The sequence below is a fragment of the Sceloporus occidentalis genome, unplaced genomic scaffold (assembly GCF_023333645.1).
Source record: "Sceloporus occidentalis isolate IW3139 unplaced genomic scaffold, rSceOcc1.0.p SCAF_331, whole genome shotgun sequence".
Classification (NCBI taxonomy): Eukaryota; Metazoa; Chordata; class Lepidosauria; order Squamata; family Phrynosomatidae; genus Sceloporus; species Sceloporus occidentalis.
Genome location: NW_028317311.1, coordinates 92,514 through 147,500, shown reverse-complemented (window position 1 = coordinate 147,500; position 54,987 = coordinate 92,514). Strand labels below are relative to the sequence as shown.

The 54,987-nt window shown below is 44.7% G+C and overlaps 1 protein-coding gene across 1 annotated transcript; it reads right to left on the bottom strand.

Moving 5' to 3' along the window:
- Positions 1-21,733: 21,733 nt before the first annotated feature.
- On the bottom strand, positions 21,734-52,465 carry LOC149274419 (activating molecule in BECN1-regulated autophagy protein 1-like). The gene is made up of 19 exons (XM_089505523.1): positions 52,331-52,465; positions 51,888-51,946; positions 50,270-50,453; positions 49,991-50,163; positions 49,224-49,290; positions 47,450-48,939; positions 41,824-41,910; positions 41,102-41,281; positions 37,861-37,941; positions 37,244-37,344; positions 32,625-32,735; positions 32,296-32,484; positions 32,060-32,214; positions 27,469-27,608; positions 25,318-25,386; positions 24,582-24,795; positions 23,478-23,490; positions 22,985-23,366; positions 21,734-21,866 (listed from the first exon to the last, which is right to left on the bottom strand). Exons 1-19 carry the CDS (start codon positions 52,463-52,465, stop codon positions 21,734-21,736), a joined length of 3,963 nt encoding a protein of 1,320 aa, XP_089361649.1.
- Positions 52,466-54,987: the final 2,522 nt, after the last annotated feature.

The following is a 54,987-nucleotide window of genomic DNA, read 5'->3' as shown; positions in this document are numbered from 1 at the left end:
GAATCCGCCGGAAAGAAAAAAAACAAATAAAACCAAAAGAAACAAGCAATATAATTAACCCCCCCAGGCATTGATGGAACATTTAAATTTCCCAGTGGATTCTGTCAAGTGGGTCATCCAGCAATCCCCCGATTCATTAGGGGGTCACCTAGGAGGTGGCATCTGGGAACGGTGCCCTCCGCTCAATATGCTTCACCTGGGCTGCCAGCTGCTTTCATAAACAAAGAAAAAGCGTGTCCAGAAACGAGCCCGTCTCTGCCAGCTTCATCTTCCGCCCCGATGAACAGGAGCGCCCTTGCTGTGCCAAGTATTAAGTACCGGGAGCGGGGGGAGCCTTGGCAGTGATGGGCACACTAACAAACGTCTTACCAATTACCGAGCAGAGGGAGACCCCAGGCAGTACCAGCCATGCGGTGACAGCAAAAGGCCTTGGCGCTGCCACTCTGGGAGGAAAAACACCCGCTATAACACGCTAAGGTCTGAGCTGTGCGTCTAGAGGGGGCAATGATGCTGATAACAAGACGTTAGCCAATGGCAATAATCTGATCAAACAGGATACCCACAACCCTCAGCACACTCAGCCAGTTAGAGGTTGGCTAACAACCATTGGGGACTAGAAGTCACCAGGGGTTTGATGTCCTCAATGGGGTTCCTTCAAACCCACCACCTGGACCTTATTGATACGAACATGGAAACGGGGCAGAAATGAGCTGTTTGCAGCCAAGAATGAGGCTACGCTCTGGAAACGGAGACTTAGAAACTAAATGGTCACATGAGTACTTTATTTGTTTACAGAAGGAGTTGTGGATATATGGAATGGCATTCCTGTAAGGGTTTACGTAGCAGGGGAGGCGTAACACAGTACTGGGCAGGACATTGTACCCCGAAAGGTTGTGTTTGAGATATGGAATGGGACAGGCTAGATAGGTTGACTCCCATCTGCCCCAGCCGCCCCATGATGCTCCATGGAAGCAGAGAGATCTGAAAACTAACTAAAACATTTGCTAAAAAATATGTAAAAATACGCTATTTATTACAAAAATAAAGCAATACCGTACAGAAAAAAAGTATATAAAGAAAAAATATACTCACAACAATAAACATAAATAATCATAATAATAATAATAACAATAATAATAATAATAAAGCAATACTGGTGACAAGAGAGCTGGTGGGGATCGCACAACATTTCGGAAGAATGCCTTTATCCCCTGTGATCACATTTTAAAATTATAGGGGGTCAGGTATAAGGGGTGTGGCCTCAGTGGGTGTGGCTTCATCCAGTGCATGTCAATCAAGCCCCGCTTACATACATACACAATATTAGCAACAATATACTTTTGTATGTTCTTATGTATTGGACTCGTACCTCCTCGTGTTTTATTTTGGGTTATATTATTATAAAATTGAAGGAAGGAATCCTGCATGAAACTCCCAGCCAGCTCAGCATTGTTTAAATTGAGTTAACTTGCCCTAGGAGTCCCTTGTTGAGCCACCATCTTGCTGATGTAGAGCCACCTATCATACATTCCGCCACCTTTCATTCATTCTGCCACCTTTCATTCATTCCGGCACGTGATCCAGGAACATGGTAGTCCAGGACATGGGACAGCTCCTATGACTTCTGGACTTTCATAGACAATCTGGGACACATGGTCACTCCAATTAGACCCCAGATTCTCCACCTCCAGTTAAATGTGAGAAGAGAATGGAGGATTATGGAGCGCCAATATTTTTAGGGCACGTGGCCCTTGCTGCAGTCCAATTACTTGGTTGCCCCCCCCATTAACTTATATTTTCACCTGTTTTTCCCATGTAAGGGTTACTTGCTTTCGTATCCCAATCATGTTGTATAGTCTCTGATCCCGGGGGGGGGGTTCCTTAACTCACTGCAAAGATGCTTCTGGAATGCCCCTAAGTAGCAATTATTTAAAACACCGTAAGGCTGTTCCTGATATAAACATATAAAGGGGATTACGGCTCTATACACGAGAACAGAGCAAGCCCCAGAAGGGCCGACGCGTTCACAATAAACAGCAGCTGTATTTAAATTCCCTCTCCTAAGCCTCCGACGGCTCTTCTTCCTATCGCTATCTTTATAATATAGGCAGGTAGAGGGGGAATAAACCGCTTTCTTTACGGGTTTTGTGTGCGCGCCGTGAACACAAAGCCACGTATTTTCTGTATTGTTCTCCTTGGCATTGACTGCGCTCTCAAAGTGTTCAACAGCAATTTAAATACAAATGAATGGCGAGGACGTTCTGGTCCTCTTACTCCGAACAGAGAAGCCTTGCATCTGCCTGACCTCATCTCGCAATAATAAGAAACAGAATATTCACGGGGTAATTGTATGTATTATGTATGTAGCATGTGTGCCTATAGCATGGTGTATGTAGACTCATCTCAAATGGCCAATGTGTGGATAGACGTATGGCCAGAGACAGCTCTTTAGGAGTTAATGGCAATTTCTTTGGATATTTTTTAGCTGTAGAACCCTGCGATACCCTCATACCCAGCAAGCAGAGGGACAAGGGGATTGGAGCCCTACGTAGGGACTGTCCCTTCTAAAGAGGGACACTTGGGACATTTAATCTTTAGTGTACCTGAAAATTCCATAGATCCTTCTATATCACATAACCGTCTATGCTCCGGCCCTCTAGCATTAATTGTATATGGCAGGTCTGGACTAGCCATCTGGCACACTGGCCGCTCGGGTCATCGGCATCCCATACTCATACTCACCCGATCTACCACTCCAGCTACAGACTGGGTGTGACATATAGGGCCACAGTGACCATAAAAACATAGCATGAGGCCACGTATATATATATATATATATATATATATATATATACAGCCGTCTGCCTCTCCTACGCCATCAGACGGCCACTGGACTTAGTGCTTGGGCCACCTCATGATCGCCAGTCTGGCCCCGATATATGACGCTCACTCACAGAAGAATGAGGCTTGCTCATGGATAATAGACACACTTCTTACTCTTGTTGACATGAAATAGATACATTGTTAGAAAAACCCTTTACTATTTGTGCAAACTCAACATAGCTAAGAAAACAAACATTGCCACAAAATATTAACCCTTTAAATCAGCGGCCCCCTTCCCCTAATGGCTTCCCCCCCCCCCGAGCCGCCAATTAACCATCCCTGTCGGTAACATACACATGTGTGCAGCCATAATGTATCTATGTACACATAGCTAATAGAATCTGGATGAAGATCCATTACCCTAATTCAATTCATTTAGTTTTTTTTACATAATATTACAGCTTCGAGTGCAAGCCAAGTAATCTAATAAGCGGTTTATTGTCTCTGTCTAACTATATGATGTGCTTGGCTATGTCTTTTATAGTCTGTTATCACACAGCCAGATCTGGCCCGGCTTTCACGCCGGTGATAGTCAGCCGTCCCCTGCTCCAAACCACGCACAGGATTTATTATTTATTTATTATTTATTTAACGACCGGTAAAGAAAGTTGAAAACTGACCGTGGATTTAAAAGAAAGGGGATCGCAAGTTAAAGAAGAAAACGTGTTGAGGGGCACAAGAGAAAATCCTGCATGTCCCATTCCTACACCCCAATACCTGATCAGAATCCATTGGTGGAACCATTCATACCATGGGATCTATCGAGGAACGCAACATTGATGATATTTCTTTATTTATCCCGGTTATTGTCTCATATTATCCTATTATTCAATCTGTTATATATCCCAGTATGTGCCAATATCGCCGCTGCTTTCCATGAGCCTGTGCTGACCATCGGGTGATGCCTCTTGGGTGCCTATTGCCAGAAATGCAGATGGCTGTCCTCAAAATGAGGCCCAATGTTTACATTTATACGTTAAGGATAAACCGGGACAGATTCATGCAGATATGAACAGAAAGATGGGCTGAGCTCCGTACCACTGGGCATGTATGGAAGGTGCTACCATAAACTGCCATGTATTTTAATAGGAGCACTTTCCTGTTGCTGATTGGCAGCTTCAGGCAGCCAATCAAAGGGGACAAAATGTCAGACTCCAGAAGTTTTTTTCTTTAAAAAATCTTTTCCCCATGTCCTGAATAGAATTACAAAAAGGATCAGCTTTTGGATGCAGATGCCCAATTTAATTTCATTTTGTGCACTTGTGATGCATCCTTTAGATTGTTAGCGCTATATAAATAAAAGAAAATAATAATCAATCGATTGATTGATTGATCGTGTCGAGCGCTGTCGGCGTGAAAAGAATTTCTTAGACAACAATGCTCCGGAATGGAAGAAGAATGTGGCATTTCCGCCGGAGATCGCTTGGTTTCATTTAGCATGAAAATATATGTTTAATGATTTTTCTGTAATAATTAATAGCCCTACTTAATGCCACGCTAGAAGCCACCTGCTCCGGCACCGAGCTCTACAGAAGCTGTGAGGGAATGTAACGTTGTATCAGGAGCCGGTAATAAGAGCCATTAATTGCCCAGAGCAATGCGTGCTCTCTATGCGCATTTCCAGAAACATTTCTAGTTATTATACAGAGTATTGTTAATCTGCTTTTGTTTTCGGCATCCTTCCCTATGATGTCACTGCTTAATTAGCATGCCAAGCCTGTGGCATTGTAATCTAATTAATGGTTTCTATTTCCACAAGAGTAGAATTACATTTTCTGGATTCGCTTTCACCCATTCTGTGCATTCTAGAGAAAAAAAAATATGCCAATAAGTGCTGTGGAATGATTATGGAACGCAGGGAAACAAATCTGTCTTTATTTATTTCCATCACTATCGTAATCACATCAAATCTAGATAAAAAAAATCCAGATAATAAGCCGGTATTGTTGCTCTAAGCCGCCATCTGCCACTTAATACATCGGGTGAAAGAGCCGGAGAGAGAACAGACACGGACATGAGAAATAAGCCTCGCTAAAAGTCTTCGTAATAAAGAAACGCTTATGCGCTTTTAGTATTATATGATAGTCGTCATGTTCTAATTAAGTAGGTTTTAGTCGATACTGTTGGTGGTAGTATGGAAAAGGGGTCTATGCCTTTGAGTTAGTTTTCTGCTGGTCTTTTCCACAATGAACACCGGCTTGTAAATATTGGGTCAAAAAATCGCTGATGTGAACATTAGAAGACCTCGGAGGGTACTTGCTTATTCTCCTTAATGTCTTACAGGAGGAAAGGGAACACTACTGCCTCCTTGTCACCGATCTCTCTTCTCTGATCCCTCGTGGACCATTCATGCTGTCACTCCCCACACCATGATGTGCCGTCATATTTCCATTATGGTACTGCTAGAAACCAAGGACCAAAGATCCTCCTGAAACCTCTGGATCATACATTCTGGACCAAGATACTGTTTTCATAGGGTTTGACCCTAAGGCTTAGGGTTTAGCTTCAGCTTTTATGGTCTCACGGGGAATGGACATGTTGCCAGGTCTTTCGATGATGCCCTCATATTCTGTTAATGAGATCTAAGCATCCCAGTTGATGCTTTTCTGGCTGCTAAATCACAGCTAAATTCCATACTCGAACAAGGAATTAAGTCCAGAATGAAAGTCCTCTGCCAAGAGCAGCCACCCCTTCCAAGGGATTAGATCCTCAGCTCAGGACAGTACTGGTCATAGCTTCTAAAAGCCCCAGGAACGATAAAGCATCCATGGATAGCAGATGATGGCTTGAAACAGGACCAAGGCCTGCTTAATGATGGCAGTAGAATTTCAGAATTCCGAGGCAAGCCACCGGGTCGGAATCCAGGAATCGGGACAGGCGGACGCCAGAAGCCGTGGTAAGAGCACAATTGAATTCCACAACAGTCAGACAAGGCAGGCCGGCATGTCATAATCAAGCGTGTAAAACAATTACAATAAGGAAAGGGAAAAAATTGAAGAGGAGTTGTTTTTTTTTTGTTTTTTTTTTATCAGGGTGATCTCAAATGACGTGGAACAAGTTCAAGGAGTTCTTGGTGATGATCCAGGTTGTACCATCATGACCAGGAGCCATGAGAAGAAAGTATGGGATTCCCATGCTACTCTTTACCCGTTTTGTGTCCTAGGTTGAGTTTATTTAGCTTACCAACCAGCCTCCTATGGGGCACAATATAAAATAGTTTTCAAAATCTGATCTGACAAGATCTTGAACACATGCTCGATCTAATTTCCTATAAAATTCTTCGTAAAACCTGAGAGGTTGCTCGAGATTTATGGCTCAGAAGACTCTGCGGATTGGAATTAATGTTCTTATTCTTAGGCACCAGTGGGGATAAATATCAAATGCAATAAGTCTTGTTTCCAGTACCTAAACAAATGGAGATAACACGTGTTTCCTCTGCGTAAAGACAGAATTATCTCCAAAGTTTCCGAGAGGTCCTGGTAGCTTCATGTGGTTATGCGTTCATTCTGGAGAATGAAATGTAAGGTGTATGTTTGTGGTAAAATAATAAAAAAAGCACCTTAAGATAAGCAGGTAGGACAAAACAACGTAGTATTCACAGAACAATAATGACTCTATGAACATTTAATCAGTTCCTTCAAGCATTTGGAGCGCGTTGAGTGGGGCCACAAGTTCTTGGTTGATGGACAACAGAGAACTCTCCAACTGCTTTAGGGTTCAACTTCCATGATGAGTTCTAGGTTAGCCAATCATCACTGGAGATGCAGGTCTAGAGTAAGAAACCGTTGCCTGTCGGTCCCTATTTCATTCCAAGAAATGATTATTATTTTATTATTATGTATTGTTTTATATAGCGCCATCATACTCTATAGCGGTGTACAATGGGAAGCCAGAGAAGGGAGGTGATTCAGGGTTCTGTCTATTAGATGTGATGGAACTATCACTAGCAAGGACATTTAAGGCCAAACGTCAGCCTTCTTTCATTGTGCCAAACACAGCCCATGGTTAAGGGCATTCATGGGGCATCAAACACTGGCCAGTTAGCCCGGCAGCCATATCAAGTTTAGATGTGATTGTTAAAGAATCCAGATGGATCCAGATGGAGGTACCATATCACGTAGCGACCAGTAGAAGCCTGGATATGCCGGCTAGAGATGAGGCGAGGAGCAGGTCTACAACAACCCGATATTGTATCGATCGTCTTCTTGGGCTCCCTGCCGCGATACTGTATCCATCCACTCATTCCGAGTGATTACCTAATTAGAGCCCCGCAGAGCGTGCAAAAGCTTTTGACGCGCCGTTTTACAGTTTAAGGAGAGAAACGGATTCACCATAGAACAGGAAAAATTAATAACTGTAAGCCAAGATAATTGGAATGCCAGCCAGAGGCCGGCAAAATTAATAAACTTTTGTCAAATTACCAAACTAAATCTCAAAAATAAGTTAGTTAAAGGGTGGAAACGGGATGTTGTTCATTTAAAGAACCGTCCACGCCAACCCAGCTCTAGAAATGAGCTCCCTATTATGTGGCAGAAGGGCTGACACTTCCCTTGACGTCCAAAGCCTAGGTCTAGTCGGTCTAGTCCAAAAGAGACTCAGATCTTAATCAGTTGTTGGTCTTGTCTTAGATTTTCGGGATATACCTTGGTAGCCATTGGTAGTCATTGGTAGCCATTGGTGGCCATTGGTTAGAATGCGTAGTAATATATGTTAATCTCTGGGATTATGGAAACATATACAGAGCTGTGAATTCATTTCAAAATCAATCCCAAACTACAGCTACATACACAGTATCTCCATTATTGGGATTATATTTGCCCTTCCCCCTTTCGCCCCCTTTTTATGAACTCGATGAGTTATTCAAACTAGAAATAAATTATCATGCGGAACGGGAAAAATTAACAGCTTTTGTCATAACTGTCAAAAGAACATATTGTATATTCAGAGCTGATCTAACAAAACAAGTTCAAATATTAATATTGTCTGTCACACAAAAAAACATTCAATATGGAGTTAATTTGAAAAAAAAACTAGAGTCTTATTTAAGAGCGAAGACATTAATTGGTCTTGTTTGGTATGTATGTATATATATATATATATATATATATATCCTGCGAGTAACGGTCTGTAATGTCCCATGTGGTTTGGTGGATGGAAGACTCAAGGGTTAGCCTCCTGTTTTGCATATACACCGCTTAAAAATGTATATTTCTGTTGGAAATATATTTTAAAATCTACATATTTACAAATGTGGAAAATCTCATGCTTTTGTTGATTTATTGGATGGGAGATTGGTTTTACTATTTAAGAAGATCTCATCGAGATCCTTTCTTGACCCCGGCTAGGTCCATTAGCAGTTTTAGAGCTTACAATTTATTATGAGCTTTTGGGTTCAGCAGTACCTGGTAGAAACCCAACAAAGTTCATCGTTCCTCCCAGGTTCCTATAGTCCAAGTCCATACCGAAATAACTAAAAACGTGTCTAGGTCTTGGAGTGTCTCAGCAGCAGGTGAATTACTTGAGACGTGTTGCTAGGACCCGGTTCAGCCAGTCTGGTGGAAATTTGCTGTAACGTCCAGTCCTCTGGTCTGGTAGGACGGAGCCTTGTCCAAGGATTCTAAAACCTGTCCCTATGTAGTCACAAACAGAACTCATTTGAGTGAATCCATACCCATAGTGCTTGACTTACCCATCAAGTTCAACCATTCCAAGAAACTGTTGATCAGTTGATCCAGAAGAAGGCATAAAACCCCTTATCCCAGACACCAGAGAATCGCGTTGTTCCACCAAGCTCTACCTTGACCCGAAAGTGGGACAGAGGAAGAGCCTGGTGGGAGAGGTGGCAACAGCGGGACAGTTGGGAGGGATGGCATAGAAAGGACAGGTGAGAGTGTTGGAGAAACCATGGTCTCCAGAGATGTCCCACTGCAGCTTATGGAGACAAAAAGTAACCAAAGCTCTCCCGTGTCCCCAGCGGGGACCCGGCTAATACATGAAGACACCAGGTATGTAGTCCCCCCAGTGTCCTCGCCCCAGACTCCTTCACTGACCATATCACCCCCGTAGAGCTGACGGTTCCTGATGGTTGGAGGCAGCTCCGAGAATATTTCTGCTTGTAGGTGCTTGAGATGCATATCGTGAACAGAACTTACTAAAATACTGATGGTCATGAATGATGAAGAGAATTTATTAAAGGGAATTAACATAACGCTGGCAGCAGGACTGGGTATTTTTGGGTATAGAGGAGATTTCATCAAACCGTGATATATGCGAAGGCAGCAACGTATTCCGAATCTTATTAACCCACAGTTATTATTACCACTCGGGTCTCCCACCTACAGCTTTATACATATGTAATCACGTTCGCTGTCGCTGTATACATCATTATGTCATTACATTACATTTGCTCATAGATGTCGTCATAGTTCTGCGATAGCCGCCCCATATCCCACACGGGATGATATCTGTAGACGCGTCGATACAGACAACCCATACAGAGCTTAACAGCTGGGGGGGGCGTCAAGCAAATGTGTAATTATTATGCAGCTGCGGAAATTCCTGCCTACTGCGTATGTACCAGATATATGTACCAGCGAGGAGTACAACTCTCATCACACTCAGTCATTTGCTGAACATACCGAGAATGTGCAATTTCTACAACTGGAGAGGCTTTCAGAACCAAAATAATGCACTTTATTCACAGTTTTAAACACATTTTTAGCTGTTTCTACACATTATTATTACTTTTAGGGCTGTAGAACTCTCTGATGCCCTCATACCCAGCAAACATTCTGAGCTCCTAGTAAAGAGGGGGCATCAGGGGACAAAAGAGTCGCATCAGGGGAGGAAAGAGCAACTTGGAGATACGTAGGGGCTTCCATAATAAAATATACCATCAACCCTCGCTGGGATACTGTTCCCTTGATCTACTACCTGCACAGATAGAACTGTATCCCTCAATCATAAAGACGTAACCGGTGTAACCATCAAAACTGAATTTTCATAACTGCCTTTTTCCCGACATCAGGGTTAAAGCAATTTATTGAAAAGCAGTTTATTGACCCTAAATATGGAGCGTGGAGAAAGAGATGGTCTACTCCGTGCAACCGTGTGATATGTTGGTGGAATTCTCCCCGTCTATAGGGTCTTTAATCTTCTCCTTCTTTAATGTGCAACACCACATCGCAGAGATAGATCCATATTTCTTCTCCGATACTCTCGCATTCGTGAAAGGTTCGCTTGTCTCAGCTGTTTGTTTCATGGTGTCTGGAAATGTAGAGGAAGAAAGCGTCTGTGATCGCAGGCAGAGGGAGGAAACGTTTCCTTTATTCATCCCCGAAAACTGATCTCAGGATAAGACCGACGTATAATAGAAAGGCAGAGGTGTTTCTTCTTTCTTCTTCTTTCTTCTTCTTCTTGTTCTATATAGAATATTCCCAATTTGCTTCGCTCTTTTGGAGCTTACATCCACCGTAACATTTTTCAACAAGTTCACCTGGAATCGACGCTGTGAACAAGACATGTTTTATTTTAGTTCAAGAACAGAATGGTAAAAGTATTCTAACGGAACAAAAAAACGGAGAGATATATTTAAAAGAATAAGAAATGGGAAGATATATTTAGCTACGGCACTAATCCTCTTCCCTACAGTTTTTCCTCGTCACCTTCAGTCTTTTTTTCCTCTTCTCCTTTCCTCTATATTTCCCCCCTGTTTTTCCTCCCTTTTATTACTTCTCTCCTCCAGGCTTTTTAGTTCCTCTCCTCTTTTCTTACTCTTTTTCTCTCCGCTTTTTTTCTTCCTCTCCTCAATGTTGTCCCGTCTTCCCCCATTATTCATATTCAGATCTTCTTCACAGGTATTTGTTTCCTTTTCTCTCAATCATCTTCTTCAATCTCCATTAATCTCCTTGTCCCTATAACCCCCTCCCCCGCATTAGCCCCCCAGCATGCCGTTCTTTCCCCAAAATAGTACCCATTATACTATCTTTACTGATACCTCCCAAGCATCCGACCCTTAGAGCCCTCTTTGAGCCATGCAGGAAGATTTCTCTTTTTTTACCATAAAAAAAACAATTTTATGTCAACCTTTTTTTTTTGTTTTAAAGATAAAAATAACTATTATTTGAAAAGCTCGTCCCTAAGCCCTGATGCATATAAACAGCTTGTACAAGGAGATCTGTCTTTCATTGTAATTCATATTGCGCTAGGAACATGAAGGTTCTCATTGGGTAACTTGATTAACCCCGCGTGTAACAAGACAGGTGCCGTGATGCATTTAACTCCTTTCTGGCCAAGACGTGGTTGTTATTTTTGGCAGACCTTCTCACTGACGGCTTTGCGAGATGACGGATAACAACGTCACGCGGCTACATAATTGGTATAGTTTAGAAGGTTGGAGTAAGTCGCGTTATCCATTAGATTTAACCCTTGCCGCGTCTCCTTCTTCTACAATGCTATGGATCGGCATGGGACTGGATCGACACGGGACAGGATCGCCTCCTCTGGCAACGAAAGGGTTCGTTGTAAAGATTCTTTTTTTTTTTTGGTCTGTGTGTTAAACTCCCCCCAATCCAGAGACATGTTGGGGGCTGATTCCGTCCTGTGCGTCCGTCTGTTAACAGCATCGAAGCATCTGACCAGATGTTCTTCTATCAGCATTAGCCTGGCTGTCAGATGTTTCATGACTTTCTGGAATTACCCAAACAACGCGGCTGCCTGATGTATAAGACAGGTCTGTCTCTCTGCGTTACAGGAGCAAAAAAAAAAAAAAAGAATGAAAAATAAAAAAAAGCCTTAATGATTCAAGGAAAAAAAATAGTAACGAAATGAAATAAAAGCATTCTGAGAGCGTCCCTCGGGGGCCGAGGCTGCGAGCGCAATTCTGTCTTCAATTCAGCACCATGGACAGCCAGCGAAGGTCTTTATTGACTATGCGGGAACAATTAACAAAGGAACCCAGCCACGCTTCCCCGCACACTTGTTTGTGTCTAATTTACTATGAAGTCTGTCTTATTCTAAGGCCACTGGATAGTAAATATTTGCTTTGCTGCGTTTATTGTTCAACGTTTCCATTAACAAGTAGCTAAAAAAAAAGAAAAGAAGAAGAAAAACAAAAGCGTCGGGAAAGGATTGTTCTAACGGCTCATGGATGGATGCCCGGGCTTTTCAACACGATCAAATTAGGATAGAGTTTTATCCGGATGGGGACCGGATTAACCCATTGATGCCAAAGGGTCTCATAATACAATGGGCCACACATGCCGCAGAGAGATGCCAAAGGGTTAACCGATTTAGGCAGGGTCGGAGCGGCACTTTAAAGCCGGCAGCCGCCTACTGGGATGAGTGCGGCCGGCAGCTGGATGTGACTTGCCCTGAGTTAGGTTTTTATGCACAGAGGTTTGGGGTGTTGTTGGCCAGTGGCTTGTTTTTAGGTCTAAATGACGCATCCCCAAATGAGTTAATTATTTTAGGTATATTTGATGAATAATTATTTCTCCTCGTTAGATATCTTATTATTAAGAATTCCTTTTAATCTCCGGCGGCAAAGATTGCAAAAAAAAATAAAAAATGAGGAAGACCATAGAATACCTAGAATACCGGTCCCCCTAAAGACAGTAACAATTATTATAGGGAGAGTTTAGGGCATCATTTATACTTTGGAATCACTCCCGCTTCAGTTAAACTGCACATGGAGTCGCGGGATCTTTAGAGGACTCGCTGATGGACGGGAATCCCGACGTTTCCGCTTCCTTGTCCTAATGGTAATGGATTCAAGTGTTTGGATTAAGGGGGGATCTCTTTATCTTGAAACGCCTGAGGCTTAGGAAATCCTACGTTGAAGAAATGGGTTTTTCTCCAGCAGGGATACGAATGCCTAAGACCATTAGTTTGAGATAATCGATTAGGACTCATCCGGAGGGCTTTACGTGTGGACCCTGCGTGCCAGCAGCTCGGGAGTTAAATGCCATGTTGGCGATCTATGTGACTCCACTAGCCAATGGGCCTGTTAAAAGATCCCTGATCGCCCATTCCGTGCCGTGTCTGAAAGTGGAGCGCCGGGACATGATGTCATCGTCATAAGGAAGGACAGCGGCGCAGAGGGGTTGGCACACCGGGGGTAAATAATACGCCGCTGGTTAAAGCAAGATGTCCCACTCCTTTATCTGTCTCTTTCTACCACTTTGGGGGTTTATTCACTAAAGAGAGTTCCCCCAGGAGGTTTTGCGGGAGAGATAGTGCTTTCCACCTTCGTTAGGAAGGAAGAAGACTTGTAAGTTCCTCCAGCAAGGCAGGTTCTGCAAAATGTATAATTCAATGAGCGATGGGACCTTAATGAGCTCTTACTTCTTTAACTATACATTATACAGGGTCGGCCAGGCAGAGGTTCACTGGGGCTGGGGCCCTTCAAAATATAGCACGTGTGAGATAAGTAAATTCTCTCGTGAATTCTCCCTTTAATAAGTTAACCCCTTTATTAACAAGTCCTTACGTTCCTGCCTTACGGTAAACAGCAGAATGGTTCTGAATGGAATGGACTGTATATATATATATATATATATATATATACTCTAGACAGTATATATATATATATATATTCTGTATGTATATATACAATATATATATATATAATCCTACATCATTCAAAACAGAGTTACAGACACTATAATAGAGCGAGCGATGTATCCAGGTATGTAATGGGATTGTATTAAACGAATGCAGTGTTTTAGTGACGTGTCTGTCCTCCCGTCCCCTCCGGCTCTGTCTCACCTGACGGGGGGGTCATACGGCAGAAGGCAGAGTTAGCGGGGCATATGTGAGCGGAACGCCATCTGAAATGTGTGCCCCGAGCGATGGGAAGGTTTTTTTTTCATTTATTTTTAACTAATAGGAACGGTGAAGTATCGAAGGACTCATCGGCCCCTCCGGCGTCCTAATGGGGGGGGGCACTATAGAGACTTTCCATTTAATACTAGGATTTGAGTGAAAAGCCCAAATCTGGATTTAATGCAATAGAACATATGATTCTGTCTCTGGTCTCCTTTGCTGTGTTTAAAGCTGGCCCGTTGTAGCTCATCGGGAACGGAAAAGGATTCTTTATGGGCTCCTTCTCTAGTTTTATATGATTTTAGATTAGTTTGGAGGGAGGGGGACATTTAGGGTAAATATTTTGGCATTCGGTCATCTTCAATAGGGCTCGGTGCTGCCGAAAATTATATTTCAGAACATTTAAGGCACATTATATGACTGCACTCATTGTATCTCCCTATAAACTGTATAGCAAAAATAAAAACATAATCCTGGGACACGACAAGAAGGTACGACCCGGCACGGACTGGCAAATACCCGTTGGACCGCTGGCCATCTGCTCCCCAGCTTAAACACATAAAAGTTTTTTTTATGTTTGGATCCGTCTTCCAGCAGAGGTGGGGTGGAGGAATTCGTGAATGCTTTAGTAATACAAGAAAAGAAGGATAATAATAAGTAAAATTGATGCCAAATGGACAGACTAGATGAGTTAACTGGTTCTTATACAAAACATAAAATCAGAGAGAAATCACACATGATGGAGGCAGCAGCGAAAGCAGTAATTTGCTGAGATTGGCTTTTTTTTGCCTTATATTCTCTGCTGTGAAGATTGCAGGCGTGTGTCATACATGATCATAGGCGCAGGGAAACTGCTGTACGAGTGAACACGCAGGGGGGGTTCAGAGCTCCAACCTCACGACACAACAGAAAGCACATCAAACCCACGCTAGCTATTAATCCAAGTTAACCAGGGCAGCCTCCCGGGGCCCAATCATTGCCTTCCGGAGCCCAATAATTGCCTCCCGGGGCCAAAAACTATCCCTTTCATCTGCTGTGCTCACACTAGGGTACTTTCACACCCGAGACAAGGCCATAGTGTGCCCAGGAGATCGGAGGGGTAAAAAAGAAGCAATATCAATATTGATAAAATCAATAATTGATTTCAGAAATATATAATTGCAAGCTCCTGGGGGTAGACAGCAAGAGCTATATCATATCTCATACATGTCAAGCTCCTGAGGTGGTATATGTAATCGTCACGCGGGGGGTGGTGGGATTTAGGCCTTTATACTAACTAATTGCAAGGTAAACCTGATCTTGGTCAAAAACCCAGTAAATTAAACCTTTAAAGACCATTCAGGTTTGTAGGGTGTGGGAGGGGCAGTTAGGGTAAAATTTAAATGCCAAAAAAGACTATTGGTGCCCCATTCCTCTATTTATCTGAAATTCTTTAAATATATATATATATATATATATATATATATACCTATATATATGGGAGGGGCACAGACAGGAAGTGGGAGGAGAATTGGTAAAAGATACGCAGCGAGTATGGGCGGTGCTATCATAAGCCACACCTCCCCTATAAAAGTGGTGCTCTGGATATTTTATCATAAACTCTGGCGTTCTAGTAAAGCAATGAATGAAACGTCTAGAAATCATACCGGAATGGTTTAGATAAAGCTGACACAATTATAACTCTGATTTATTTGTTTATTTATTAATAATATTAATTTATAAATATTTATAAATATTTTCATATTAATTCATAAATATTTATGAATATTTTCATAATTTATTAATTTTATCATTAGGATTTTTTTTAGATAAAAAAAAAAATAACTCATTTGCTAATGCGCTGCCATCTTGCTGCTTCATTGTGTTTTAAATTGCCTTTTCACCCTAAAATATTTGTATGATTTTTTATTATTTAATGTGGGTGGCAAATACATAAACGGACAGAAAATTAAGGTTTTATTTTCTATATTTGACATTTGCCCTTTAAGGACGGCGATGTGTGTCCAGCATGTCGACTCGATATCAGAGTAAAGGGGGTCACGCCGTTACATCTTGTTCTTTCTTGCCAACCCTTCCAGACCCCATTAGGTTTATCGAGATTCTTAACCTTCTTCTCCTGTCTCGGTATGAAGTCATTTAGCAGAATCGCAGGCAGCAGGTCTCAGCCGAGGAGGATAATAGCCCGGGATTAAATTATTGGCTTCTATTGGATGACATATTTTATAGACTGTCTGTTCGGATCAATCAGCGTTATTTTCGGACCCGGTCTGGTCTGGGGGTGATTATAGATATAATTTGAGCCGCGTTAACCGGGGGCCGCCGGATTAGTATGTGGAGCGAGTGGAGAGACAAAGAGAGAAAAAATGGAAAGAAAAAAAGGAAAAAGAGAGGTTAATGGTTGGGGGGAAAAGGATATTTTATGGAGACGGAGAAAAGACAGGTGAGGATTAAGAAGCAGAAAGTAAAAATTAGAGGTGGGGAAGCCACGTGATTAAGCCACATGAGCTGGATTTTATGGCCATATAAAGAAAGTAGGGGGGCACATGAGGACCAAAATACTTTAGGAGAGGAGTACATCAGCTCCCCCACCTATAGTTCTGTGAAGGACATCCCAAATGTCTTTAGGAGGCCGTTAGATGTCTCTAGTTTCTATGAGCTCGGAATATTTGTATGAGATTATGAGGTCACAATATTGTGTCTAGAAACAGCAAATCTGTGTATAAATTAAATTGTTTAAATCGACCCCATTATTTTTCTTCCATATGCCTTCACCACAGAAACAGCTACTAAAAGGACATTTGACGTAAGGAGCCCCTCGACACATCCCTAAAACAAAAGTATCTTTTTTTGGGGGGCCATTTGATATGTCGGGAGATGACAACGAATGAGCAAAGGTGAAAAGAGACACGAGGCAGCGAAAACCTTTACACACTGGGGACCAAGTTTGGCCGAGGCGTCCTACCGGCTGATTGGCTGAGATTGGTTCCTGCTGACGTTCTGCTGTACGAAGAAAGCACGCGGAACGCTTTACCAGAAATGTAAAATGTTGTTAATGAATACAAATCTTTGTCTGAAAAGATTGTTCTAAGTTCTTTAGGGTAGATTTTAGGCACCAAAAGTCCATTTTTAGAACCGATAGGGGCTCGCAGAGAGAGTTTGGCTGAAGGCCCTCTTTGCTGCAGAGTATCGCAAGCAGCGGGAGTACGGAGTAATAACAGCGGTGATTTAAGGAATAGATGGAGGAATCAGGAAGCACGTGGGTTAATTAAGGGCAATGGAGGGGGTAATAGGCTTATTGTCCCGGGGGCCAATCAGTAGGGAATGTCTGCAGTCAGATGTGTCAAAGGGTGTCTCGTTTTGGCAGACCTAACAGCTCTCGATAGAAGAAAGTGTGGGGGATGAAAGGAGGCAAGCAGAGAATAACAGTTCTCCTGTGACAGGCAAATGACAAAACACATCAGAGCTGTCACTTTCTCTACATCTGTGGAATGAGCTGTCACGCCATGCAGGGTGCTGTCTCCTCCGTCGCACCGAAAAGCACACAGTCTCATTTGGAAAATATTGTCAGCATTTTACAAGTTGTGTTATACACCCCCCCCCTCTCCTCGTCTTCCTACACAAATCTCCATCGCCTCCCGTCACCCCTCTCCCAAATCAAAAGACTTCAGCTCCAGAAAATCCGGGAGCACAAATGGGACCGGAAGGGAAGCAGGAGGGAGCAGAACGAGAGAGCAGACCGAGGGAGCAGACCAAGGGAGCAGACCGAGGGAGCAGACCAAGGGGCCGACGCTGCAACAACGCCGCAGGATGTGATGGGGGAGAGTAAACGGAGCGCAGGAGAAGTTAGAGAGTGCATTTTTGGGGGGATGAGTAGCGCAGGACCTGTTAATACAGTGAGTGTAAGTGGGGGGTAAGTAGTGATAATAAACTGAGTGTAAGTGGGGGGTAAGTAGTGATAATACACTGAGTGTAAGTGGGGGGTAAGTAGTGATAATACACTGAGTGTAAGTGGGGGGTAAGTAGTGATAATACACTGAGTGTAAGTGGGGGGTAAGTAGTGATAATACACCCAGCAAACATTCTGAGCGCCTAGAAATGAGGGGCATCGGGGGAGGAGAGAGGGGACGAGGGGATTCAGGTACCAAAGAGGGATCATCCCCAATAAGAAAAGTAAATCCGGGAAGTTTGCATCAGGGGGACCCAGGCGTGAGATGCAGCTAATAGAGGGAAGTAATATCATGTAGAACAATTCTTGCGTAACGTGGCAAAGCGTAGTGCAATCACCATCGCAACCAGTGGGGTATGTCTGGCAGGTTTTTTTTCACTTTTACCCCATAATTTAGTGTTGCCGCGTACAAGAGAACAGGGCACCAAATATTCATGCATTGAGCCCCATAGAGTGCCGTATTGCCCTCCCCTCTACAATATGAAACACCATATAAACAGCCCATTTGGCTCAGACAGAATAACCATTGGAGGGGCATTTGAAGGGTCTCCCTAAAATGTACCTGGCGTCCCGGCACCCTCTCTATTAACAGCTGACTTTCTCCGTGAAAGAAGTAAATTGAGTGTCGTAGAGCTGGCTTTATTGGCAGCAGAATCGCTCAGACAGGTTTAAATCCTAATTTAGTTTTTTTTCGTAAAATCTTTTTTTTCTCCCCTTCGTCGCTTTCCTTGTCACCTCTCCCCGTTCTCTGTTTGCGTTGGTAATCCTTCACATCTCTGTAACCTTTTCCCCCTATAGAAATGATTTTTCAGCCTAATGAATTGAAGCCCGGTGAGAGAGGTGCAGAGGCGCAGTGACTACGAGCGGCTGTCAGCTGTGTCTGCTCGGGAGATCTGAAGTTGCTATGAAGAGCGATCGTGTTCTTCAAAAGAAAAGGCTGCTAATGAGAACGTTTCTCGCAAGCGGCGATGGATGCCAACACATGGCCGCATTCAGTGCTGCTCCATGGGACAAAGAACAACGTTGACATGTAGAACGGAGAATACATACAAAGGGACATGGTTAGAACGGACTAATACACAACTCCAGCTGTGTAATGACTTACATTCCCATCATCCACACTGCTAACATGTTCTTTATTAAAGGTGCCTAAGGAACAGGGCGTGTATTAGCTCTCTTGGCACCTAAGACCCTACTGATGATGATGATGATGTCCATCTCTACCACCATTGCTAATTGTGGTCATTAAAACCCATTGTGTTTGGTATGAATTATATCAGTATGACCCGTGGATTTTCCCTTGCAATGACATGGGAATGAAAAGACACAACAGCAATAGTCAGACTTACAGCTTTGGTTCACGTCGCCTTGAAAGCCCTTTCATTCCACTTGAAAGGCCAGTTACCCTTTTGTTCTTCTCCCCAAATGGCAACCCTATGTTTCTAGGAACCCTTAACAGAAGAGAGATGGGACTCCATCTCCAATTCAAGATCCATGATTTGTCGTTGAGTGCACCTAAAATAACACGGACAAAATAAAGTGTGGGGGCAAATGAGAGAGCGTGGCCTACAGACCACCTAAACTATAAACTACATATCTTACCCAGAACGGGGCCACAATCGCGTTAATAGAGGATTAGAGTGAGTTGTGTATTACAGTTACAGACAGGTGAGAACATTCTGAGGAAGCCTCCCCTGTATTCTACATAACGTGGGGGCAGCTCTGTGAGGTAAACCTTTTTTTTATATAGATTGTATCAACAGAGGCAAACCGTGTGGCACCTGATGATATTAGGATTTCATGGCACATGCTTTGGGTAAAGCGGGTGTTTACAGGCTGGCATCTTGGAGAAATAATAAACTCTCTCAATCTTTGTGAAGAACAGTTTGACCCGAGACCAGGGGCACCTGCCTGAACACGCCACTTTCACACTTCTGTCAGATTGTGTGTTAATCAAACCGGTGGCACCATGCAGTCGTCCATAATGAGTGACCAAGGTAGGATTTTTTTTTTTTTTTTAATTGATTTTGTTTTAATATGAACACAGAAAAATAGCAACAGGACTGGCACTCAAAGCATCACCTGGCAACAAACGGAACCCTACGGATACTCGGGCAGAAGGGGCTTTTACAGACCGAAGCATGAAGACAGATGCGGCGTGCGCTTGGTAATGCCAGCCCAATGGGTGTCCTCAGAACCTACAAACTAGCCTATTCTTTCACGTCTTCTCCTCCCCCTCTCCTCAGGAACGCAAAGGGCCAAGGACTTCTGATAGAGTCTAAGTAGACCAAGATGGTTTCAACATTACGAGAATCAAATCTACAGGAGGGACGTTGATCGCTTATCCTTATGGAAATCAAAGGTTGGCCAAAACCCGAGAAACCCCATAGAAACATGGTCTCCAGCAGTCTATGAGGTCCCAAAACATTCTGTAGAAGACACGCTTTTTGATTTATTTTTTTATATTGCCTGCCTGTATGAATGCAACACAGAAATGATCCACTAAGCGGCATAATGAGGATAGGAGATATTTTACTGAGTGTGCGCAATGTGCTAGGCCTGGTATGGACAACATAAGCGACTCAACTGGTGTGATGCAGAGAATAATGCCAATGGCTGCTGATGTGGCAGGGGTTTGAGGTCCTCATTCTGTGTCAGATCCAAGACCTCCAGGTCATCAGTGAGGAAGGAGTAGACACGCTCTAGGGAGGGCAACTCATCTAAACCAAGCCCTAAGAAGTGGCCCTTTAGCACGTTCACTCAAGGACCCGAGTGTGCATGAACAGGATACATTACACCAGGACAGAGGAGGCCGGTTACGATAAGGGCTACAGCCGCCCGTCTACGTCGCCCTCATTCTGCCAGACCTCTCAGCTGAGACCAATTATTCAGGCGCAAGAGGCCAGAAACAAGCCAAATCTGTACGGATCTGGAACGAGCGGAACAGTTCTAGCAGAAGGTAGGAACGCAGAGCTAATTAAAATTACATAGCTGGCCCTGAACAACCAGCTGACAGCACCGGACAGCAGCTCGTGTGCAAGGAGTGAGGGCCACAGACGCGACACTTTTAACCTGTTCACCCCCCAGCATACAAAGAGCCGGTGGGGTATTTATATAAAAGCTGGGTGTTTTGTTAGGATAAACAGAGCGGAGACGAGAAATAACCCGCATTACGCCGAAACCACAATATCCATCGGAAAATACGGTATTAAAGAATAAAATCACGCTCTGCAATCTCCATTGGTGTCACAGGGTTTACTGGCGCAACGCTCTGCAGTTTAAACAATTGTTACATGGATTGAGTCATGCCCTAAAGGTCACAATGGGTTATTGGAATGATGCTCTGCATTGCACCTTTCTTTCAGAATTAAAAAAAAAAAAGTTACACAGACTGTAATAGCAAACAAAAAACCAAAACAAAAAAAAAATAAAGAAATAAGCGATACAGACTATTGGAGCAAAGCTTTGTAATTCTTATAATGTTACAGCGGGGTGCCGGGGTGATGCTCTGCAAATCTCCAAGAAGGGTATATCGGGGGAGTGAGCTGGAACGATGGTTTCTTGTCCCTAATGTCACAGAATATAGAGAAAGCAATGCTCTGCAGCCTAGGCTAATGATACAGCAGATATTTAATTGAAAAAAAGGCAATTCTCTCTGAGGTTCATTAGAAAAGCTTTGGAGCAATGCTCTGCAGGACTGTTAAAGCAGGCGTTTTGGGAAGCTTGTTCCTACATACTGTGGCAGATATTAGGGTTAACCTGCAGCAAGGGTGGATGATCCATGGTACTTGAGCTTGTAAGCACCCTTTAAATCTCTCCCGGACCACCCTACCTGCTGCTGGGTGCCTGCAAGCTGGGGGGGGGGGGGATAGAAGGGAGGCAACAAAGTACAGCAGGAGTTGTTGGTGTCGGCAGCTCAGATCTTCTTTACGGCATAAAAAAAACATTTTCACGTTAATATTTCACATGCAAGAGCTGAATGTATCCCGTCCCCCTCTGTAACATTCATCTTTAATACTGTCAACATCTATTTGCAGCCCACGAGAGACCCTCCGGGGCTCGCGGCCTCCCAGAGTACTACTAGGTGGGTATACGGGTCTCGGTGAGCGAGTGCAAGGCCCGGACGTACAAGGCAGCTGGTGGGCTAAGCGTGATGCCTCTTGCAATTAACCCAGTCATTGCCAGTTTGGTTTGCTGCAAGCTGCCAAGCGCTCTGCCAGCAAAGGGATTAACACACAAGGGTCTACTGGCCTTTGGCAAGGATAGAGGTGCACCTGGGCTCACACAACACGGGGAGATCAGTACCTATCAGAACAGGGAAGAACACTTCATTCACACAGTCAGACACACTGTAGACTCGGGGAAGGGGATTGGTTTAGACCTTGCAGGTTGTGGTCCCCCCCCCCCAAAAAAAAAGTAATAAAGTAATCCGAAAAACTGGAGGAAAAAAACAAAACAAAAAGCAGGGATAAGAGTCTAAACGCAGCATATTACTGGACCTATTTGGCAACCCCCAAAAAGAAATCAGCCTACCGAGGCGGCTGCCTATGGGTTTGTGATTAGCGGAAGAATGACCTTGCGTCCTCGTCGACGGGAAACCACTTCCATGTCTGTCAACGTTGTGATGGCCGTGCTCGGGGCAGCAGCCTTGGTTCTGAAACTTCATTCGGAACCAGAGTTACGTCGCTTCCTCTGCCTGACGTCGAGGCAACAAAACACCCCGACACGCGCATGGGGCAGAAGTGGAGGCACACATTACAGGGGCCCCCACCAAATCCACCCTTATGGTAGTGCATGCATCCCTCCAAGAGCTTCATTCAAAGCACGGAGGGCAGTAACAGTCTTATAGCAGCTCTTTGCACTTAAAAATCACACTTACCCAGGGGGCATTTAGTGCTGATTGCCCCCTCTCCTTTGGAAAATAAAACCTAGATGGGGCAGTAAAGGTAAGGGGGGGCAGGACAATTTCTGGACTTTTTTTTCCCCTCTTCTTTTTCTTCATTGCCCGCCTATAATGATATTTTCCTCAAGGATGAGATCAACACCCACCTAAGTAAAAGGGGTATATTTTCTCTGCTTTCTGGGCATTGCCAATAGGAAGGCAGAGAGTGCAAGGTAAGGGGGTAAGTGGGAGGGGCAGTGTGAGAACACCTAGCTGCTAAAACTCTGCACTCCCCCATCCCACTGACGCTGGAGGGCCAATTATCAAATTCCCTCCAAGTCTATAGCACCATTGTCCACAGCTTGAGAAAGTCCCCCCACCTTCGGCAGAAAGCGGGCAGGGGTATGTCTTTACAGCAGTACCGGGCTGGCAGTTCCACATCTCTCTACCTCTCCACACCGGGGAAGGTGCTGCTACTGGGAGGCTGCTGGCCAAGGTCTTCATCGTTGTTGTTGTTGTTGTTATTTTCCAGTGATTCTCCTTCGGGGTGCAGCGGTGGCAGACGAGTTGGGGCCGCGTTAATGTGCCGTTCGAGCTCCGCCACGCTCTCTCTGGAGGTGGAGGGCTGTGGAGAATGCTGGGCAGAGGAGCGCGTGGTGGGATCAGACGCCGTTTGAGAGCTGCGGTGGATTCGATGGCTGACAATGATGTTATTGCCAAAGCCACCCATGGACGCCATGGTGGTGCTCTGCTCTCTCTGGACCACCGCTGTCATGCCTCCTTCAGCCATGAGCCGCTGGATCCTGCTCAGAGCATCTTCCTGGCTCTCCCCTACGAGACATGGAAGAACATATCAGAAACAGAAGTATCATCATGGGAAAGCTCACTGAGAAATGGGATCAAGTCGGGATTAAAGGGGGGGGGGTTGAATCAGTGTTTCACCGAAAGTTGTCCCCTTAGTGTTAACGTGTCTCCAGCATTAACTTTTAAACACAAGTACCAGGCTACGTGGACAACATAAAACTTTGCTGCTTCTGGGATGCTCTGTAGAGCTGCACCATAAAGCAAACTCTGACATCCGACAATGCGGATCTACACTGCTTGCCTGACAAAAGAGAGGCTGAGGGTCATGGGAATTGTGCTTCTACAACTGCCTCTGTTCTATATCAAAGATTACAGCAAAGAAAGCAGATTCAACCGAAGGTATAAAATATATACATGTAATATATAAAATATATTTGGAAAGCTCTACGACCCAATCCGCCCCACCCCAACCAACAGCACCATCCCAACCTGTGGAAGGCACATCTGCCGACTCCAGGCTTCCTTCCAGTGACTCTGATGCTGTTCCTGCAGCTGCTGAACCGCTACTGGAAGCTGCAGCTTGTTCACTGCTAGAACCTACTGAAACCAAGAGAAGAGATTCTTATCTCTGACCGGTCTACCTGCACTAATCTCTTGTTTCCAGGGACTACCCCCCCCCCAAATAAAACACTCCAGCAATATTCACAGCCTCAAAGTGTCACATTAGGGTATGTAGAAGAGGCTGAGGAGGACAGATTTAAGATCAGTCTAGCCTCCAAACTTGTATTTTTAGTTTTAAATGCCTGTTGGGAGTCCATCTTGCATGCACTCCAACGCATTTTACTTGCACATGCTCAGACGCTCTCCTATTCCAAGCACTGAGCTCCCATTAAAATGAATCGGGGTAGAAGTAGCCAATTACACACATGCTATTTGTAACAGTTTTGTTCCCATGCGTGTGATTGGCTGCGGCTACGCTGGGTTCTCTGCTCTGATTGGCTTCGATGGGAGCGCTACTGAGCGTGTGCAGGAACCACGTTCCCTGCTTACGCTTCCTGGTTTCAGCAGAGGCAGCTAAATGAGACAGAAGTCTCACTTTCTAACTTCACTAACTAAAGGATACCTGCACTGAAAAACGCACCAGAGTCCATGCAAATATATATATAATATATATATATATCTGGAGTGGACCTTTAAAGAGAAAAGGGACACAGAAGGAATAAAGATGTGGTGTATAAAGGCATTTTTCTGCCCTGTCCTCTTACCGTCAGTACCGGGCAGCGTGGGGTTGGTCTCCGGGGTCTCCCTTTCAGTCTGTGTCTCTGCATTCTGTAGCTGCGGAGCGGGGGTCTGCGTGCCCTGGGATGTCACCGAGGTGGTGGGATTCCGGGGCTGGAGGCCGATGGCGTTCATCAAACCCATGTCCCGATCTGACCTCCAGGAAGCACGGCTCGTTCTAGACACGGAACGTGATTCACGGTCATTATCCAGAGATATGTCAGTAATCCTGTAAAGACGGTTCATGTGTGCTTCACCATTTTTTGGGGGACAAAGTCTTGTATTGGGTCTTAATTGCTTGCGCTGCATTATCATTACCCAACACAGATCTGATATGAACAGTAATCAGCTATTACCAGTAATAGACCAATGAAAGCATTTAGCTGGCTAAGCATACTGGGAGTTGCACTGCCGTGCCTCCTATCTCACGGCATAAATCATAATCTGCACACAAAGCTATACGCATCAGTCCTCAAAATATAACGTATTATGGGTCTGCACAAAATGAAACCGGTCTAGCTGGCCTCAAAGAGTCAACGGACATATTTATTAAGCGAAATACTGGCAAAGTGCAAATGGTCTTATCACCATAGCAACGAGTGCAAGTTTCCTGCTGACTGCACTACTTTATACGAAACTCCCACTGTCTATGTTGGCCTCGGCCCCAACTTGCATTGTTTTTTTTACCGTCTGGTCTTACCCGGGCCTTTCGCTGGTCCTGGTAGTGTTATGCTGCAGGATGGCCTCATTCATGACATTGTCAAACGCCCTGAAATAGAAGAGAAAAAACGACGCATTAGACCCAAAGTATATAGTTCAAGTCAACGAGCATAATTACCATAAGAGCCACTTATAATTACCATTTATTTTATAATATTGCACTTATAGCACCACCGCGTAGGCGAGTCTCACCCACCTAAATCAATTCAATAAGGGCTGTTACTTTAACAAGACATTAGAGATCAACAGTGTTGCCAGATCAGCCGATTAGAGGCATCCGTCGGCTCGGCGCCCAGCTGGAAGTCAGGGACGTATTTCACGTGGCCGCTGTGATATAGACTTTTAATTGCAGCTACAGACGTGCGGAGATGCGGGTCCCTGACCTACGTCTATAGGTTACACGGGAGCAGATCTATACGGCTAGTCTGGCAACCACCGATTGCCGCGCAGGTCAGTCTTCAAGTTAACCAACGGGAGTTATAGATTCGCAAAGGACAAAAAAAAACGGTTTGAGATCATTTCTAATAATAAGATGGATTTTTTTTTTCTTTTTTCTTTTAAGTCCGAGGTAAAGACGGTGTTTCCTTACCGTTATAATCCCCGTTTAATCAGCGTCTGAAGAAAGCGATGTAGATGTTGCTTAGCAACCCAAAGGTTTGGCAAGTCGGGAGTAAACAGTAAGGATTTGGCATTTTAGCGTCTTGCTTTTTTTTTTCTCCTTAGAATAACAGAACAAGCAATTACCGCGTCTTCCCGAATCACATATTTCAGTGACCTAAAATCCTTATTAGAACTTAAGACAAAACGATGGAACTGGAAGACGCGCGCGGCCCACTTTGGCAGCGACTGGGTAAATATTTGCTGCCGGATTTAATAATACCGTGGCCTCGATGCATGTAATTAGCAAAACTCAAAGCGCTGCCGACGTCAGGGATAAAATCTACGGGCATCAGATGTGTTTATGGCTATTACATTGTAATCTACAAACCTGCCATGGAAAAGGGACCCCGTTTACTTATCATCAGAGACCACCTCCGAGTCCCACATTGTCACAGATAGGAACAGATCACCGCAAGCCACGCGAGGAGCAAAGAAATGCGCTAAGAAGGCTTTGTTAGTCAACCGTATCGATCGGGCGATCAATAAACAGAGGAAATGATAAGCTAATGGTGCCGTCACGACAGAACCGAGATCACAGGAATCAGGCCGCTAAACATTGACACATGCAGCTCATTACAAGATCTGCCCTTATACCAGGGTCCCTCGGGGGGGTCTGCTCAACGTCTCGCAGGAAATAATATTCTAATGATCACTGGCAGATGTGGGGAACCTAAGGCATCGAGGTAGGACAAGGAGAAATCTGGATTTGCATCGGCTTTGCTGCGTCTGTTAGAAGGAACCTTGCGGGGAGAATTTTTAGGAGAGCGACAATGTATCCCTGAGTTCTGTCAATTTACACAGAGATTAAAGAGTCAGCTCCCATCCATCAGGGTGTTGGAAGACTTTGTCCTCTACCTTCCGAGTAAATGGAGGGTGGAGCGGGACTGCCACTACTCGGGGACAAAGCGATTCATTTCTTTAGCGACGGACGGCAGAGGAAAAAGGCCCTGAAGGACGCCAGGGATTCTGATGGAACAGGACTATATATATATATATATGCAGAATAAACCATTCAGAAAGCACAATGCAACCACAAGGATGATTTTAAGATTCCGTTCTCAGCGTGGCCCCTGGGCAATGAAAGCTTAGTTATTATCCACCGTCAGATTAGATCAGGGGGTTTCCAACCTCTCTTAACGAAAGATTTTTGCAAGAAATTCTGACGGCTTCCTAGAAAACTCTACTGAATAAAAAATAAAAAATAAAAAGCAATATGCAATTTTAGCATCTTTATTATTTATGAATATTAATTCATACATATTATACATATATATTCAGGGTTAGTATCCCAGACTCCCTGTCTGCTTTGAACAGAAGAGCGTGCTGGTCTCTCTGGTGGGACGGTGGCAGAGACCCATGTTTTGGGAAGATCAGAGCTTCCACGTGATCAGAAGGCTCCTTCCGTACTGAGAAGTATGGCTACGGATACGTAGAACCAGTAAGCCGAGCCCCGGCGCTAGCTGAAACTTACTCTGGCCGGCAGATAACCAGGTCTCCCTTGTTGGTGCCGTATGCCAACCCGAGGCCAGGTTCGGGCAGCCAGCGAGCCGAGTTGATGCTGACGTGTCGTCTCTGGTCGGCGGGCATTGGGTACAGCACGTTAAACACACGCTGAAAAACAAGGACAAGGACATTGTGAAAAAACATACATCACAGACAGCAGCAACAGGGGCAAAACATGAAAAGAAATAAATACATTTTCCACGGACGAACGTCCGGTGTAATTCCTGTAAGATGGGACATGTTACATGTGTCGCAACGTTTAGATAACATGCGCGTGAAGCGCTGTAGACCCTCGCCGGCCATTTATCTGAGCAGAGAGCCGTAAGGTCACAGCTATGGGACGAGTGGCTGAAAGAGCGTCGGATCCAAATTAACACCCCAGGCTCTGTGACCGTGAGCAGCTGTCATGTAACACACGCGTGTCGTGTCCACGGAACAATATCACTTTTGGAAATCTAGATTCCCATCTCACGCCCTCCGCTGAGCGCAGAATAAAGGGGAGCGCGTCTCGCAACCAGCGGGGTCTTTCAGAAGACATCTGGGCGCTTGTTCCGAGCTGTAATTTGTTCCATGGGTGCGATGATGAGGCGCGCATTGAAACAGACATCCCACTCTAGAAACAAAAAACCACTACCATATAATCCCCAGGGGAGGACTGAATGAGGACCTAAAACACTCGCTGACTACAGACCCGCCGCTTATCGAGCAGCTGGAAGGATGACAAATTTGAACCGGTTCTCTAGAGACAGATCGGAGAGTTTAAAGATCCGCCTGCTCGGGACAGAGAAGGGTCACATCCCTGTAATAAACAGCTATGACTATTGACTTTCTTCTACAATAACTATAAAACATGCACTCCAGCCAAAAATCCTTACTTCCGCGTAACGACGCACTCTGTTTTTATTGCGTATAGTGATATTTTTTGGTTTAGTTATTTTTCCGGATATCATGGTTGTTTGGTAGCCGCGCTTGCCCATTTCTTATGTGTTTCATATAAAGCTGTGATGGACAAAGTATATAAAAGGCTTTCATTTTCCCATTAAACGCTGCCACCGCAAAATCATATGTGAAGCCTTTTAGGTAGTAAGCTCTTGGGATCAATGACCCGATACCTGATCGTCTCAGACTGCGCGAATGTTGCTACTTATCTATTGCAGAGCTATGGAGGGTTGTGTCAATTTATAAAGATTAACGTGAAACTGTAATATTAAAAAATGAAGTCTTTGAAGTGTAAATGTCCCTTAAAGTCGATAAGGGACACAAAACCACATTTATGCACTTAAACCCCCTATGTCTCCATCATATAACATTCAACATACCAGGCGTGGGTTTTTTTCCCCATTGCAGGATTTAAGGCTTGTGGCATTTTATGCTTCCCCACATTTGTATTATTTTAAGATATTCATATTTAACATGTTCTCCTATTTGATTAAAAGGTAATTATTTAAGCCAATTTTCCCACAGGCTGTCCAGGGGTCACTGGGGGGGGGGGAACCCAGAAGAGCGTTTAGCGTCCGGATAGTCTAGTGTTAAGGAAACGTTAAAAAACCTGGCAGAAGTTAAGAAGTTTCCCGAGGAACCCAGAGGCCTCCCTCTTAATTAAGAAGCTACATCGTCCTCCGTACCTTCTCGTACTTTTTTTGTTGTTGCTGTAGACACTTTCTTCAAACTGTCATTAAAAGGCAGAGATTGTAACTGCCGCCAGCGGGTAACCCCTGTGACTCGCTTACATACATGCGCTCCCTGGAGAGCTTTCGGGCTCACGATGCCAATAAAGTCTTATCCAAACAATCCTACTGCGGAGGTCGAATGTGTCATCATTACAGAGGAAGTTGCTTTTAATCGTACAACGCCGTTTTACAGAAAATTAACAAGATTGGATCTTGAGAAGAGATAATCAGCGGTGACGGCCTGTGCAATTAATCCTGCTCTATACTCTTCAAACCGTCATACACACACACACTTATCCTCCCTGGAGTATCACCACCTCCTCTTCTTCTTCAGAAACTTCTCCAAGTTGGCCGAATATCTTAGTCCCAGTCCCGCAGCACCCTCTAAACGAATACCCCGCGCAGCATATAACCTTTGGTGCTGCCCTGCGGCAAACACGGCTCTTCTGGCACCGTGCCCTTCCGCGCACCACCTGGGTCTCACCCTGATGGTCCCTTGGGTTAATGTCAATCCATGCAGAAGACCTCAATACACAGACCTTAAAATGCAATTACAACTCGCCCTGTGGATAATTAAGATTTGCCCTTTTAACCCCAAACCAACCCGGTAATCCTTAAAAAAGAGGGGGGGAGGGGAAATCACACAACAGAATAGGCAACAAAATACATAAAACTGGATAAAGTTCTGTAGACGAAGCCCAAACGTTTTAGAAACGGGGCAGGCGGAAGCCATAGAGTCCTCGATCAGATAGAAGGACAGTTTTAGGTTCCATGTCTACCCAGCTCCTGGGATTTGCCCTAAAAAACATGTTCGACTCACAAGGAATCGCATTAAGGAAACAATGGTGAATAAAACAACGTTAAGAGCTTCTCGACACAGAAAACCCTACGTTTTTTTTAAATAACTCCATTCCGAGCCAAGCGAGCTGAAATTCCTCACGGGATCTGCTAATAAGATGTCTAAGTGACAGATAAATACCGTGTTGTTTCAGAAAAGATGCTAAACATGGTATTGTGAGGGCATTTATAAAGGTTTAGCGCGCTCGCTGGGAGGACATGCAAACAATATGGATTAAAAATGTTTTCGCCTGGGTGAGAAAAGGCATATTTGATGAGCCCAAGTAAACCATACCCTGGTAACAGCGTTGGATACTTGCCAACATGGCACCGGCAGCTTGGTTGGTATACCAAGCGCCGGCACATTGTCCACGTTCGTCACATGGCTTACAGCCCCTCAACCACAGATGGCTATGAGAAGGGGGTAAATGAAGACAGTTAACGTGTCCTATTCAAATTTTACTACCTCCTTACCCTACATAGGATGGTGGGGGTTAGGAGTAATGCTGAAGTGCCACTTGTGGCGGTTCGGCGAGTGGCACCTATGGTGGTCATGGGGGCTGATCTAGTGGGGGGTAAGGAAGTGTATTCATTCTCAATATAGCAAGGCGCAGGAGGCTTCAGCAGAAACATTTTTGGCACGTGTTCAGATTTCTTCACACAAACACTGTCAGCAACCACATGCCGTGCTTCTTGGCTGCCCACCCTACACGCCAATTTATTTCTGGCAAAGAGGCTGAAACTCTGCCCAGACCAGCGGGGCTTCTGATAAACCAGACGTGGAGAAAACATCCACCCGATCGGCAGTTTAGAGGAGTCAATGTCTCTGGTTTGACACCAGCAAATGCACTTTGCATGGATTAATTCAACGTGCTGATTTACCACTGAAAATGGCAGGGAAAAAAAGCCTTCAGTGGAAGAACTAGAACAATTCACCAAAATCCACCCATCAGGTAGCTTCATCTGAGCCTAGTTTGTCTTCTTTAATGGAAGAGTCAACTCAATTTTCTATGGCCAATGATTCCCAATTTTGTTTTTGGCTAGGTAAATGAACTAGGAAGTATTCTCCATGAAATGCTGTTGAGACAAAAAACTATTTGGCCATAACTGTCCCTTTAAGAAACAGCAGATAACGGAGTGTACGGCAGGTTTCACTTCACCTGCACACAAAAAAAACAAATTAAAACAGGCTTTAGTATTTAACGATACCAGCAGCTCCTGGATTTTTCCAACCTTAGAAGCTAAAAAAAACTGCTGCAGCGACCGAAAATTCAGACCCCTGAATTGAAACCGTCATCAATCCCTTGATCAGGGTGGTCTCACTAGGAAGAGGACTTTAGAAGCAACCTCGGCCCGGTTATATCCTAAGGCGCATAGTGAGTGTACTAATGGTTTGCCACTTTTCCCTCTGGACCATGAAGCCGTGAGTGACTAGTTAATTATCCCTGCTTGGTGAATAGATTACCTTAAGGGAAAAGGTTTTAGTTTTCATTTCAGTCTACTGAGCAGGCTGCCCCAAGGAGCAGAGACGGGACGAAACCAGGTCAGAGCGAATCTCCTAGACACAGTTCTTCGTTCAGCAGATTGTGTCGGTTCCAAACAACCCCCTGCTCCCTCTTTAGCATGCTGGGCAGTAACCACAAGGATCGCAGCTGTTAAAGGGACCAAAGTTACAGCCGGTCTGACAGCATCGGACCCCCGGCCAACCGCTACCTTATGTGGGAGGCAGAACTGAGATTTGATCATCTGACGTGACTCTCTTGTTGATCCTGTGGTAGGGACGGTGCCTCCAGGTTATGAAATAATCCCCCAAAGCCTTAGTCTTTATATGTAGACGGTCAGTAGGACTGGCGATACACCCCCACCTCCTCAAGTCACCATCCTACCGTGTCTACAAACTTGGAAAACACCCAAGTATTTTTTAGAAGGCGGGCCACCAGTTACTTAGTTACCCCATCTAGAATGTGTAAGCACCATAGCATTTTGTTTGCTATTATGCTATAATTATATGTATGCATATAAGAGTACAGATCATGAATAAGTAGCACTCACTCTCATAGAGGTTTCTCCTTCGTGGGGTTTTTGCAGCCAGAAGACCTGAGCCACCATGTGCTCCGTGGAAGGATGAAGCAGGATCCTGCGAGAAGCCAGCCCGACCATGACGTAGCGGCCCATCGGGGACAAGCTGACCGAGATGGCATTGGGACCTAGGCAAGGAGAAGTTATGTTGAGCTCTCGTAACAGGTTAGGGTGTCCGGGGTAGAAGGCTCAGATAATCTCTGTCTTACCAAAACGCTTTGTGAAGAGGATCTCGCCGAGGTTGTGTGGGGCTAGAGAATACACAGCGAGGATGCCTTCGTCAGGGAAGCCGCGCTGGCTGCTGGGGATGAAGGCTGCAAGGAGCTTCCCGTCGGCTGAGATGTCGCAGCTGGCATCATTGTAGATCTTACAGTTCTGGACCAGAACATTAGCTGTGGCTGCAACAGAGAGTTAAAGTAAAAATCCAAGAGAACACACAGCTGCTGGTTAGTGAACGGTTAGCTTTTGGTATGCATGCTTCCCTTCAGCCCGTCTGACGAAGCCCGGAAGAGAAAGCGTGAGAAGATCGTGCACTCACCATTACTGATCTCTGGTAGGTCGTACTTTGTGAAGTCCCACCACTGCAACCGGTAAGTGGTGTTTGCTATGTTACTGGCCACAGCAGACTGTCCATCTCCGATCACAGCACCTTCGAAGAAGATGGAAGACGTGTTTTAGTTCTAAAAAGCTATGACAGTATATTATAAGATCTTAAAGAGTACAAATGCAGCAAAAAACATATACACACACACACACACACACACACCCCCCCACTAAAATGATACGGGGAAAGCCTTAGCCCTCCACCAGCAGGGCTACAAGGCCATTACCCACAGTATGAATGTATTATGGAGCAGCACAGGTTTCCAGGCCAGATAGAGACGGGTTGAGGTTTTGAGACCCCATAACACAAACGTTGTGAGTAAATTACTGAAGGTGTTCTGTCAAACTCTAATAAACCTAAAAAAAAAAAAACTTGAAATATAGAGACTGAAAGTTCAAAATACTCTAAGATAATGCAAAAAATAATTGTATCCCCCTCACCTTTCATAGTCTTCATTCACTACCATCAGCTAAATCCTACGGTGAAAAAAAGACAATACAATATCTGGGCCACTTAGCCAGACACTCGGTTTCATGCCCTGAAAACTCTCAAAGGATGGGCGCCGGTGGGGTTAGCGGAACACATTCTGCATCTCTCATAGAATATCCGCGGGCCTGCGCGGTCTGAGAGCTGCCTAATGGGAAAGGGGGGACGTTCCAGCAGACGAGACATTCTAATGGAGGTCCCATTAGACCGCCTTCACACTCTGCCAATGCATAACTGTCCCCATGAGGCTGATGGCTCATTAGGGAAACTCATTTGTCGTTTCTCGAGCTAAACAAAAGCTGGACGCTCAATACGGAGATAGTCAACGAAAATGGCTTCTTAAGCTGCTGCCCTTTCATTTAGGAGCTGAAACTAATTACAGCCCCCCCCCCCCCTTTATTAGCTGAAATGAACTTTCATATTAGGGTCAATTTCGGGTCATGTAGTCAATAAGCTCTCTCTAAACTGTGGGAATAGCTTCAAGAAGTCAATTCTAAGGGGTAGTAGAAGTATTATTAAACCCTCATCTACCGACACCAGACAAGCCAGAAGACTTGTTTTTCCCTCAGAAATCTCATGGTGCTGCCACAGCCACAAGGGATTCTGGGTAGGCACATGCAAATAAGGTCAACAATAATCCCCTGATATAGAGGCAAAAGGTGATTAAATGGAAGGTTTTCCATCACCTTTACCCACCATAACTCATGTAGAAGTCCATTCTAGAAAGCACAGAACTCCGGATGAGAAGAAGAACCGTTATCAGTCCACAAAAAATGGATAAAAGTACGGATTTATACTCCAGCTTGACCACAGCGGTGCGAGACAGCAAAGCAATGCCGCGATATATAGCCAACTATAGCATATTGCCTGCATTGAAGCTTCCAAAGATGGTTTACACGGAATTATTGGAGTGCTTCTGAATGTACGGCAATACCCGTTTTATTTCATGAGACCTTCTTCAAGTGTCCTTTAGTTATTGGAGCGAGAAAATTAGACTTTTGTCTCATGTAACTCCTCCCCCAGCTGTCTCTACAGGAAGTGAGATGCATGCCTCAGTACACTTCCTGCACATGCTCAGTAGCACTCCCATTCCAGTCAATGAGTAGCAGCAACCAATCACATGTATGTTATATAAACAATTATGTTCTGCTAGCACACACGTGATTGGTGCTTTGGCTGCGTTAGAGGTGCTTGCTTTTAAAGCAAAGCTCCCTGATACGTTAAAGAGAGCACCAAGAGACCAGTTTTGGGTGCTGAACATAAGTGGCAACGAGTCTTTTGCATACAAGCTATGAACAAGGAAACAAACCTTGTTTATATCAATGCTTCGTCCACAAAATAAAAATATATCCCAGTAAAGACGCACTTTTTAAATTCCAGAAAGAAATAACTAAAAACTTTTCTGATATTTTTAAGTCAGGATCTGGGAAAGGTCTATTAATTACGGCTTGTGGCACCGGTGGGGGTTACGGTGTCCATTGCGGTGTGATGGCCTCGGTAAGTAGACTGCCACCTTTGTTGGTTTTCAAAGAGATGACACTGGGACACTTTGTGCCACTTTCCTCAAAGAGAGAGGATGACCAGCAAGTACCATCCAAAACCTGTGCATAAGAACAGCAAACCATGAAGGAATAAAGAGCTCTTGCTGGGATGGGAAACGTGGTAAATAAATGGTGGGCCAGACCCTCTTTCCTCCCCTGATGCCCCTCTTTTTTAGGATCTTGGAATGTTTGCTGGGTATGAGGGTATTGCAGGGTTCTACAGCCCTGAACGTCTCAATAATTTGTATTAGTAACATTCAGATAATAAAACAATATCCTCCATAAGGGTCTACTATTTCTCACATAATCGTTACTTTAATACCCTACGGTCCATAAGGAGGAAAGACAACGAATCAGGAACCGGCGCTAGCCTTTTGTGATGTCACAGACAGCCCCGTATGCTTAGTTTCAATTAATTTGTATGAGGGCAACTGCAACAAAGGAAGACAAAGGCTGGATTTGTCACTTCTTGCTCTCGATCTACATACTGACCCGTTTTGTGTGTTAATATTGAGGGGAGGTAGGATAGCATATAGAATTATAAGAGGTTAATATAAAATCTGCGCTGCGATGTGAAGTGGGTGGAGGAAGCCTTGTCTTCATTACCGACGCTCGCTGACCCAGCACTGACAGCCAACACGGAGCTGACATTTTGCGGAGATACCGCGTACGCCGGCTCATCTGCAGGGAAATTCATCTCCACATTATTTCACGAAAACAATCCCGCGGCTGATTTAACGCTCAATCGGGTATTAAATGGCAGAGAGAACGAGGCAAGCGTGCCCCCCGCGGTGGCAGGCAGACCGTTGGGGTAGTGCAGCGTGGAAGTCTGCATAGAGAGCCCACCAGCCCTGAAAATACTATTGCTGGGGGGCTAATTAGTTTAGAGCATCGCGCAAGCAGACAGCCAAGCGGACCCCGGTTACGATTAACACTTGCAGAGCTATTAGGGGCAAGCGTGTCGCGGAAATCATTGCCGTGTCTGGCAGCCATGGTTATTAACATATATAAGGAGGCTACGATGTGATATTTAAATGTCTTTCGGCAGACACGTTAAAGAGCATCAAATAGAGATGAAGAGACGTTCAAATCCACCAGAACGGGTTTTTTAAGGCCAGACTGGTGTATAATTTTAAAGCCCTATTAAATGATCTCAGTACTGACCACATAATGAATCCATTATATTATATTGCTGTACAAAAACATGCTGAAAGTACGAAGGGCTTAACCCTTGTATGTATACCATAGGAGCAGTCATTTTAAGCGTACAATTATTCCGTCCCTGTTTTTAAATGACTGCCCCTCCGGTCTCCTTTCTGGAGGTATCGATAAGGGAGAAGAGCACAGGGCAGGACACGGATGGGGGTCTTGCCACATTTTGCCCCCCTGTTCTTTTTGCTCCTCTAAAGGAAAAAAGAGACCCTCTGGGCTTTTAGACCAAATATCTGTAAGGATTTAGTTCGATAGAAGCTTTAACGTTTGTGTTCCTCTTTGAGAAGACACGGGGCAGATATCCGGGACCCCTTAGCTTCTCGTATTTGTCTACCAAGGGGCTTCTAGTACGATGGATACGTAGGTCAGACGCATCGCGGGGTCCTGATCCATAGTAAGTTGCCGGCTGCTCTATGCCTGGAATCCACAATCGGATTTCACGCGGACCGCGAAAAAAGCAAGCCATGAATTCTGCTAAAAGAAACATCTTCACGTGAACGGCGCCGGGGGATCCGGCAGCTTTATTTAGCCTCCGTCTCAAGGGAATAAGTCTCAGTAACTACGGCAACAACATAAAAAAAAAAAAAAAAAAAAAGAAGACGCGAGGTAGGTTTAGGAGCCTTGGACACTCGGCGAGGGGCACGGGACCTGTATGCCAGAGATGAGCTCACGTTGAGTTTTCACGGATGGCATGAAGCTCCCTTGGCTCCAACGTTGTCATGGCAACCAAATCACTGGCTCGCTCTCCCTCGTTAGAGCGAGAGGTAATTGGGTTAATTATCCCCTCACGAAAAGGTTTCCTGACGCACCCATTTAGGGGGTCACTGGAACTGCCGTGGAGGCAGCTTCTCCAATAATGTCGAGTTCTGCCCTCCTTGTGTTTGGAGGGGGGGGCAGCTACCAAAATACCCCCCCACACATCTCAAATGTCCCCACAGGGTAAAATGAAGCTTCCAACAGGCACTCAGTGAGGACTATTTAAAGGAACAGCCATAAGTATGTAAGACGGTAATTTCAGTAATTAACCTCTCGATTGCCTAAAAGGTTAAGGCTTTGCTATCCAATTAGACTTCTTACATTTTTACCCCCCTTCTGCTGTTTCTTAGCCGCTAATGATGGCATTATGTGAAAACCTTTATGTACCGATTAACCCAGCTTAACATCACTAACCAGATCCTGAGTGCTTGCTGGGTTTCGTTTGCGTAACCAAAGGAACGTCTTCAATGATTGTTTAGAATCATGGAAGCTTTATTTCGGAAGCCAGTACTACTCGACGTATATGTACGCGCCACGATGGCGCCCCTAAAGCCTTACCTGCCAGCACTCGGTTAACAGAGGAGTGAGTGGCCAGACCCGGCTGCCCTCGTTCGTGGAAAATACCAGCATACGGCAAGTACTCGGGTAACAGAAACCTCCTGAAAAGAGCAGAAAAGGGAGAAAATTGGTGATCAAGCGCGGAACAAAGACGACGGCCATTGTGGGTAAAAAAGTTTGAGATGCCAGCAGAAGACGGAGAGGAGGGAGCGGAATACAGACATTCAGAAGTCAATCAGATGCCAGACTTTGGAGAAATGCTGCCGGGGCAAGATTAATGAATAGCTGAAGCATTAACTCATTGGATTTGTTAACGGCAGATTGCTTCGCTGGTGGAGCTATATTGATTGGATTAGCATAATAATTTCACTCGATTTATGCCGCGTCTCTGACAAAAGGAGGACATTTGCCATGAAATTCAACAGAAACCACCTGAGTGAAAGTCTAAGATTTGCAAACAAAAGGCAAAGGAAGGCGTAAGTCACACAGCACCCAACAACCTTTATTACGCCTCAAATTAGTATGTAAAAATACAGCCCGCTTCAAAATGTACATTTTCAGAGTCAAAAACCTCAAAAGGTCACAGACTCGCTTAAAAGGAGAACGCTGCCTCTTACCTGGGGACGAAGCGGCCCAGCGACGGCGCGGACATGCGTGCGTTTCGGGGAGTTCTGTGCCGGGAGCGGTCACCGTTATCCCTGTGTTAAGAAAACAAAAAGTAGATTTTTGCAGGAATTTTGTGAATTTGAGAGAAACCGACCATAACGCCTCAGCAAAAATACTTCTACGGCATTATTTACGAAGACAGTAGTTTTGGTTTTAATAAGATATCAAAATTAGTCTACTTTTTTTCTACCTGCCGTGAATATATGTATACCACAACATTTCCCGATGTAGCCAATCAGTGGCAGGAAAGCGCCCCAGCTAATGGGAGTGCTTTCAGGACATGCACAAAGGGGTCCTCAACAGACCCTTGCCCCCAGCCAGCACTAGAGCTGACTCCGGGGGTCCAACAGACTCCTGCCCCCCAGCCAGCCAGCACTGGAGCTGACTTTGGGGGTCCCAACAGACTCCTGCCCCCAGCCAGCCAGCACTGGAGATGACTGGATGGGAGTATGCACATCTTGTTTTGCAGTCCGGCCGCCTGTCTCATTTTCTTCCATTTTCTACAGGAATATCGAGTCGACCTGATTCGCTGAACACCGTCCCCGGCTCGTTCCCCCATTGCATATTTGACCCGATTCTCTCCGACGGAAAGAGAACCGAGAGATTGTTCAGTCGAAGGGGCAGTTAAGGGGTTAAGGAGGTAATGAAATCCAAGAAGAGCTATTTTTGTCCCCAAAAGCTTCTGCAGGTGCACAGAGATAAAGATTCCGTCAAAAGCAGGCGGCAAGCGGAAGCCGCTGAGCACAGAGAAAGGACATTTCCCAAATCGTGTCAGCACCCTGCCGGCTGCAAAGCTCATCTCTGCCGACGCACCTCGCAGAAGGCCGACGGCCGCGCCTCCTGTTGTAGTTAGCATTGAAGCGAGCGACCCCCCCTAAACGGGACAAACAGATTTAATAGCCCCGGCAAGGTGCAGAATGTCCGAACAAAGCGACCTTAAGATGGAGCGGCGCATTCAGGGATTGCGACGTGGCTGGACGTGGCCCCCATTATCATTCCACCTAAAAATAATGAAGAATTCATCACTACGTCAGAGTGCATCTTAAGGCCCAAGTAAACAGCAGACGCTGGGATTCATCCATTAAACCGCGGGCTGGACTATTCATTATAAAAGGCAAGCTTGTAAATAGTGCGAGTCAGCCCTGGATAATGCATAGTTAATAGCACAGATTTAACTAGGTCTTATTCAGAGACAGCTAGCCTTCACTGGTGGGGAAAATAGGTCACCTTTGGCCATTTAAAATGCAGAGAGAGCTCTTTATGAGATTGCTGCGAAACACATGATTTATTGAATAAGCCCAACTATCGATCTCCCCCCAAAAACCCCAATAACTCCTATCCGGACTAGGCATTAATAAATTACTTAGAGCAATTCTGCTTCATTGTTAAGCATCACAAAGCCACGATTCATTTTAGCCCCTTTCATTGCCGAACAACATAGAAACGCATGTGAACGAGAACCTGAAATCTTTCACACAGACCCCATACAGGAACACAAAAGATTGATGGGTTTTTTTGCCTCTTTTTGCAATTTTCCACACACACGATATGTACATATACACACACACACACACAATATGTATATATATAATATATATTTATATACACACACACACAATATGTATATATATAATATATATTTATATACACACACACAATATGTATATATAATATATATTTATATACACACACACACACAATATGTATATATATATAATATATATTTATATACACACACACACAAATATGTATATATATATAATATATATTTATACACACAATATGTATATATATAATATATATTTATACACACACACACACAATATGTATATATATATAATATATATTTATATACACACACACAATATGTATATATATATAATATATATTTATACACACACACACACAATATGTATATATATAATATATATTTATACACACACACACAACATGTATATATATAATATATATTTATATACACACACACACACACAATATATTTACACACGTATTGTACTGCAAATATATGGCTGAGAGTTTAAGGAAAGTGGCTCAGGGTTTAGATTTTAAGCCTGCGAGCCGAGCTCTCTCTCCACCTAATGTATCGGTTTGTCTTTTCTCGTCTTGTCAGACCCCTTGTATTAATGTATTGTATTAAGCGCTGTGTAAATTGTTGGCGCTATATAAATAATATTTATATGGATTTTAATATTATTAATGGTGAACAAAAGACTGAAATATAAGAAAATCTCAAATTTCCGTTATCTGGGTTGCAGAAAGGAACCGATCAGAAGGTAGAATATAAGCAGAGCTGCCGGACTCGCATGACAACGCGATAAATCTTGGTTGTCTTTATGACACGTAGGGGAAAAAAAACCATGTTTCTTTTCATAGAAATGCAGAGACCTGGCACAGTTTTCACAGAGAATTGCTTGAGGATAAAGCAATGTGATGATTTCAACTGTCCCTATTATATCAGGAATACAGATTACCGGGGAGGGGAGGCATGCCGAGGGTTGAATATATAAATAAAGAAGCAAGCAAAATCCGGTACAGCGAGAGGCGGCCTCCGCGGCCCCGCAGAATACGATTTACTGCGATTAGGGCAATATTCTGCAACCTGTTTAACGCTGGAAACATCTTATTGCTGAATAACGTCCCTCCTTTCAATATTTATTGATGCCTTCGCTCAATGTTTGTTGAAGGAAAGCGTATGAAACAGGGAAAGAAACAAAAGCCAAAACCTTGGCACGTGATGTCATTAAAGGGACAGTTTCATGTCCCGAACCCCCCGACTTTAGACAAATGCATATTAAAGTACTCTGTAACCCCCGACTCTCTGTGAGTAACCTTAACATGCATTCTTCCAAAATTACGCAATAATAAATGAAAGCACCCGACAGAGGAGGTTCAGCTCTGCTGCTGCAGCTGTCCTCCATGGTCAAACTATCATCTAAGTGGATGACTGAAGCAGCCAATCAGTGGCTCTCATCGAAATCAACAGGAGCGCTTGAGCTGACCGGAGGTGTGTGTATATTGTTTGGCCGAAGACTTTAATTAGGGGGCTGGGGGGAAATCATATGGGGGGTACTCCACAGAAAGCATGCATTATTAGCTGTTAGAGAATACAATGGGCTATGTCAATTATCTAAAAAATAATTTTAATCAGCGTCCCAAGGGAAGTAAACTTACTCGAACTCCTCAAACTCCAGGTCACCGGTTTCCACCGAGCCCTGGCCTTCGCTGGAGGACGGGGTAGACGCCGAAGACCTCAGACGGTTCTGTTGATAACGCATTGAACGCTGTCGGATGCTGTCCCTCCGAGACAGGTACTGGATCATTCGTTGTGCGTAGTAAGCGGCCGGAGACAACCTGCAGGAGTGAACAAGTTAGCCAGGAACTCTACTAACCAGTACAGAAATATCAGGCCTCTTCAAACCAAAAGGTCCCAGCCTGACTTATCACGACCACAAGAAGAGACTCATGTCCTATATCTGGAGTGATCATGAACAGAAAATATAACCTACACACCAAAAAAATTAGGAAAGAAAAAGAAATAACGGGCAACAGAGGATTAACCTGTAAAAACACCCAGGTCTTCATCGGTCCTGTAATGAAGACATATTCTGGGTAGAAATGTTGCCCAATTTTTGCTTCTCTATGGACAATAAATTGCTTTTAAAAGAATTAACCCACAACAAGTTTTCAACACCGGTCTTTTAAATTAAAAAAAACACAAGCGGATCATCCATGAAGATCAGGTCAACGTACGATCCACTTGCGCTCACTTCCGTAGATCATTAAAATAAAAAGCTTTGCAGAAATGTAGGATCAAAGCCCTTGGCTGTCACCCCCCCCCCCAATCAAACAACTTCTACCCGAACCTCAAAAATCCTGGGGGATGACGACTTTACCTGGCTGGGTCGGGATAGATTGGATGCTCCCGGGATCCAGAACCATCGTAACGGGAAAGCGAGATCAGCGATGACTCGAGAAGCCTCCTGAAAGAGCCAGAACGCGTTTAAGCGATCACTCCCATTAACACGATTGCAATTTTTGGATTAATTCACATCAAATAACACAGATTTCCTTTACATTAAAGAAGTTATGGTTGATGTGCCCCAGTCCCTGCTCACAACCAATACAAATAGTTTTACCGGTATACATTTTGACTTCTATATCCCAGTGACCTCAGACTTACAACTCCAATCGGTGCCTTAAGATTTCTCACTACAACTCCCATGATCCTAACCCAGCCACGTGTATCAAGCAAACAGGAGGGGGAAATGCCGCATAGACCATTTCTTGTGATCTATTGTGATACAGGCGGCGAAGGCTTCCATAGACACAACGTCGGCATATCTTGCATCTGTAATAAGCCAACGCTGGTATATATAATCAAGTGAGCTCAATGTTCTTTACCTCCGCGATGGCGTTATCACGGGGAACACAATGTATCTCTATTAACGTGTTTATAAAAACAGACAGCTGTCTGCATGTCATCAGAAATCTCTAATAAATTTATCATTCCACCTGAAGGCTACGAAACAAGAGGAGGAGGAAGGGGGGATATAATTTACAAAGTATATGAGATAATCATAATCACGCGGGATGGGAGATGGGAATTTTCTATTTACCAGCATCATTTGTCACAGGCTACAATGGGATCCACTCGTGTGCCAATTATCTCACCGTCTGCTTTCTATAACTAGATGTCGCGGCACGAAACGCGTCGGCAGCGCAGCGGTTAAATGCCACAAGGGACTGGATTTATCAACAGAGCCCAGATGCGGCGGGGCGTCCCTCGGTTCGGGGAAAGATCTGATGGTCATTAAATGCAGTTTCATAGAGCAGTTCCATGTTGGGTTTGTGTATCCGACATCATTAAGAGATTACAAGCACCGGGTACAAGATGCAGACCCACAACACATCCATCTCCGTCACTACAGACACGGTACAGGAGGGGGCTTATTTCAAAGGGGAAGAAACACTTAAAGACCCCTGGAACAAGCATTGAGAGCCTCCCCTACCCATATTCTTTAGTGCTGGGGGCTACGCCAACGCATTTTAGGTCTAACCCAATGTATTCTTAGATATCGGTTTTATGGTGAAGGAGAAGGTGTTTTTTTGGACTGTTCTGTGCTGCGGCACTTTGGGAAATGGAGTAGGAACCGAGGGGTATCTGCTGATGATTCTCAATGCGCCTTCACGCACCCAGATCCAGGCTGAGATGATGGAACTGGGGATTATGCTGCTGGCACGTGCTCTGCTCATCAGCACAGGGGGTAATAGAGAAGAAATAAAAAGGGACATGGAGATGTTGCCGAGTTTACAGCAGGCCTGGCGTTGGAGCCGAGATCTCAATAACTACAGAAACGTAGGTAGGGAAAAATATGTCAAATTCACATGAAAAACGCCAATATTGGTTTGGCTCTCCGATAGTTTAACTCCGGGGTATCAAGCTGTATCCTCCAGCGATATAATCCTGCCAGGGGTTTAGGACTCTGCTCCTCGACACGGATACTTAAAAACATGCAGCAAAACGATACACGGGATACGTAAAGTCCTGCAGGCAAAGGATTTACGGATGCGTGAAATCCAGGAGATCTAATTCTACGGGAAATAATAATAATATTAAAAAAAACGACTAAGCAGAATCGGGACCGGTAAATAACCCGACGCAAAAAAGGCTGAATTCTGTAAAGTGGGGGGACTTAGAACCCGGGTAAGAGTGTTCTGTAGTAGATACCGGAGCTAATAGTATGTATCCAACGATCGTGCCATGTACGGCGTGAGCGCACAGCGGGTATACCGGCTTCACGCATGGAGCACTGAATGCATGCGCAGCGTGCAGAACCTTGAACGAGCCGAGCGACACAATATACTGTATTCTGATGGGGAGGGGGACAGATTGATGAAAAGTCAAGAGACAGACCATTCAAGATCTGAAAGCACTTCTCTCTCTCTCTCGAGCCGCTGATTCAGACGCTCGGGGATTTTCCTTTTGAGTTAAGTCGCTTTTGTACTTGTCGTTTCATTAAAAATGTTCCATTTTCGTCCAGATTGGAATTTACATATCCTATTAGGTCGAACAAAGAAAGAGAAAGCGCTGCTCTTTCAGGACTTGTCTGCGTTCGACGCCGAAACTACCCCCGCCGGGGCGTTCTCAAAAGGACGGGCAAACGCCGCTCCTGCTATCCTCGAAGAGGGGAGCGAAAGATGCTGAATTGTGTTTAACGCCACCGAACTTATCTGCGACAGCAGGTTTAAAAGCAACTCCACAGGAAAACGGCGACTTGCCTCAAACCGCGAGGAGTTAAGCTCCTTTTTAGAGCAAACCGATAATAAGAGAGCCGAGAAAGGCACGATAAGCGGGAAACAGAGAGTACAGGAGCCGATAGAGACAGAAAGAGACAGTGAAAGAGCATTATCGAGACTACAACAGCGCTCAATAGATGGCACAGGACTGGGAGAGAGCATGCGCAGGGGTCCTAAAGGACAAATAAGGGGTTTTGGGGTATATTATAAAGATTTTAAGACTGAAGCAAGATGGTTATAAGTAAGTCTGTGTTCCCTCAAACCCAGTTACGTGTGAAACAGAACCCACAGGGAGTCACTAAATGTTACGCGAGATCATCTCAACATCAATCCTATATGTATATTGTGTCTGGTGCCCTGAAAGCAAGTGTATAGATCAAACGGGAGTTTTAAAGCCTGAAGGCGTGTACCCCTTGCACTGAAGACGGCTCGTGCTTAGCAAGTAAGTGATCTATTCTTGATGGCAAGTCACTTGTGTAGATTGTAGGAAGCGATTTTTCTCTTGATCTATACACTCCCCTGGCTGTTCCATAAAAACAATGTATCATCTTTGAGCACACTGTAAAGAGTTAAGGTAACCGTGTATTGCGTTAAACGGCACGCCGGCCTTCATATGCACTTAAAAGCATATTAAGTACTCAGAGGGTTACTCACAGAACACAAATAGGCATTCTTCTTTAGTGAGACTGTCCCTTTAAATGGCTGGAGAATAGGTAGACAAACTGAGAATGTAAGATGCTTCCACTATTATTTTTTTGGGCCAAACAGCATTAATCCGGTTCACGGGTTAACCAATAAAAGGTTTGGTGAAGCCGATCCTGGCCGGCTGATAAATTTGAGAAACATGGTGGCTCGCGGACAAATTTCGATGTATTGAACAAGAATTCCTTGGAAGTCCGCAGCAGCTGCCAAATTTAGGCATTCTCTGGGGGGGATCACTACCAGGAACGCGGCGAGAGAGGGACAACCCCACCTGAATCTATTAATAACCGACTCCCCCTTCACTGAGCATATGATGTAAAATGAGGGCAACACCTGCCTGTTCAGCGGATGCTTGTATATACAGCTTGATCTGGGAAAAACACAGCTGTTTTAGCCTTTGTGCCAAAAAGCTTACAATCTACAGGACTTGGGAGGACATGTTCCGCAACGTGTCTGGCGAAGCTTCAGTTTATCAATGCCAGAGAAGGACGCGGGTCCTTGTAAGACCCCGATGCCCAATGTCAGCTGCACTCTGAGCTCATACTATAAACATAAAACCCGAACGGCCATGACACGTGAAGTCGAAGGCTTGTGTGAATTTTGACCAGTTTTGCTGATCTCCCTACCTAACCATCAGTATCGAGACGGTTGGTGCTCATTCCTTGGCAGGGCTGCAAAAAAAAATCTATGTAAAAACTCTAGCCAGACATTTTTAAAGGGCAGCTTTGCCTTTAAGAGCCAAGACAATACGTACCCACAAGATCAACGCAAGATCCGCAAAACGTTAGCAGCCAGGGTAACATCTATTTGCCCCCTTGTGTCACAGTACAGCCGGGAGCATGTCACCGGGCCAATGTCACCCCTCGGCTCATCTCAAGCTGAGGCTGAAGACGCCATATCTTGGCTCGCTACACGCAGACAGTCTAGTCTCAGACACGTCGCCTTCCTACGTCTGTTATATTGAGTACAAAGAACCCCCAGGAGCCATCAGTCAGGCCGCCTAAGTTCATTAAGCACACGTTAACAGAGTCATTAATCGGAATTGAGGTAATTAACCTAGCACCTTCTATCTGCCTAGTAAGCGGAGGCTGTCATTTTCTATTTCCGTAGAAACAGGTCCCAAGACCCGCGTGCCCAGCGATGCCGCACAGCGAGGCATTTAACTTCCACGAGAGCGTTAAGGGTAATTTTGAGGCTGCATCTAATTGCAGAGAATCTGCGGAAAAGAGATGACATCAGATGAGGCGTCATTACAATAAATACACATATCTATTATCTGTATTAACAGAACCTGTATTTTTTACAGAGAACTTTCCAAAGACGGAGACAAAATACGTGACATTGAATTGACCGGAATATAACCCTTTTGGGGGTCTATAATCGGAAAGCTACAAAAAAAAATAAAAAAATTATATATATTTTTTTTTATTTTATTATTATTTATTTATTTTTAAATTATTTATTTAGAAAATAATCCAACTGCAAGACTGCCATATAACCAGCCCAGTAAATGGCCTTTAATAACAATAAGTTCCAAGGCAGGAAACATTGTATTACTTAGGCACTTTTACAAAGATTTTAAGCATACATACAGACAATATTTTATTCCCCCATCAAAGCTACTTAAAAGTTGCAGGACGCCGTAGCACTTTCTAAAATTCCACCTGTACATTGTGCTACGAGATTAGAAAGCCCGTGTACAGACAAGGGTATCATTCCAGCTACAAGCTAACGTTACGGCTTCTGGATGTTCCTGGGAAGATGAAAAATGCGGATTACACTGAACAAGACGACTAGGAAACAAAATCCATCCAGCCTTCAGACAAGAAACATAGGTACACCTTTACCCGTTTGTCACTAATTTCACTAACACAATGTATAGATTTACACACATCGCACAGATTACAATCTAACCAGTAATGCCAGTTTTTTCTAACCGTGATCTCACTCTGATGGGTAAAAGGAGTTGGCAGATTTGCGAAAATTAGCTTTATCACAAGTGGCAATATTTACCCACGGGATTTTAGACAGGATCCTCTATAATTTTTATGGCATGTGAAAAAGCTTGGATACAACGTGTTCTGGTAATACGAGAGATTCTGAGGGTCCGGTTACATACGGCAGCGCGGGGCGTTTTCTACCTGACTTCTGGTTCCGGCTACAGTACCGAAAGCTGATTTTGAACCAACAGCCAAAGTATGACCCTGCTCTGCCACCTAGTGGAAATAGACAGCACTGCGATCTTCAACCGGTCAACTAAATTTGACTCTTTCAAGGCTTTATATTTACTTACTGCTGATTAAAGAGATTAAAATCTGCGCACAAAGTTACATACCCCTCAATATCCGAGTGAGCCTGTGTAGTGTGCTGTGCAAGTGCAGTGAACCCAGAGGTGTGCTTTAGGACGCAGGCAAATAATCGAGCTGTGTCTGTCTTACCGTCGTCTAGATAAAAATCTGAATTACTCACCCTTTAAGGCATAGTAACCTTAAAATAATAGTAATCTGCTTCTCAGCTTACCTCCTAAGAGAGTCCTCTTCCGTGCTCTCCTCTGGCAGTTCGTGCGGTAAGGCCTCTTGGGGTACATTCGGAGCTCTAGTAACTGAAGCGGGCTGGCTGTAGACTCTTTCCCAGTGTCCGGTTTCTGGGTTATACACCACGCCGACTGTTCTCTCTTCCTGAGCTGTCCCAGTTTCCAGGCTGCCGCTGTTTGCCGCCATGTTTCCCAACTCCGCTCTCTCTGGTCCTGCAGCTCCAGGTCGCTCTGTGCTGCTGGCAGAAAGACCCGGCTGAAAGGTGCTGGGAGGAGGGACAGGTGGAGGCTGCCAGGAAGATGTCCCCGCAGCCTCTGGGTAAGCTGGTGGGGTCCTCTCCCAGCGCAGGGTGTCGTTATTGAAGGTCAGCAGGTTGTGGCAAGCACGACAGCGGTTCATATGCCCTCTAGGGTGGCTGGAGCTGCTTTCGCCGCTGGGTGCTTGGTTGGGCTGGTGAGAGGTGCCAGGCTGCTCTGGTTCCAGGTTATTGTTAAGCATCTCATGGGCCTGGCCCTGGCTTGAGCCCGATGCCCCTGGTTCCAGTTCATGCAGCCGGTCATACTCAAGGAAGAAGCGCCTCAGATCGCACTGGAGCTCTGTCCGAGTGGCCGTTGGGTGGACAGAAGGCTGAGTTCCTGAGCTTTCCGGCTCAGGTCTGGAGAACCCACGTCCCTCCGTAGCCGACGTATATACAGAAGATGAAGCCTCTCCTTCCTGCTGTCTTAAGACAGACAACAGGCTTACGGAAGATGCGCTTGTTCTGGGAGGGGGCATGGGCTCTATCTCGGTCCTCGGAGATAAGCTCAGCACTGTACGAGTCCAATCAGACCCAGACAGGTCAGTGGGAGGCTGCTGGTAACGGGATGGCTGCCCTGTAAGTGAGCGGCGCGTGGGTCCCAGGCTCAGGTTGCGCAGTGTGTTGCCAGCGGTGCTGCTGTGTACGCTGCTGAAGGCAGAAGGGCGGCTTAGGAGCCCATGGTCGTGCTGAGCAGAAGACTGGTGTTGCTGTCGGTCTACAGAATGCGGGGGCTCAGTTTGTACTGGGGAATAGGAAGTGGAGGTAGCCCCCGATGATGTAGAGGGAGCACCAGGTGTCTCAGGGTGCGGAAAGAGAGGAGAAGAGAGCCGTGCGCTAGAGCATCGGATGCAGAGGCACAGCATACTTGGGTCTTGGCAGCAGGGAGTATTTGCACCCGAAGCCCTCTCTCGGACACGGGTATAAATGTGCCTTGGATTGCTCTCCGTTGTTGGTGGAGGGGGGAGAGGAGGTGGAGGGGGTGGTGGTGGTGATGGGGTGGCAGAGTCCTGCACCGGCGGCTGGTCACCAGCCTGAGTACCAGAGGAGCGTGAGGAGAGCATGTGCAAAAAGTTGTGGAGAAGAGGAGTCCTGCGTACCGGCTGGGTCTGCAGCAGCGAGCGCTGCCGGTATATAGGAATCTCTGCACTGTCCAGAGGAATCTCAGACTCTTCATCACTCTGCAAGAAGACATTGTGGTCAGCGACAAGCATTAAACTAAGTTTTATTACACGTAAACCATCTCCTACCCGACAAATGATCAAGGTCTTTGTCCTTTTGAGAGATTCACCTTTGCTAGCAAAAATCATAAAAATTAGCTTTCTTGCACCTTAATAAAGTTTGTGCACTTTTTATGCCCCTCTTTGCGTGCAAAGAGGATAAATGGCAAGATTATGTTCTTCCCACCTCTTAGCAGGCAAGCCTTAGACCCGATACACCTTCCAGAATGTTTGGAGTTGCTTACCTGCTGGTTAGAGGGGTTCACGATAGCAGTGAGAAGAAAATGCCCAAGGGGGTCGAATCGTACCAATCTGCGGAAGGGAGATAAACACTTAATATCCATATCTGGGGTCACACGAAAGCAAACAAGTTTCAATGACTAGTAAAGCTGGCAATCGAGTCACAAACACCCGTCAACTCCTCTGAAACGCTGGCCTTGAACAGGAGAGAAGTTATTCCCCACCAACTCTCTACAACTTAATGAACCCAGCAGCCGGGAGTTGATGGAGATTCTGCAGGAACTATCTGTGTTAAATTATACCGGTCCTGGGGGCTACTGCCGAGTTAATGTTAACGAATAACTGCATAGATAACCGTAGCATCTTAATTTGACCATTTTGGCTTCTGTAGAAAAGTCCCGTAGTAAATGTCTAGGAAGGTGAGTTTCATCACAGAACGACCGCCTAGTATAGAATGATCTGAAGGTCAGAACAGCTGGGCACAGACAAAACCGTACATGTACGGGCTCACAAGGCATTGTTTTTAATGGGATTAAGGACAACCCATTGTCCTTAAGGGGTTAAAGTAAAAACAGCAAACCAGAGAAATGTAAAAATGTTACAGGACTAAAGAATTATTTAAGAGATTGAGTTGCATCCAGCAGTACTAGGAATGACAGTAGCAGCTCATACAAACTGTAAAGAGCCGGTGATTCACCTTCCAGCACTGAACCTTCACGTCAGATACACACGTAATTCTCCCAAGAAAAATGCTTCGGCTCCGGTAACTCACCGCACACGCTCCATCTCGCTAGCTGTCTTCACCACGGCAAACGGCTCTCGCCGGCTCCAGTCCCAGAAGTGGATTTCGTTGGCGGTGGCGATGAGAAGCAGCTGAACCGTGGGGTGGAAGGCCAGGGACGCGATGGCATTGTTACTGTCCGTGAACCAGCTTTCGCTGCCACCCTGATTAAAGAAAGACAAGAGCGAGGAGGCTGTGTGATACCATATGGGTTACGATCCTGTCCAGCTTATCACTAACCCGAGAGGAGAAAATAAGCTGGATACTTACATGTAAATCCCAAATTCGAACCTCCCCGTCAAGGCAACCTGACGCAATAAGACCCGGGATGGTTGGATGAAAGGTTACACACCACGGAGTGCGGCGATGTCCCATCAGAGAATGAATGCAGCGGCCCGTCTTCACCTCCGTGATGTAAATGTTGTGATTGACATGGGTGGAAGCCAGCAAAGTCCTGGGGTACACAAAGAAAAAGATCTGGGTTGTACTGTTACTGAAATATAGCTCTGGAAGAAGGTATAGAGGACCATGGAAGGAAATGGAATCTCCAAGCGATTGCCGGGTTTTATAAAACTGACCCATCGTATCATGAGCAGGTATTTAATCGTATAAGCTTTCCCACGTACAACAGTACATGTGTCGTTATTTCGGATACCTTTACAGTTTTAAAAATAATAATTTGCTTTTAATTTGCTTACATTCGGTTTACACACCACCCCAAATTACATACAGTTACTCCTTTCACAGAAAATAGATTGTCGACTTACTTAGTATTAATTTTATTAGAAATGTAATTTTTACTATGAAGTGGCCGTTTACAGCATTTCTGGCTGTAACAGTTGCAAAAAGGGTTTCTAACGATCAATTAGCCTTTTAAACTTAAACTTGGATCAGCGAACACAACGTGCCATTGGAACCCAGGAGTGATAAAGGGCCATTGGAACCCAGGAGTGATGGGAGTGATAAAGGGCCATTGGAACACAGGAGTGATGGGAGTGATAAAGGGCTATTGGAACCCAGGAGTGATGGGAGTGATAAAGGGCCATTGGAACACAGGAGTGATGGGAGTGATAAAGGGCCATTGGAACCCAGGAGTGATGGGAGTGATAAAGGGCTATTGGAACCCAGGAGTGATGGGAGTGATAAAGGGCTATTGGAACCCAGGAGTGATGGGAGTGATAAAGGGCCATTGGAACACAGGAGTGATGGGAGTGATAAAGGGCCATTGGAACACAGGAGTGATGGGAGTGATAAAGCGCCATTGGAACACAGAAGTGATGGGAGTGATAAAGGGCCATTGGAACACAGGAGTGATGGGAGTGATAAAGGACCTCTGTACGCCTAGGCAGAGATTCCATTAAAAATCAGGCGTTTGCAGCTACAGTAGTCATTTACAGCATTAACCCCGTCTGTGCTGGATTTCTGATCCATTTCATCTTATTTTAATGGACAAAATTTACTTTTCTTTCAAAAAACAGGGAAAGGTCTAAGTGACCCCAAACTTTTAAACAGCAGTAAATATTTATATTCCAACGCATATAAAAAAAGGTCATATTTCATTTTGTACCAATTGCCAAAAACAATAGAGATTTTACAGCCGCTATACGACCGACAAATGCAGAAGTTATTTCCTTATAGATGTACGCACACACAAAAAAAAATTGGGCTTGTGCTGCGTTTTCCCAGTGGCCAACTCAAACCCTTAAGCAGATGCCACGTGAACGCGGCTCCTGTTACCAGCGTCGTTATGCTTAGCTCACATTCTGCATTTTCTTGGCAGGGCGGACAGATTGAGGCGGCTGTTTCTGGATGCCGTCCCGGCAGGAGGGTTGGCTGCATCCAGGAGCGCCTGCCAGGAAGAGACACGGAGCGAGAGGAGGAAGTTTACCTGTCTGGGCTGAACGCCAGTAGGAATGTAGAACGCGGACTGTCGGGAAGCTCCACCTTCTGCAAGGCAAACATGAGACAAGACGGTCACGAGGATCGGAACAGGTCTGTAAGACGCACAACAGGCAAACCAACGGACTGAAAACTACCGAACAAGGATCGCCGGCCAGATCCCTTTAACTATACCGAGTCCGTTTCAATGCTAAGGATTTCTGACAGTCCTATTTCCCCTTTCCTGACAAATTACTCAAAAACAATAAATAAAAAAATGTAAAAAATCACTAGCGACGTCACTTCTATGCTGAACAAAAACACACAGGTTTCATAACCTATTACTGTCTGTTTACATCACAGATAAATTCCCCAGACGACGTGGTCCGGGATTAGAAACAAAACCGGGTCAGATCGCAGGAAATGGCATTAAATTGAATTTGAATTCCTCACCTTTCCTTCCCATTTCATGAAGCAGGTTTTGTCCTCTACCAGACATTGTAAGAGCCGCTGCGCGCCCACCGTCTGCGCTCCCCGCTCCCGGCCGGAAAGGATTCGGACTGCATTCTTCTCGGGCACTACCCTCATGGCACCGCCGGCGCCGTCACAGCAGATTCTTACAACGAGATGCAGCAGCTGACATCAAGGTGCAGAAAGGCAGACTTCATGGAAGCCTTTACTTCTGAAACAAAGCAGCGAACGCGTTGGGCTGCAAAAAAAAAACAAAAACACAAAAAGAGACGAGATTACATTACCAGAAAAAGAAAAAACATGGTGATTGACACTTTCCGAAGCAGAAATAGTGTTTATCTGCTTAACGGCTGAAAACCTGGAGGAAACAGAGAATTCTTCTCCAAAACCCCATTACTGCAAAGAATATATACAGTCAGGCCTATAGTCACCCTGAACCAAACCGTACATCCCACGGCCATCCGGTTCATGCCCAATGCCAAATCTGCTGATTCCCTGGCAACCAAACAAGCTTTCCATCATCTGCCTGAGCACCACGGGAGTTGTGCTATAGTTCCACTAATAAAACACGCTTTTTAATCATCGAGATAACGGGCGTGCTTTGCGTTTACAAACATGATCCGGAAATTCACTCCAAGACGACCAACCAATTTTAATAAAAAAAAAAAAAAAAAAAAAACTCCGTAGGAATAGTGGCAACAGGAGAATCCATGCGCAACTAAGCACATGATTCGGTTACAATATATATTATTTTAAATGTAAAATAAATACAGGTCCAAACTCAACTTCCTATCAGAACTAGGAAGTAAGGTGGGTTTTCGGACACCCTGCTATACTGGGTGAGACTTGATGCGGGCGACCTCGCGAGTACATGAAATTTTAAAAAAATAAAAATTTACATTTTCTTTGAGTGAACGGATTTGTCGATCAACTGGGAAAAAGCTCGGAAAGTCTTTCAATCTCAGAAAGTCTCGAGGCAACTGAAAAAAATAAGCATGGATGTGTGTTTAACAAGATTATATTTTCACAACACTAAAATAGATACAAATGGGGTTTTCAGCTTCAATACGAGCTCATCACAGTAAACACACAACATGCGGTATGCCACGCGAAACCTTTTCTGCCTAAAACAGCTAGAAAAAAAACAAAACACAGTTTGTTGACGATTGCAGACGTATCGACGACAAACAAAAAACGTAACCACAAAGTCACAAAACATTATAAATAACGTTTTTCTTCGTAAAGGAATCCAAAAATAAATGGCTTGGCCAATAATCGCGTCTATAATGGGGGAAAATACGGTAACGATTCTCTTTACCCCGAAAGACAGAATCAAGAAGGAATCCAATGGGTCTAGAAAAGCGTCGTAGTCGGGAGAAGGCGATTAACTCGCCAACCAACAGAGCTTCCACTTCCAACGCAAATACTGGAGGAATTTGGAAACCCGGCCGTTCCGCTTACACGGATAACACGCGATGCAGCCAACAACCCCGTCGCTCCGGAGAAAAATTCTTGGCGTGCGTCAGGACGGCGGAACGAGATCCTTATAAACTTCACGTAGGAGAACTAAATCAAATATCCAGACAGATAATTACATGGAATAAATGTCGTATTTTTAGCACAATTTACAAAACAGGAAACGGGAAAAGAGTCAAATGGTAAGCAGCGTCCTACGTACCAAATAACGAGACAAAAGTCTCTGAAAAACATATATAAACAAAAAACTAGGCCAAAATTTTAAAGAATCGCAATTCTTTATCTCGTATAGAAATTGCCTTTATTAAAATGTATAGATATACAGTTAATTTTAACCGAGTAACACACTAAAGCGACAAATCGTTTGTATAGCGACCATGCGCGCTGCGTTATACGAACCTAAGAGAAACCTATAGCATAAACCTGCCACCGAGACACTGGGGCACAAGAATACAAACGGAGTGTTTGAGAAGGGAATGGTCCATCATGAGGACCACTTTACTGGTTGCTATGACGATAAGAACACTTGTCATAAACTTGCACCATAATTGCTATCGATACTAAACGCCATGGACCACTGGCACAAAACATTACATTATATATATATATACATACACACACATGTAAACACACAAGTTCCTGTTAAGCGAGCGTTGCCCCGGATACAAACCTCGGAGTAAGTCACGGCTCGGCCCCCACATCAAAAGCATTTTATCATTAATGTGACAAAATCTCCAACAACAATGCCTTTGGCCGAGATCCGAGGAGGCTGCCCCCATAAACGCGCTATTGGTGAGGCAGAGCACCCGGCACATAGAAATAACATACAATGACACGGGTATCATACGCTCACACATCCAACATACATGACACACACATGTTCAGTGCTGGCAGCACTGGGTTATGGCTCCATACACATCATAACGTGGGTTCTGGTGTAAGTATTAGACACAGATACACATGTGATCGGTGCATAAGGAACAGCGGGCGTTATTTAGCCGCACATAGTCGGGCTGTAGAGAAAACTGAGGTAATTATATGTCTTTTCGTTACAGACGCGTATCTGCGCACGTACCACGGTCCAGTAATATCCAAACCCTTCGATTTCAGATTTTCACCAGTTTAAGGGGTTACGTTAAGTGCAGGAAGCTCTGGATACCCCC

What these genes read in the sequence shown, in the direction of transcription:
- LOC149274419 (XM_089505523.1), bottom strand. Translation starts at nt 52,465, where the DNA reads ATGAGGGTAGTGCCCGAGAAGAATGCAGTCCGAATCCTTTCCGGCCGG. An exon ending in TGAACCCCTCTAACCAGCAG is followed by an intron (nt 48,940 to 49,223) that starts GTAAGCAACTCC and finishes GTCTTCTTGCAG; the next exon opens with AGTGATGAAGAGTCTGAGAT. An exon ending in ATCTATCCCGACCCAGCCAG is followed by an intron (nt 41,282 to 41,823) that starts GTAAAGTCGTCA and finishes TCACTCCTGCAG; the next exon opens with GTTGTCTCCGGCCGCTTACT.